The 72,089-nt window shown below is 39.5% G+C and overlaps 2 protein-coding genes across 2 annotated transcripts; one reads left to right on the top strand and one right to left on the bottom strand.

Annotated features, from left to right (window-relative positions):
* The first annotated feature begins 33,360 nt into the window (after positions 1-33,360).
* Positions 33,361-36,999, top strand: LOC147624574 (uncharacterized). The gene is made up of 8 exons (XM_086819591.1): positions 33,361-33,518; positions 34,027-34,179; positions 34,320-34,502; positions 34,634-34,722; positions 34,797-34,861; positions 34,973-35,075; positions 35,558-35,665; positions 36,209-36,999. Exons 1-8 carry the CDS (start codon positions 33,392-33,394, stop codon positions 36,338-36,340), a joined length of 960 nt encoding a protein of 319 aa, XP_086675717.1. The 5' UTR covers positions 33,361-33,391; the 3' UTR covers positions 36,341-36,999.
* A 29,455-nt stretch (positions 37,000-66,454) lies between these two features.
* On the bottom strand, positions 66,455-70,359 carry LOC147624573 (uncharacterized). Its single transcript, XM_086819584.1, has 3 exons — positions 69,843-70,359; positions 69,123-69,233; positions 66,455-68,990 (listed from the first exon to the last, which is right to left on the bottom strand). The coding sequence occupies exons 1-3, from the start codon at positions 69,924-69,926 to the stop codon at positions 66,771-66,773; spliced, it is 2,415 nt and encodes an 804-aa protein (XP_086675710.1). The 5' UTR covers positions 69,927-70,359; the 3' UTR covers positions 66,455-66,770.
* Between the last annotated feature and the right edge of the window lie 1,730 nt (positions 70,360-72,089).

Raw genomic sequence — 72,089 nt, 5'->3', positions numbered from 1 at the left:
AGTAGACATTGCCAATAAGCTCCAATTGGAGTCTTTACAACTTAATGCAATTGCAGAAGTTGTGCGCCACTTATTTTTTAAAAAACTAAATGGATCTCCAAGAAATGGCTAGGGATAGTTCTTGGATTAAATCTGAATTTTTACACTCAGTAAGAACACTACTTGACAAATTCATGGTGACTGGTTTGGAAAAAGCACCCAATAATGTATCTATCATCTGTAAAAAAAATTAGCATAAATAACGGGTAGAAGACGATTATCTAGTGATGAGTTTTATAAACTCATTGACAATCCATTCAAGATTGCCAATGAGTTACAAGGAGAACTATGAAATATGAATATTTAAACAACTAACGTAAGGTTACCAGTATTGGTCCCTACGTTCAAAATCCACAAAAATAAATTCAAATGGATTTCTAATGCAGCTAACTACATTTTTACAGCTATTACTGCTATTATGACCAAAGTACTTAACTTAGTACTTGAGGATTTTCATAAAATATGTGGTACAAAGCAACAAGAGCTTAAAACATTTCTTAAAATACAAACTAATCCTTTTTGGATTATTAGAAATTCAACTGATGTAATATTAAATCTCCCAAACACTCTCTCTTACATCTACACTGCCGATATCACTCAATGCTAAGAGAATATCCAACTTATAGGGGAAACGAGACTCGTGAACATACGATACAATGTATGCAACATGATATTTGAAAAAAGAAAGAAGGAAGGATTTCCTAAGATATCCCTTAGCCACAACCTTCCTCGTTGGATCAAAAACCATCAGCCTCATTCTCGGATATTGTGGATGGTATAGAGATGCAACAACTACTCTTCTGGCTCTTTAACCATAACTTTATTCAACTTGGCTCACAAGTTTTCAAACAAACCAAAGGCATTCCGATGGGATTCTCTTGTTCACCAGTAATGTGCAACATATACTTTGCCTATTTTGAATATTGTTTTGTAGCATCCCATGCGGATAGTATGCACAAACCCATGTTAGAAGGCATTACACATTCCTTCCGATACATGGAAGATATTCTCAATCTTAACTACCCTATGTTTGCTTCTTTGCTGAAAGAAAATTTTCCAACTGACTTTATCTCTATAGAACCCACTTGGAGTCATAGGATAATGTTTGATGATACTTTTTCCATCACTAAATCAAACTATTTGAATATCAAATTTTCCCTCATAAGACCCTATACGGGTAATTTTGTAACACGATATACGTAGAACGTGAAAAACTCCCTATTGTACCTTCTAAGTTTGTTAAAATAAAAAGCAACTGTCCTTTTATCCAAAGCCTAAAAACAATTCTTGGACCTTTTTTCTTGGTTGTTTATTCTTCTACTAACCCTTTTGTCACCTACGAGGATATAGTCAAACTCATCAATAAGTTCTGTAATAACGGTTTCAGAAAAAAAGATGTACTTGATGTTATCATTGGAAGTCTAGCTAGCAATGAATGGCATGGGGCTAGATTTAATCCTTCTTTGCTTATTTATCTCTTGAGGCAGTAGGCCCATACTCATGGGGCCTATTGCCTCAAGCCCTTTTGAGCATGGTGCGTGAGTAGGGGTGGGCACACACACACACACACACACACACAAATCTATGCTTTTCACACTCACTAAATAATATTGCTTTATCTCTTTCTCCCACACTCCCACACACACACACACACACACACAAAAAAAAGCCACGGAAACACCCTCTCTTGCACATCTTTGGTTAGATGCATCACTTGATGTTTGCAAATTGATTTACACCATGAACCTAAATTCGGGACGACTCGCATATGATTACTCATTAGTCTTCTCACCTAACCTCATACATGTGAGATATTACGCGAGCGACTGACAAAATGGTTATTTCCAACAAGCCCACTCTTGTGGCATTCTCTTTCTGGCTAGGGGGTGCTAGCTAGCTCATGTTCATGGCACTGCACATGTTATGGAGATAGTCGACGATGAAAGAATCAAGGCTCTGCGGATACGCTGGCGGAAGGTCTTAATATTACTTTTGGATATGTCCTCCAAGCTCCACCTATATAAAGGAGCCAAATGAGTGCTGAGACATTCACTTAGCCCGTTGATTGTCTTTTGGATGTTTGCCATGTCTCTAGTATTAGCATCGGCTGGGAGTTCCTCTTCTTAGGTAACTCTTGTTGATTTATCTCGCATAGCGATTGTACTCTATGTTTATGGCAAACCTACAGGTTTAATGACTACATGGAAACTCGTAGTATGCCGACGCCTGTGTATGACTTGTATTATATTATAGGATGATGACCCTTGGGAGTCCTATACAAACCCTTGAAAATCCTTCATTTAGACTCCATATATTGGGCTGAAAATGATATGTACACTCAGCCATATGTAGCCCACATCATAATCTTTCATTAGGATACGCCATGAAGCTTGTTGGAGTAGAAAAATAGGCCCAATAGTAGACCTTCCCAAAGCAGTCCAGAAATTACAGCATGTATACTTCTCCTCATATTACCCAATTTGCTCAAGTAAACCATACCACTTGGTCACGGAAAGTCATCCACAAGTAAGCCATGTTGTTGGACATACTCCAATGATTGCCAAGTAGCCTCATCCATGGGTAATTGCTTCCATTTGACAAGGTATTCATCAATATTCCGATTCCTCAACTCTCTTGTCCTCTTGCCAATAACCCTCTCCGGCTCATAAATGATCTCACCTTCTTCATTCAGGGGTGGAAGCTCTTCCATCTCTTGAGGCAAAGATCCCATAAACCTCTTAAGGTTAGATACATGAAACACATTATGGATCCTTGTCGAAGAAGGCAAATCCAACTTGTATTGGTGTTTGGATTTTACTGATGATGTTAGGTTATGCACATTTTATGAGTTAACTAAGTTGATATAGGAGTTTCGACTGTGTTTTTTTTTCCAGAAATTTTAGCATAGATGTAAAGCACGGCTCTTAAATCCGATTTTCTGTGCGTATTGATTCTAGATCACCAATGGTTAAGCAGGGCTAATAACACGAATTCGGTATTATAATTTCTAGTTTTTTATGGGTTGCATTAACCATGGAAGTAATATCATGTTTTGGAACTATACAAATTGATTTCTGTTTTTATTGGCAAGTTGAGGCTTATCCTCAAAAGCTAATTGTGGAACACCACTTTTGGTTGGGTATTACGGTGATAACCAACAAATGGCACGTGTACGGGTCTGCATGGTTATGGCTAGCACAGTTGGCGGATTCTAAAAATTGGGCCAGTGAAGCGGGCACAATATTTGCGTGGGTTAGGCTCTTAAATCTGGTTTTCTATGCGTATTTATCCTAGATCACCGATGGTTAAGTAGGGCTAATAACACGAATTCGGTATTATAATTTTTGGTTTTTCTGGGTTGCCTTAACCATGGAAGTAATATCATATTTTGGAACTATACAAACTGATTTCTGGTTTTACTGGCAAGTTGAGGCTTATCCTCAAAAGCTAATTATGGAACACCACTTATGGTTGGGTATTATGGTGATAACTGGCAAATGGCCTGTATACGGGTTTGCATGGTTGTGGCTAACACACTCGGCGGATTCTGAAAATTTTATCAGAACTCAAAGAAATCGTTACAATAATGTATAATCTCAGGATTTGACCTTTCAGTCTGTTAAAAATTGACTGGTAATTTTAGGATAGCTGTGAGGCTTGCATGGTGGCCGCCAATAGAATGCATTTTGTAAGACTATTGGGAAGTGATTATGTATTTTTACACGTATGTAGTTTTTTGAAATTCTTCTACGACTAGTCTAATTGGATGAACAATACTTGGACTGTTATGACATTGTCTAGGGACTATCCTCTGAAATACCCACATACTTACATCTTGATAGGATGTTGCCCTGGGTTGTTTTGCAGCAACTGTGTTGAGGCCGTCGTGCTAGGGCTAGAGCGCCCAGGTGAGCCTACCGTTGGGGTTGAACATCAGTTGGAGATTAGTGTGTGTCGGCCTCCGATCTGCGTGGAGCTGGTATCGAATGAAGGGGGTGTTGGCGAGTCCTTCTCCTCCAAATGCCACATGTTTGCTTGATCCCAGATGATGTTGCATCATATCCTTCACCCTAGTAAGTAATGCCCCTCCCCTATACCCCAGCATTAAGGTCATTGGCCATATTCCTGGCCGTGTGTGCCTAGCATCCACATGCGTCCTGTCCTTTTGACACGTGTAAGTGGTGTAGCCTCAGCTCGGGAAAAAAATACACAAAATTGATTCCTGCCTACTAGCATCCACATGTGTCCTGTGCTTCTGACACGTGTGAGTGGTGTAGCCTGCCTCAGCTCGGGAAAAAAAATACACAAAATTGCAACTGTAAAATACCATGACTTGCCGCATGCTCGACTGTGGAAGCAGCAAAATGGCCCTCCAGCAGCCCCACGCTAATGTTAAATCTCTTTACATCTACTCCATCATCTGTAAAAAAAATTGGCATAAACAATGGGTAGAAGATGATTATCCAGTGATGAGTTTTATAAACTCATTGACAATCCATTCAAGATTGCCAATGAGTTACAAGGAGAACTATGAAATATGAATATTTAAACAACTAACGTAAGGTTACCAGTATTGGTCCCTACGTTCAAAATCCACAAAAATAAATTCAGATGGATTTCTAATGCAGCTAACTATATTTTTACAGATATTACTGCTATTATGACCAAAGTACTTAACTTAGTACTTGAGGATTTTCATAAAATATGTGGTACAAAGCAACAAGAGCTTAAAACATTTCTTAAAATACAAACTAATCCTTTTTAGATTACTAGAAATTCAACTGATGTAATATTAAATCTCCCAAACACTCTCTCTTACATCTACACTGCCGATATCACTGAATGCTATGAGAATATCCAACTTATAGGGGAAACGGGACTCGTGAACATACGATACAATGTATGCAAGAAAAAAGAAAGAAGGAAGGATTTCCTAAGATATCCCTTAGCCACAACCTTCCTCGTTGGATCAAAAACCATCAGCCTCATTCTCGGATATTGTGGATGGTATAGAGATGCAACAACTACTCTTCTAGCTCTTTAACCATAACTTTATTCAACTTGGCTCACAAGTTTTCAAACAAACCAAAGGCATTCCGATGGGATTCTCTTGTTCACCAGTAATGTGCAACATATACTTTGCCTATTTTGAATATTGTTTTGTAGCATCCCATGCGGATAGTATGCACAAACCCATGTTAGAAGGCATTACACATTCCTTTCGATACATGGAAGATATTCTCAATCTTAACTACCCTATGTTTGCTTCTTTGCTGAAAGAAAATTTTCCAACTAACTTTATCTCTATAGAACCCACTTGGAGTCATAGGATAATGTTTGATGATACTTTTTCCATCACTAAATCAAACTATTTGAATATCAAATTTTTCCTCATAAGACCCTATACGGGTAATTTTGTAACACGATATACGTAGAACGTGAAAAACTCCCTATTGTACCTTCTAAGTTTGTTAAAATAAAAAGCAACTATCCTTTTATCCAAAGCCTAAAAACAATTCTTGGACCTTTTTTCTTGGTTGTTTATTCTTCTACTAACCCTTTTGTCACCTACGAGGATATAGTCAAACTCATCAATAAGTTCTGTAATAACGGTTTCAGAAAAAAAGATGTACTTGATGTTATCATTGAAAGTCTAGCTAGCAATGAATGGCATGGGGCTAGATTTAATCCTTCTTTGCTTATTTATCTCTTGAGGCAGTAGGCCCATACTCATGGGGCCTATTGCCTCAAGCCCTTTTGAGCATGGTGCGTGGGTAGGGGTGGGCACACACACACACACACAAACCTATGCTTTTCACACTCACTAAGAAATATTGCTTTATCTCTTTCTCCCACACTCCCACACACACACACACACACACACACACACACACACACACAAAACCACGAAAACACCCTCTCTTGCACATCTTTGGTTAGATGCATCACTTGATGTTTGCAAATTGATTTACAACATGAACCTAAATTTGGGACGACTCGCATATGATTACTCATTAGTCTTCTCACCTAACCTCATACATGTGAGATATTACGCGAGCGACTGACAAAATGGTTATTTCCAACAAGCCCACTCTTGCGGCATTCTCTTTCTGGCTAGCGGGTGCTAGCTAGCTCATGTTCATGGCACTGCACATGTTATGGAGATAGTCGACGATGAAAGAATCAAGGCTCTGCGGATACGCTGGCGGAAGGTCTTAATATCACTTTTGGATATGTCCTTCAAGCTCCACCTATATAAAGGAGCCAAATGAGTGCTGAGACACTCACTTAGCCCGTTGATTGTCTTTTGGATGTTTGCCATGTCTCTAGTATTAGCATCGGCTGCTGGGAGTTCCTCTTCTTAGGTAACTCTTGTTTATTTATCTCGCATAGCGATTGTACTCTATGTTTATGGCAAACCTACAGGTTTAATGACTACATGGAAACTCGTAGTATGCCGACGCCTGTGTATGACTTGTATTATATTATAGGATGATGACCCTTGGGAGTCCTATACATAATACATATCCGACTCTCGATAATCTACATGCAAGTTTTTTAGATATTTCTCAAATCTTATACCACAATCAATTCTGAATTGTTTTTCAGATAAGAATATTGGTGTTTGGATTTTACTGATGATGTTAGGTTATGCACATTTTATGAGTTAACTAAGCTGATATAGGAGTTTCGACTGTGTTTTTTTTTCCAGAAATTTTAGCATAGATGTAAAGCACGGCTCTTAAATCCGATTTTCTGTGCGTATTGATTCTAGATCACCAATGGTTAAGCATGGCTAATAACACGAATTCGGTATTATAATTTCTAGTTTTTTATGGGTTGCATTAACCATGGAAGTAATATCATGTTTTGGAACTATACAAATTGATTTCTGTTTTTATTGGCAAGTTGAGGCTTATCCTCAAAAGCTAATTGCGGAACACCACTTTTGGTTGGGTATTACGGTGATAACCAACAAATGGCATGTGTACGGGTCTGCATGGTTATGGCTAGCACACTTGGCGGATTCTAAAAATTGGGCCAGTGACAACGGGCATAATATTTGCGTGGGTTAGGCTCTTAAATCTGGTTTTCTATGCGTATTTATCCTAGATCACCGATGGTTAAGTAGGGCTAATAACACGAATTCGGTATTATAATTTTTGGTTTTTCTGGGTTGCCTTAACCATGGAAGTAATATCATATTTTGGAACTATACAAACTGATTTCTGGTTTTACTGGCAAGTTGAGGCTTATCCTCAAAAGCTAATTATGGAACACCACTTATGGTTGGGTATTATGGCGATAACTGGCAAATGGCCTGTATACGAGTTTGCATGGTTGTGGCTAACACACTCGATGGATTCTGAAAATTTTATCAGAACTCAAAGAAATCGTTACAATAATGTATAATCTCAGAATTTGACCCTTCAGTCTGTTAAAAATTGACTGGTAATTTTAGGATAGCTGTGAGGCTTGCATGGTGGCTGCCAATAGAATGCATTTCGTAAGACTATTGGGAAGTGATTATGTATTTTTACACGTATGCAGTTTTTTGAAATTCTTCTATGACTAGTCTAATTGGATGAACAATACTTGGACTGTTATGATATTGTCTAGGGACTATCCTCTGAAATACCCACATACTTACATCTTGATAGGATGTTGCCCTGGGTTGTTTGCAGAGCTGTGTTGAGGCCGTCGTGCTGGGGCTAGAGCGCCCAGGTGAGCCTACCGTTGGGGTTGAACATCAGTTGGAGATTAGTGGTGTGAATGGGTAATGTTCATGGGTGAGGGTTGTAGGCCAAAGACCTAGTGATGTATAGCGCACAGGGTAACCAACAGGGATACAGGGGGCACATGAGTATGGTGTGTGGCCTGCTATGTAGTAGCAATGAGAAAAAGCACCTAGCTAGCTATAAGGAGGCAAGTACCTTGGTGCTTGTGGTGCTTAGGCATGTCCCACATCCACACACAGATAGCCGTCGGCGGCCAATAGGGCACATTGACAAAAGGAAGAGAGCCTACGAAAACAATGTCAACGGACGTTTATAGCACAAAATCAATGAACGAATTTGTACAAAAATATCTTTCATGTGATCTCTTGTTGAACACGCCTTGCAAACTTAATTGTGCATCATATTTTTAGAAAACATGGCACACAACTTTGCATGAGTGGCAATGATCATCGACAGTCTGATGATCACGCCTTGCAAGCTTAATTGTGATCTCTTGTTAACCACGCCTTGCAAGATTCATTGTGCATCATATTTTTGGTAAACATGGCACACAACTCTGCATGAGTGGCAGCAGTGATCATCGACAGTCTAATGGTCAAACCAAGAAAGTCAACCAAGTCCTGGAGGATATGTTAAGAGATTATGTCGGAGAACGATAGAGTGATTGGGAAAAGTATTTACCTTTATTGGAGTTTGCCCATAATTTGCGCAAGCATTCCTCTATAAGATTTTCTCCATTTGAAATCAGAGAGCTGGAGCTTCTTTCATGGAGGTCTAATGTTAGTCATAACCTCTATTTCATGATATTTTATTTAGATGTACCTTTTATTTATATCATTTACAAGGATTAATGTGTTTAATCAAGCTATGTGCATTAGTATCATATGGTCAAGATTAATGTGTTTAATCAAGCTATGTGCACTAGTATCATATGGTCATAATTAATGTGTTTTATCAAGCTATGTGCATTGGTATCATATGGTCATGGATTAATGTGTTTAAGCAGCTGTGTGCACTGACTAATATTATTTTGGATGTAGGCGAAGAAGAATGAGTGGTGGATTATGTGTTAATTATGTGGGTGGAACATGTGTTAGACTACTATGGGATATTTGGAAGACATGTGAACACCTTTTAGGGTGTCATATTTAGGCATCAATATTTTTGTAAGGCTAAGGCCTCATTCCTTTATACATACCAAATAGTATTTTATACTTTTGGTAGGCCTAAGACTTTATATTATCGCTTACTATTATTTTGTAAAGCTTTTTTGCTCATAAACTCCAAAAGCACTTATAATTTATTTTGGAAGTTATCTTTTTTGCTCATAAACTCCAAAAGCACTTATAATTTATTTTGGAAGATATCTTTTTAAAAAGAAAAATTTTTCTAACACATATAAATATGGGTGAGTGGTACAAGGTCCACACTCATCCAGGGGAGATTTAACCCACGCTTGTGTGTCGATGTTGACCTCTACTCTATTCTCCATCTCACTTTGTTTATTCTAATTGTTTATTAAGGTTTATGCTTTTAATTTGTGCAAGTATATGTTATGCTCTAATTTTTGTGATTGAGAATTATAGTTCCTTCTCCAAGTGACATAAAGGTCTTGAAAATAGAGAATCAAATAATAATGTCAAACTTATTCCCTTCACCATTTAATGACTTTTTGAATTCAAATTAGAGAAAGGTACATATAATACTTCAAAAATATAAATTTGAATGATATGAGACCAAATTACATAAATAAGGCTTGAATATTTAATAAATATGATTGTTGTAGAGTAGATGAAGGCTCCCAATTTTCTCAAGAAGTCCACGAGTATTCTGCCTTGATTTTAGCTCCCAAGAAGTGATCAAATGTGATATGTACTAGCTCAAATATTAATACTGCAGAGTACTATGAGATGATGTAAGAGATTAAAGTACTGAGAGAAATCCATGTAATAACTTGGAGGTCCCCATTATTAGAGTGCTCACAAAAAATGGTTGCTCTTGCTCAGTAGGCAAGCTCCTTAAAATGGCTCCAACATTTACTTGTACAAAGTGTGGAGTAGACCATAAGTCAAGCGGGGAAGCGGCACCTTCTATCAATCCTACAACAAGAATCTGCTTGTGATAAGTATACAACCAAGATACATTGTAGCCTCACTAAACATGCTACTCAAGATCAGGCCCACCCATTGTGACAAGGAGGATGTTCTCACCAGTTGAACAAAGACAAGGCAGATGTTCACCAGTCCTGACTCTTCTACCTCTAAAAAAGGTAGGAGAAGTTGTCCAAGGAGGGTAGACAAGGGTGACTCAATGGTCCTTATCCATGCTGGTTTAGATGAAGGAACCATAGAAATAGGGTCAGCAAGATCTAGTCAAGAGAGTGTCCTGATACAAAAATCCCCCAAACAAAAGCCTAAGAAAGGCTAGTGGCCCCCAAAGATTATGGGAGAATATCCCAATCCTAAAAAAGAGATTGAGAAAAAAGAAACAAAGGGCTTAATTTGAGAAGCCAGAGAAAGATTGAACACAAGATAAGGAGCACTAAATCTCTTGACATAGTGTATCCCTAACTGAGAGGAGATAAGGCAAAACAGAGAATTGGACATCCGAGAGAAAGTTTAAACACAAGATAAGGAGCAATAAATCTCTTGACATAGTGTATCCCTAACTGAGAGGAGATAAGGCAAAATAGAGAATTGGACATCCCAAAGCCGATTGAAGAACAAGAGGAGGAGAAAGAACTTAGCTCCATGGAGATGACCTCATAAATATAGAATGTTTGAGATAAGGAATAATGTGTATACTCCTAGATTAGAAAATGGGATTGATGAACATTTGGTGAGGGAAAGTGAGATATCATACAATCCATGGGATGTAGCCAACTTGATGGCATTCTTATTCTTAGAGGTGAAAATGCCTATTAGGCCCCTTGCTTCACAGAAATCCTACCTTTGGAGGGATGTCAAAGAATGGACTGAAGGAACTTTAAAACCACAGGAACTTCAAAACTATAGGTTAAAACAAGACACAAACCAAAGGTTGACGCCTCACAATATTCTACCATTCATATCTACCATAATGGATATACTAAGATCCTAGATGGTAGTCATGTGGTCACAAAAGCATGTAGGTTCAAGGAGGCAAATGAGAATAACGACATTTTAAAGCCTTGAAAGAAGGATTCTGGGAATAGTGGTGAATAAGGATTAGAGTTGTTTATGTAATTAAAAAAATCTATGCAAAAGCAGAACATTCCTCAGCATATGATAATTCATGGATCATCGACAATGGAGCATCCTGACATCTGACCAATAAAAAGGGATGTATACCTCCCTCAAGCTAGTGGTGGAGTCGAGGAATAATGACAAATGCCCAACCATGGGTTCAAGGACCATTTCTTTTGTTTCTAGCAATGATGATAAGAAGTTGTCCGATGTTCTTTATATGTACCAAACAACATCAAGAGGAATCTGCAGTGTCTGTTTGACCATAGTTGATCGTGAGTTGAAGGTTCTTTTCGATAATGCTAGTGCAGTCATCATAAATGTTAGAGGCAATGTTGTTTGGGAAAGAAATCCAATTCCACAACTGGTATGAGCTATTGCTTTTATAGCATAAGCTAATGTTTGAACAAACAGGCTATAGCATGAGACATTTGGGCACCTGAGCTTTGTAGTCTAAAAGAGATGCAAAGATCTAGGATTTCAGCACATCTACCATTTTCAGAGATGTCAGCAGACATGTGTGAAGCTTATATGATGAGCAAGCAGCATTGAAAATAAGAATCATGCAAAGTCTTCTCTAGAGCTTGTACATGATGATCTCTGTGTGGTAAAATGCCAGTCACTAAATTGGGTGGTTCTTCCTACTACTTAGTTACTGATGGGTGACTTTAGAAGGAAGATATAGGGGCATTTTCTTCAAGATAAGGCAAGAAAGTTTAAAATATAGCATTACTTGGTAGAGAATGAGACATGAAAGAGGTTGAAGAAGTTTCAAATAGATTGGGAGGAGAATTCACATCAAGTGAGTTCAATGCCTACTACAAGGAGCACATGATCAAGAGAGATTTGATAGTTTCTCATACTTCACAAAACAAAATAGGGTTGCAGAGCACAAGAATGCAGAGTGATGGAGATGGCAAGGAATATGCTCAAAGGCAAAGGATTATAAGATTCTTTTTGGGCCAAGGTAGTTAGCCTTCACATGTTGTGGTTGCAAGTACATGTGTTTTGCCTCCACACATTATGCTTGAAGGTACATTGTTTTGCCTCTACATGTTGTGGTTGAATGTACATATGAGTTGTTCTCCTGATTCGTGGATTCTTTGACCATCAATTTGCTAGCTTTATTCCACTTTTTTATCTATTTTTGAGAATTACTCAAACTCAAACACAAAAATTAATAGAACAAAGACTTTGCACAAATTGAACACCAAAACCTTACGTAAACAATCAACAAAATAGCATAAACCATAAAATATTGAAAATAGAGAAGAGGTCACCATCGACATAAGGTTGGGTTCAATCTCCCTAGGTGAGTAGGTCCCATTATACCACTCACCCATATTTAAATATATTGATGCTTGCTTTTACAAAAAAGAATAAAGCCTAATAGTTTTTTTGAGTCTTTGAGCGTACAAGCTCCTTCCAAAAATATAGCAAGCCTAATTATAAAATCTTGAGCCTACCAAAAGCATAAAATACTAATTGGTATGTACAAAGGTTTGAGGCTAAGGCCTTCCAAAAATATAAATGCCAAATATGAAAACCTAAAAGGTGATCACATGTCTTCTAAGATATCTCATTGTGGTAACACATGTTCCACCCACGACTAACACATAGTCCGCCACTCAATCATCACCTACACCAAAATAATATTAGTCACGTACACAACCAATCAAACACATTAATCTTGACTATATCATATGAGCGCACACAATTGATTAAACATATTAATCCTAAAAAATGATATAAATAAAAGACGTATCCCATACACAAATACTGACCCGATCTACATCACATATGGAATTAAAATAATGGCATCACCCACATTCGTATGTGAAAGCAATGATTACAAGGGCATCCCCACTTGATCATAGAGTTCAAGACTAACACCGTCTATCACATAAATTGAGGAGTAATACAACACCTTAAATGCTCTTTCTAACCAATTCCTATGTGCTCTTAGTTGTGTTGGAGTTGCATTAACTATGGGAAACCTTAGCTCTATCTCTTTCCTATCACCAAATTCTAAAGCCCTTTGCCTTTCTGGGATGACTCCATTACAGGCCTACTCAGGTAAGAAACCTTTAGCTACACATTTGAAAGTTTTTTGGGTGTGAATGTTAAATACATGTTCCACATGCTTAGAGAACTAAATTGGATTCTAAAAGCTAGAAATGCATCTTCTTGGGTTACATGGAATAGAAGGGATAATGGCTCTATGATCCTCAAGAAAAGAAGATCATAGTGAGTTGTGATGTGGTATTCCAACAGCAACATCGGATGGAGGAGGAGCTTCCCTCCTCTTCATCATGCAATAAGGAAATCACCAAAGCAGCATAACCTCCGCATGCAACACCGGCGCAGATTCTAGTGGAGGACAACCCATCCCATTTCTTATAGACATGGATTTTAAAGATGAACAACAAGATCATGATATGCCACAAAAAGGTAATGCATTCCCTAAGTGGTACAAGAAAATTTTGGATGGAGTAGAACTTCTAGCCATCGAGGATACACCTCAAGATGTTTGTATATCTAGAAGGTTAAAGGAGAAAACTAGTCCTTGGGAGAGGTATCAAGAGCCAACCACCTTTGTGGAAGCTTAAGGGATCTAAAGTGGATGGCAACCATGCAAGTAGAATATGAATCCATCCTAGAAAACCACACTTGGGACCTTATAGATCCTCCTCTAAGGCATAAGGTAATTGGCACTAAGTAGGTTTAAAAAGAAAAATACAGATCTGGTGGTACTAAGGCATAATATGAATCCATCCCAAAAAATCACACTTGGGAACTTACATATCCTTCTTTAAGGCATAAGATAATTGGCACTAAAAATAGATTTAAAAAGTAAAATATAGATCTGATAGTACTTTGGAAAAGTATAAGGCATAGCTAGTCACCAAAGGTTTTGCACAAGTTGAAGGTTTTAACTTTCAATAAGCTTTTAGTCCTATAGCTAGGTTAATCGCAATATGCATCATTCTTGCATTAGCACTGCAAGGGGAATGATTTGTTCTCCAAATAGATGTAAAATCTACTTTCCTTAATGAGAACCTCGAGGATGAGGTATATGTGGAGTAGCAACCTGGGTTCATGGTCTTTCTCAATTCGGAAAGCAAAGTTTACTAAAATTATAGAATGAACTCTATGGGTTGAAATAGGCCCCACGAGCATGGTACCAGAGGATTGATACTTACTTTATGAGTATTAGTCTCCTACACACCTTCAGATGTAAATTTGTATGCCTTTTGTGAGAAAGGAAGTTATATGGTCATTGTTCTCCATGTAGATGACCTTATCTTGATAGGGGACACCAAAAAAGATCTCACAAACACAACATATGCGAATGTAGAGTTTAAGATGATAGATCTTGGGCTCATGGGCTATTGTTTAGGGATTGATATCTGGCAGACGCCACATAACATTTTTATCCCTCAATATAAATATAGAGGGGAGATATTCAAGGCATTTGGTAACATGACTAAATGCAAGGCAATTTTATATCCCAATGGAGGTTGATCAAAAGCTATCGATCGAAGACACCTAATACCTTGAGACCTTATGCAAGAAACTAGTTGGTAGTCTTAGTGTCTTGTGTGATACTAAACCAAACATCAGTTTTTCTATTGGTGTTTTCTGTAGGTTCTTCTACAAGCCCCATGATAATCATTAGAAAAGCATGTTGAGATTCAAGCTCGATGTCAGTGTGAGCCAGCTGTGCTATGTGCTGGCATGTTAGGTAGGAACATGTGTGAGACATAAATGACCGCGTCCAGCTGGTCATAGTGTGTGGACATTAGCTAGGGTTAGATGTGTGTGGACACAACTCATAGTGTGTCTAGTGTATTATGGATTATGGCTTTATGCATTGTGTGAGAAGGGAGATGGCTTCCCTCTATGGTTAGGGTTTGCAATATACATTAGGGTTTTCTCCTGTGTGTGTGTCCTCTCCCTCTACCTATTTTTCAACATGGTATCAGAGCCTTGTGCTGTCTATTAGGGTTTATGAGTGAGTGAGAGAAGAGGGAGAAGAAGCTGTGAAGCTTGCCATTGAAGCTATGAAGCTTGGAGCACACCGATTACTATAAGATCTGAGAGCTTGGCCTACCGGCTAAGGTATTCTAAACATCCTTGAGCGGATTGCAGGTGATTCAGGCAAAAACAAAGCAAATTAGGGTTGCCCAAAGCAAAGAAAAATTCTGGTTTTTGGAAGCTTTCCATTAAAGCTTGGAAGCGGTGATGTATGGTGAAATACATGCAAATCTGGCAAAGAAATATGTATGTGACAAGCAAGAATGTGTTGGCACTTATTAGACCAAGTAGTTCACCATATGGAGCACCAGTTCTTCTTGTAAAAAAGAAAAATGATACTTATCATATGTGTGTAGACTACAGGGCTCTCAACAAGAACACTATCAAGAATAGATTTCCAATTCCTAGAGTTTATGATCTACTTGATAAATTAAGGGGAGCCAGCGTCTTTAGCAAAATTGACCTAAAATCTGGATATCATCAAGTAAGAAATCTGGATATCATCAAGTAAGAATGGCCGAGCAAGATATCTATAAAACTACTTTTTTAGAACTCAAACTTGTCACTTTGAGTTTTTAGTGATGCCATTCAGTCTTACTAATGCTCCTGCGACTTTTAGTCATATGATGAATAGAATCTTTCTTGAACATCAAAACTTTGTGGGGTTATCTTTTTTGATGATATCTTAGTTTTTAGTAAATCTAAAGAAGAGCACGAAACACACTTGGAAATTGTATTGAATTTTCTCAAGGAAAATGAACTTTACATTAATCCAAAAAAGAGTAGTTTCTTCCAGAGTGAGATTGAGTATTTGGGACATATAGTTTTTGCTAAAGGCATACATGTTGATCCCAAGAAAATAGAAACTATTGCAACATGGCCACGTCCCAAGAACCTTCATGAATTATGATCTTTTCTAGGGTTGTACAGCTATTATCGCAAATTTGTCCGTAATTTTGCATATAAGACACACTATCTCACTGAACTTCTCAAGAAAACCAAACCTTATGAATGGACCGAACTTCAAGAGAAATCTTTTCTTGCATTAAAATATGCACTTACTCATGCACCTGTGTTACAATTACCTGATTTTTCACGTCCTTTCTTTGTGGTTGTAATAACCGATGCTAGTGGTAAGGGCATTGGTGCTATATTAATGCAAGATGGTCATCCTATTGCTTTCGAGAGTAAGAAATTTCATCCTACTAAAAGTAAGTATAGCACCTATGACAAGGAGTTGTCTGTTATAGTCCATGCATTGAAAATTTAGAAATATTATTTGATGGGCTCAGAATTTCTTATAAAGACTGATCAACAGATTATCAAACATTTTCTTTCTCAACCACTTATATCGGATAGACATATTAAATGGGCAGCTTTTATTCAAAGTTTTCAGCCTATTATTCAATACCAACCTGGTAAAGAAAATATAATTGCTGACGCTTTGAGTAGAAGACCTTCCATTCAAAATATTTATGTGATTGAGAATACATCTTTTGACTCTATGCGTGAGACTTATGACCAAGACCCTGACTTTAGTGATATTTGGTCTAGATTGAGAGACAATCATTAGACCCCTTTTGCTGAGTATTCCTATGATGATAGATATCTTTTCTTCCAGAAAAGATTATGCATTACTCGACCTTTTAGACATTCTATTTTAGAGGAATTACATTAGCCACCTTATGCGGGGCATCGTGGTGTTTCATCTACATTCCAGACAATCTCTAATGACTTTTATTGGAGGAATTACATTAGCCACCTTATGCGGGGCATCGAGGTGTTTCATCTCTAATGACTTTTATTGGCCTAAAATGAAAAATGATGTAGCTTAATTTGTGTCTGAATGTGATGTTTGTCAAAAAGTGAAAAGTTATAAGGGTAAGAAACTTGGTTTTCTCATGCCACTTCCTATTTGGAAACAGATTTCTATGGATTTTATCACTGGTTTTTCTTTGACTATACGAACCATAATGATATGATTTGGACCATTGTTGATAGGTTTAGCAAACAAGCATATTTTCTTCCTTGTAAAAAGACTCTTACTGCACATCAAGCTGCACATTTGTTTGTTAAACACATTTTCACACATCATGGTTTACTACAAGTGATTGTTTTTGATAGAGATTCTAAGTTTTGCAGTGATTTTTGGACTACATTGTTTGATAATCTAAGCACTAAATTGGATTTTTCTACTACATTTTATCTTGAATCTAATGGTCAAACAAAAGTGAAAAATAGCACAATATTGGATTTTCTTCATGCATATGTTTCATCACAACCTAAACAATGGGACAAGTATATCCATATTTTGCAATTTGCATATAACAACACACCACATTCATCCACTAGAAAGGCACCTTTTGCAATTGTGTATGGAAAAGCTTTACCTACTCCTATCACTTGTTTGTCACACACTATTGAAGCTACATACCAATTCACCATTGATTTCACTTCCATTCATAATCATGTTCGTAAAGCTATTTCTAATGCACAAGAGAAATACACTAAACAAGCTAATAAGAAAAGGAAGCACATGTTTTTTCAAGAAGGTCAATATGTTTTGCTTCGTATTGAAAAGAGACGTCTTAAAAGTGTTGAGACTAATCTTGTTGTTAAGTTAGCTCCTCGTTTTTATGGTCCTTTTAAGATTACTCATAAGATTAATGACCTAGCATATAGGCTTTCACTTCCTTCTCATTGGAGAATTCATAATTCTTTTCATATTAGTCTTTTGAGACCTTATAGGGGACCAATTCCTACACACCCTGTATATGAGGAAGCGCCTAGTCTTGTTGACAAGTAGAAGAACTTCAACGTGAGGGTATTATTGACCACTACTACTTGCACAGGTACTCTATATAATATATATCTTTTGACCTTCAAAAATCATCCTCGTGAAAATGCTAAATGGATGCCTGAGCGGTCTTTCCACGCCTATCCTCGCATCATTCAATCTTACTTTCAAACACGGGCCAGTTGATATGATAGCAACTGAGGACAGTTGCTATCCCGGGTAAGAGGGATGCCATGGTTTGTCCGTCCATCCTTCTGTGGTTAATTGGGGATGCCCAATTACCACTATGTTGAAAGCATGACACGGGTGATTTCAAATATTCTATGTGTAGGACATATGAAATTAGGGATAGCTGGAACTAAGTGTTGGATTTATTACTTATGTGCTGTCGTGGACTTGTAGCATGTGTTGCTAACTTGTAGTGTGTTTGAATGGACAACCTTGTAGGTTGGTGAGATTGACGGGCCTCATGCTCGTAAGCCGAATTGGCTGGGACGTGATAGCGGCAATATGGTGCGAGCTATTACCGGGATGGTTCTTATTTTGATATTATTGCCATAGTATCTACTACGAGATTTTGTATTTGGCCGCCCCATTTTGATGTATTCGGGCGTGGACCTATCGAGCCGCCCACTTTTGCTATATTGGGCATGGATTTATTTATTTGCATGTGAATTAGCCCTTGCGGTTCTTTTTGTAATTATCCTTTAGTGTTTAGATAGGAACACTTTACCTAAGCTTGTGTTAAAAGCAACCCCCATTTTTATAAAGGGCAATCCCATGCATAAGCGTGCATCCATTTTTGGCTTATGGGCTATTTTGATTAATAAAGCATAAATACTCAAGAAGTGGAAGGAAGCCGACACTTCTTAAGGGGGGATAGATTGCACCCAATGATTCTCTCTTGTGTTTTTATGCTATGCTATGCTTTTATGATTATTTATTTATTTTTTGTTTATGGTAATTTGATTGAAGTGATGAACCAGTTGGTATTTGGTTGGACGGTGTGTCTCCCTATGATCCTAGTGGTTTCACACATACACGTACATGTGCATGTGCACACACATAGACACCCACATAAATGTATACATAGACGTAAACGCACACATTTTCACGTGGTACATGCACACACTCTCTCTCTCACACACACACACACGTGCATGTGCACACACATAGACATAAAGATGTACACACAGACATATTCACATGCTCACACACACGTACATGCACATACTCGCACATGGATTCACACAAACATACACACCATGTATACACACTCACACCATATACACATTAGCACATATGCACAATCAAGATACTTGCATGATGCATGCATGATGCATGAAGTCGACATTACACAATCACACATACGTATGTATGTGCTCACATAATCACACACATATGCGTGCAAATGTGTGTGTGTGTGTGGGAGAGAGAGAGAGAGAGAGTGTGTGTGTGTGTGTGTTTTTATGCATGGGTGAGGGGGTGTTAAGAGCATGCATGTGCATGTGTATGCATGAGGTGTGTGTGTGTGTGTGTGTGTGTGTGTGTGTGTGTGTGTGTGTGTGTGTGTGTGTGTGTGTGTGAAAGAGAGAGAGAGAGGGGGGGGTATATTGCACGTGTATAAGCATGTATGTCAGAAGAGAGGATGTTTGTGTGTGTGCATGGGAGATTGTGTCTCTCTGTGAGAGAGAGAGACACACACACATGCATACATGCACACACATGTACACATACATGCACACACATGAACATACATGTATACATGCACACACACACACACACTCAAGCTTGCACACACATAATCACACACACATACATGCATATGCATACACATAAGCACATGTATACACACACACACACACACACACACACACACACAAGCCTATGCTTTTCACACTCACTTAATAATATTCCTTTGTCTCTTTCTCCCACAAACACACACACGCACAAACACGCAAACACCCTCTCTTGCACATCTTTGGTTAGATGCATCACTTAATGTTTGCAAATTGAGAGAGAGAGACACACACACAAACCTATGCTTTTCACACTCAATAAATAATATTCCTTTGTCTCTTTCTCCCACACACACACACATACACACACACAAAAACATGCAAACACCCTCTCTTGCACATCTTTGGTTAGATGCATCACTTAATGTTTGCAAATTGATTTACACCATGAACCTAAAATTTGGGACCACTCGCATATGATTACTCGCTCGTTAGTCTTCTCACCTAACCTCATGCATGTGAGATATTACGCGACTGACAAAATGGTTATTTCCAACAAGCCCACTCTGGTCGCATTCTCTTTCTGGCTAGCTAGTGCTAGCTAGCTTATGTTCATATGGCACTGCACATGTTATCGAGGTAGTCGATGATAAAAGAATTAAGGCTCTGCAGATACGCTGGTTGTAAGATTCCTCCCTCTAGGTTTTGAGGTGTAAAGGTGTAAGAACCTTCCCTTCTGCTCTTGTAATTATTCCCCTCTCTGAAAGAAAAGAAAGATCTTGTTTTACCCTGTTTTGGCCTAGAGAGAGAAAATGTCTAGAGAGAGATAATCCAAAATTGAGATATCTTTGGATATGAAAATCCTCCTAGTGTCTGAAATGGTTTCCCCTGAAACAGAAGTTCAAAATAAATTCTCCAAAGTGCATTAGGAATCAATTAAAAATGATTTAAAAGACCTTAGCCTAAGGATCAAGATTTTCTAAAAATTTTAGATTATGGTCCAATTAAGGTTCCTATATGAACCAATAAGATTAATCCAAGTGTTGGGATGAGATAAATCCAACGAATAAAAGAAAATACCCAAAAATGAGTAAATGCTTACATAAGATGAAGAGTTGACTAAGTATAAGGTTTATTAGTTAAAAACTATGAGATATTACTTTAAAAAAATGAGATATTTTGGAATAATGATACATTTTTTACACCTTGGTAAGGAGGGGAGAGACTTTGACGTAGGCTCCTATTTCACACATGTGGATGTGTTTTTAATTCAAAAAAATTGTGATATTTTTACCTTTCCTCTCTCCTGGATCAAACCAAATAAAAAAGGGAGCCAAACTTATCCAAATCTTGTCTAAATTCAGCCAAACTGAAGCTGAAAAATTCTAGAACTTAGTTGGACTCAGTTAGTGGCCTCCCTCACCTATAAATAGACCCTTATTCTTTTGTATTCTCATCTTTGAGCTATACCACGCCAGTAGTACATTAAAATACTCATATTTTCTATTATTCCTTAAAAATCATCTACTTTTGGAGAGAGTGGAGCTTCTTTCTCTCTCTTCAACCATCCTTGGAGCTTTCCTCTCAACACACTAACCAATTGATTGGGGGCTTCTTCTAAGATAGAGAAGCAAGTAAAATCAAGAGGTAAGATGTAATTTCATGGTTTTTCTCTACTATTCTCAATGTTATCACTTCTCAACCCCTCTCAAGCTTGAGAAGTTTCTAATTAAGTGTTTATAATGCAAATCAAGCTTTTCTTAAGAGTTGTAATGAATAGTTAAGAAAAGTTTATCTTTATGCTTAATTTAGGATGTTTCTTTTGTATATCTCTCTCTCCCCAAAATAATGGTCATTCTTATGACCAATTCTCTATTCAAATGATGCTTCTCATTGATAAATTCCCAATTCAAAAATTAAACTCTATGCTAGTTAAGCTAGAGGTTAAAGAAATGGCTTTTTAATGCTTATATGTTAATAAAATTATAGTAAACTTATGATTTAAATCCATAAATTGGATTTAGGTCTAATGATAGTTATTCTATCATAATGGTACCACAAAGTCTTATTCTTTTCAAAAATATTAAAAATTATCATCAGTAATAGCAGCGGAGCTATGGCAAAATTTTTAAGAAATTAATACATAACTCATTTTTATGCATAGAGGACTTCCTACCATATTCTAGGATTGAATATCCTAGACTAAAAGAATGATTTTCATCAAATTCATGGTAAAGTAATTTTGAAGGTTTATGCATAATTAAATAATTAAGAAAAGAGAAAATTTTGATAATTTTATTTAAATGATAAAAGAGGAATTCTAATGACATTTGGAATTTAATCATTTAAATGGTAAAAGTGAAATTCTTAGCGTAATTGAATTAATGGATATTTTTATTAAAATTCAAAGAAAAAATTTAGATAAATTTATTTTATGCATGAGAAAATTTAAATGATAAAAGAGGAATTCCGATGACATTTGGAATTCAGTCATTTAAATGGTAAAAGTGGAATTCTTTGATATTTTATTAAAGAGAAAAGCAATTTTAGATAAATTTATTTTATGATAAAAGAGGAATTCTCATGACATTTGAATGTAATCATTTAAATACAAAAAGAGAAATTTTCATGATAATTGAGATCCAAGAAATTAAATGGGAAAAGAGGAATTTTTAGCATAATTCAAATTATGAGTATTTATCAAAAGAAGAATTTTGAGCATTATTGAGAAATATTGGTAGAATTGATTTTTGTAAATCCCATGAATTCTTTTACTCAAAAGTAGGACATTGAATATATTTACTTGGGAAATTTGAGAAAGAATATGAAAATATCCATTGAGAAAAAGTACCTTTACCTAGGCCAAGTAATTGGCAGAAATTTAGAAAAAGTCCCATCATCATCGGTATCAAAGTAGAAAAAACTACTAAATGTGAATGAGATGTGATAAGATGTGAATGGATGTGATAAGATGTGAACGATATGTGATAGGATGTGAATGGATATGTGATAGGATGTGAATGGATGTGATAAGATGTGAGTGGATGTGATAAGATGTGGTGTGATATAAATGAATGTGGATGGGATGTGAGGTGGTGTAAATGGATGTGGATGTGAATGATGAGATGAGAATGAGATGTGAGGATATGTGAAAGGATGTGATGTGATGTATATGGATGTGGATGTGATAAGATGTGATGGAATGTAAATGAATGTGGATGTGGATGTGATAAGATGTGATGCAATGTAAATGAATGTGGATGTGGATGCGATAAGATGTGATGCAATGTAAATGAATGTGGATGTGGATGCGATAGGATGTGTTGTGATGTAAATGAATGTGGATGTGGATGCGATAGGATGTGATGTGATGTAAATGAATGTGGATGTGGATGTGATAGGATGTGATGTGATGTAAATGGATGTGGATGTGGATGTGAAAGGATGTGATGTGATGAATGTGATGAGATGTGGATGAAATGAGATATGATGTAAAGGGATATGGATGTAAATGTGATGTGATGTGAATATATATGGATGTGAATGTGAATGTATGGATGGATATGGATGTGATGTAATGTGGATAGAATGTATGTGATGGGATGGGAATGCAATGAATGTGATGGATGTGAATAGATGCGATGAGATGTGAATGGATATAAATGTGATGTGATGTAAATAGATGTGAATGGATGTGATGTGATGTAATGTGAATCGGGATAGATGTGAATGGATGAGATGTGATGTGAATTAGGATAGATGTGATGTGATGTGATGTGAATTAGGATAGATGTGAATGGATGAGATGTGATGTGAATGGATGTGATGTGATGTGAATCAGGATAGATGTGATGTGATGTGAATGGATGAGATGTGATGTGAATGGATGTGATGTGATGTGAATCAGGATAGATGTGATGTGATGTGATGTGAATTAGGATAGATGTGAATGGATGAGATGTGATGTGAATGGATGTGATGTGATGTGAATCAGGATAGATGTGAATGGATTAGATGTGATGTGAATGGATGTGATGTGATGTGATATGAGTCGAGATAGATGTGAATAGATTAGATGTGATGAGATGTGATGTGAATCGGGATAGATGTGAATAGATGAGATGTGATGTGAATGGATGTAATGTGATGAGATGTGAATCAGGATAGATGTGAATGGATGAGATGTGACGTGAATGGATGTGATGAGAATCAGGGTAGATGTGAATGGATGTGATGTGATGTGGACATGGGTAGATGAGAATGCATGAGAATGTAATGAGAATAGATGTGGATAGATGTAATATGATGTGATTGGATGAGATGTAATATGATGTGATTGGATGTGATTGGATGAGATGTAATATGATGTGATTGGATGAGAATGGATGAAGGACGATGAGAATACATATGATTGGATGTAGATTAAGCAAAGTGAATTGATTTAGAAGAATGTGGAATAACGAGAAATGATGTGGAACGATGTGAAAAGATGAGAGTTCGTTAAAAACTGTATTTATAACCTGTTTTTATGATTGTTTTATGTCAAGAATGCTGGGGAAGCATTTTGACCGTCTTGTGAATGAGGTCATAGAGACCTAAGTGATAAAGTTGCAACAGCTGATGGAAAATCAATGGAGGACGTCTCACGTAGCAAGGTCATCCGAGGTCTTGACCAACCTCGGTTCGATTTAAATGGTGAGCTTCCGGTACGGTGGATGAGGGACCAAGGAAGCGGCCTATGAATGAAGCTGCGAAGGATCCTAGAGGGTGCTGACCATATGGTGCTCGGGCTTTGGGTCGCTGAAGATACCCATGCGTGCGTCGAGGAAGAAAATGGAACAAGGTGTTAGAGTTGTTTTCTGAACTCGGGCATGGATCTGGTTGATTGACCTTGCTGGTCCTCAACGGATGAGTCCATGGCTCTTTTATATGGATCTGTTGGTTGGTTGATCTTGCTGATCTTCAACGGAAAGTCCATTTGGATTTTTATAAGTGAATATATTTCCGGGTACTATGAGCTAGAAACTATTGAAAAGGCCCCTGAGTGGACATGTGGTGAGCGTTTTGGTTACCAATGATGCCAGAGGTACACCGATAAAAGAATGATTGGAAATTAGAATTCAACCAGATATTTTGGAGGATTATGATCAGTGATACTATGGTTTCATTAAAAGATTGTTTTAAAGACAACTGAATCTGTGAAACATGCAATTTCATATTGGGTGTGTAAGTGGTGTGACTATCTTGAAGTTTGCATGAAGCGCCGACTAGGGGGCCTGGGAACTCTTTTCCCTGGTACCCAGGACAAAACATAACCAAATTCCTAAATGGATCCTATCACTACAGTGTACTACAGCGGTTGGCTAACCCATGGGACTGGATGGGGTTAGGCTGGACTGATGGATCCCTAAAATGAGACTCAATTCTGTTATGGTAGGATAGATGAAGTAAATCCCGGATAGTCTTGTTCTGAAAAGAATCAACGGTTGTGCCTCTCGATGAGGAAAAAAGCGTTGATATCTATGATCCAAGTGCAATGTCTTCCTTGATCTGACCATGTGACTTACAGGTTCGGTCGGATCAGTTTGGTTAGTTAAGGCTCTTGACTACGTTAGAATAAAAATATCCCGTGGAGGAATCGCCCGTGCTTTTTGGGCGAGGGAAGTTTTTCCGGGTTTGGTTTTGGAAGAACCGAGGGATTAGTCTCTTTTCCGGATATCCGTTGGACGAGGCCCCGAGAGAGGCTCTGCCCTGCGCAAGAAGTGCTACTTCCGCTGCTAGCACCCCCGAATTCGTTGTGCGGAGGGGGTAGGGATCTTTCACTTGGCGGAAGGTCTTAATATCCCTTTTGGATACATCCTCCAAGCTCCCTGTATAAAGGAGCTAGGTGAGTGCTGAGACACTTACTTAGCCCGTTGATTGTCTTTTGGATGTTTTCCATGTCTCTAGTATTAACATCGGCTGGGAGTTCCTCTTCTTAGGTAACTCTTGTTGATTTATCTCGCATAGCGATGGTACTCTATGTTTATGCAAATCTATGGGTTAATGACTACATGGAAACTCGTAGTATGGTGACGCCTATGTATGACTTGTATTATATTATAGGATGATGACCCTTGGGAATCCTATACATAATACATATCCGACTCTGGATAATCTACATACAGGTTTTTTTAGATATTTCTCGAATCTTATACCACAATCAATTCTGAATTGTTTTTCAGATAAGAATATTGGTGTTTGGATTTTACTGATGATGTTAGGTTATGCACATTTTATGAGTTAACTACGCTGATATAGGAGTTTCAACTATGTTTTTTTCAAAAATTTTAACATAGATGTAAAGCACGACTCTTAAATCCAGTTTTCTGTGCGTATTGATTCTAGATCACCAATGGTTAGGCAGGGCTAATAACACGAATTCGGTATTATAATTTTTGGTTTTTTATGGGTTGCATTAACCATGGAAGTAATATCATATTTTCGAACTATACAAACTCATTTCTGTTTTTATTGGCAAGTTGAGGCTTATCCTCAAAAGCTAATTGTGGAACACCACTTTTGGTTGGGTATTACGGTGATAACCGGTAAATGGCCTAAGTAAGGGTCTGCATGGTTATGGCTAACACACTTGGCGGATTCTGAAAATTTGGCCGGTGATAACCAGCACAATATTTGCGTGGTTTAGGCTCTTAAATCTGGTTTTCTGTGCATATTGATTCTAGATCATTGATGGTTAAGCAAGGCTAATAACACGAATTCGGTATTATAATTTTTGGTTTTTCTGGGTTGCCTTAACCATGGAAGTAATATCATATTTGGAACTATACAAACTGATTTCTGTTTTTATTGGCAAGTTGGGGCTTATTCTCAAAAGCTAATTATGGAACACCACTTATGGTTGGGTATTATGGTGATAACCAGCAAATGGCCTGTATACGGGTCTGCATGGTTGTGGCTATCACACTCAGTGGATTCTGAAAATTTTATCAGAACTCAAAGAAATCATTACAATAATGTATAATCTCAGAATTTGACCCTCCTGTCTGTTAAAAATTGAATGGTTATTGTAGGATAGCTGTGAGAATTGCATGGTTGCCACCACTAGAATGTACTTCATACGACTATGGGAATTGATTATGTATTTTTACACATGTAGTTTTTTGAAATTCTTCTACGACTAGTTTAACTGGATGAACAATAGTTGGGCTGTTATGATATTGTCTAGGGACTATCCTCTGAAATATCCACATACTTACATCTTGATAGGATGTTGCCCTAACATTATTAGTGTTATTCATTGATTCTTTCTAGGAATACTGAGATGATAATCATCTTTCATAAGATATAATATTGTACATCTCTAACTGAGATCACTTGGTGGCATCTCCCACATGGTAGATTACCCCCTTACTTCAGGATAATACTATATTCTAGGTATATCAAAGGGAATGATCCCATCACTGCATAAACCATAGGCTATTCTGGTTGACATCTATAACATGTAATAGGTCTTTTAGCAAATGCAAGACATATAATACGAGCTAACTCTTTGTTTGTCTATTTGAATGGATGCAGGTAACAAGATCTATTCTCTCAAAATATTTGTGTGGTTTATGCTCTACAACAACAAGATCCTTTTTCAGTTAATGGAGTCACTGGCTCCTTGTACTTGTAACATGATTATTGTATACAAATCTACTGTTGTATAATCGTGTTAATGTTTTTACTATTTAAGTTGGATATGGTCCTTGGAGTTTCTCCGACTACTACTGAGGTAGAAGACTGAATACACACACTATAACTACATTATATATCTCTTTAAATGGGGGATATATGGAACCTCTAGCTTGACATTCTTGACCTTAGAAGTCTAGCTCTCCTCACTATCATTATGTTCCTTGAGCGGATAGGTTTCAGGTAGGTGGCTTTACTTTTAGGGTGAGGTCAAGGGCTCACAACAATTTTGCTATGCATGGTGGTTGAAGGAAGTCCTTACCTAATATTCATCTCAAACTCTAACACCTTTCTTTTGATTTTAGATCTTACCACTGCTAAGGGGTGTCAAGATTCTGATGGAACATACCCGGTCAAAAGCCTGCCAGCATGTCTTGGCATGCATTAAGGATGAAGAAGCTCAGAACAAGATTTTGTCATCGACCAATCCTGAGATGTTCCCGCTGGGATCCATTTTGCAGTTCCTCTCATTCAATGATTGGGTTCAAGTACTCTCAACTCTTGATAAGAATAAGGATGATGGTAATCAAACCATCTTTGACTTATTATCACAAATTCCCATGCTTACTAAAACTTACCATTCGGATCTTACCTCATTTGCTATGGGGGTGGAGCAGATATCTCAAATTTCTTAAGAAAACAATGTGGTTTAGAACCTTCTTTCCTTGCTACTCCATCTGTACCTAATGTTCCACTAACAGGAAACATATTTAATAGAGATCCAGCGGCTCTAGAAGCTATTAAGTCTTTCCAAACAAACATGTGTACGATGACTGATTCTCACCTTTTAGAATCGGTGCCAAAGGTGTCTAAAGTATATCCTGTTTTACCTATTCGGCAGGTGGAGGTAGGATCAATGGAGGTGTCACATCGCCTCTAGACCCTCACAAATAAAGGGTTCCTAGCACCTATCCAAGCAAAAACTTGGATATATCTAGCAAATCTACCAGTTTCAATGCTTGAAGATTGCAAGAACCATGCTATCAAAGGAGTTCAATATTTGGAAAGAGGATAATTACTTAAATCACCTTTTTCTATGAGTTTTCTAGACCCATCTAAGTGCTCACGAGTCACATGTGGGCATCTATGGAAGAACCAAAGGGACCATGACTTTTTCCAAGGCTAATGTTGACTATTATTCTAAAACTCTTCGGAATATCTGTAGGCCATATCTAAAATGTGCCCACAAATTTATTGATCCCAAAATTTGGTTTGACCATGCTATATGATATGTATTGAATCACTTGGAGGACCTATTTCCATAAAAACCAGTGGTGTTCCACCTCTTGCTTCTTTGTTCTTGGCTAGGAGGACAGGCTAGAAATTTGGTATTAGCACAAATAGTTTTTCTTCAGTTTAGACAGCTGATGTTGGATGTATTAATTGAACTCAAGGGAACATAACTAGGAACCATTCTCAATAGTTATGGTCAATTTAAAGGGGATAAAGCTCATAAATGCGCTTCTAAATCCATGTATTGACAATGATTCCCCTTCATCTCCTTCTAGAAAGAAAACCAACTCTTCTTTTGGTACACCAAGTTCTTTCACCTCCTTCCTCTCCCCCTCCTCTAGCTATAGTTTGGCTAGAAATAGATCAAAATCTTTTACATCAAAAGGTCATGGGAGTGGTTTTCCCGTCCGAAATTTGCAAGACTTGTAACTTTTAACTTTGTGTCCACAGATTTCAAAAAGCCACACTAGGGGAAGGATTCTTTGTACCAAGGATGAATTGCAAAAAGATAACTTCTCTCATTTCCTTTTTACTAACAAATTACTCCAAAAGAAGTATTAAACTAATGCTTTTAACTCTGTTTCAGGTAATCAAGATGCTTAAACGTCAAAATAGGCAGGAAATATAATGCTAGTCTAAAGAAGATGTTTTGCAAACATGAGGTCTTACAACGACTGGAAACTGAGCCCCAATGTTTTTGCGATCAATTCATGACATATGCTAATGAACTTGGATTTTGGATCACATGTGTGCACTACAAATTTGAACATTGTTTTAGATACTAATATTAGAAGCTTACTTGCCAAAGGTCTAAATCATATTCCCACTGAACCACTAAATCCACATATGGCAATCAGCGCTATACTAAATTGCCTAGTAGACATTGCCAATAAGCTCCAATTGGAGTCTTTACAACTTAATGCAATTGCAAAAGTTGTTTGCCACTTATTTTTTAAAAAAACTAAATGGATCCCCAAGAAATGGATAGGGATAGTTCTTGGATTAAATTTGAATTTTTACACTCAGTAAGAACACTACTTGACAAATTCATGGTGACTGGTTTGGACAAAGCACTTAACAATGTATCCATCATCTGTAAAAAAAAATTGGCATAAATAACGGGTAGAAGACGATATCTAGTGATGAGTTTTATAAACTCATTGACAATCCATTCAAGATTGCCAATGAGTTACAAGGAGAACTATGAAATATGAATATTTAAACAACTAACATAAGGTTACCAGTATTGGTCCCTACGTTCAAAATCCACAAAAATAAATTCAGATGGATTTCTAATGCAGCTAACTACATTTTTATAGATATTACTGCTATTATGACCAAAGTACTTAACTTAGTACTTGAGGATTTTCATAAAATATGTGGTACAAAGCAACAAGAGCTTAAAACATTTCTTAAAATACAAACTAATCCTTTTTGGATTATTAGAAATTCAACTGATGTAATATTAAATCTCCCAAACACTATCTCTTACATCTACACTGCCGATATCACTCAATGCTAAGAGAATATCCAACTTATAGGGGAAACGAGACTCGTGAACATACGATACAATGTATGCAACATGATATTTGAAAAAAGAAAGAAGGACGGATTTCCTAAGATATCCCTTAGCCACAACCTTCCTCGTTGGATCAAAAACCATCAGCCTCATTCTCGGATATTGTGGATGGTATAGAGATGCAACAACTACTCTTTTGGCTCTTTAACCATAACTTTATTCAACTTGGCTCACAAGTTTTCAAACAAACCAAAGGCATTCTCATGGGATTCTCTTGTTCACCAGTAATGTGCAACATATACTTTGCCTATTTTGAATATTGTTTTGTAGCATCCCATGCGGATAGTATGCACAAACCCATGTTAGAAGGCATTACACATTCCTTCTGATACATGGAAGATATTCTCAATCTTAACTACCCTATGTTTGCTTCTTTGCTGAAAGAAATTTTTCCAACTGACTTTATCTCTATAGAACCCACTTGGAGTCATAGGATAATGTTTGATGATACTTTTTCCATCACTAAATCAAACTATTTGAATATCGAATTTTCCCTCATAAGACCCTATACGGGTAATTTTGTAACACGATATACTTGGAAACGTGAAAAACTCACTATTGTACCTTCTAAGTTTGTTAAAATAAAAAGCAACCGTCCTTTTATCCAAAGCCTAAAAACAATTCTTGGACCTTTTTTCTTGGTTGTTTATTCTTCTACTAACCCTTTTGTCACCTACGAGGATATAGTCAAACTCATCAATAAGTTCTGTAATAACGGTTTCAGAAAAAAAGATCTACTTGATGTTATCATTGAAAGTCTAGCTAGCAATGAATGGCATGGGGCTAGATTTAATCCTTCTTTGCTTATTTATCTCTTGAGGCAGTAGGCCCATACTCATGGGGCCTATTGCCTCAAGCCCTTTTGAGTATGGTGCGTGGGTAGGGGTGGGCACACACACACACACAAACCTATGCTTTTCACACTAGGCTAAATAATATTGCTTTATCTCTTTCTCCCACACTCCCACACACACACACACACACACACACACACACACAACACGGAAACACTCTCTCTTGCACATCTTTGGTTAGATGCATCACTTGATGTTTGCAAATTGATTTACACCATGAACCTAAATTTGGGACGACTCGCATATGATTACTCATTAGTCTTCTCACCTAACCTCATACATGTGAGATATTATGCAACTGACAAAATGGTTATTTCCAACAAGCCCACTCTTGCGGCATTCTCTTTCTGGCTAGCGGGTGCTAGCTAGCTCATGTTCATGGCACTGCACATGTTATGGAGATAGTTGACGATGAAAGAATCAAGGCTCTGCGGATACGCTAGCGGAAGGTCTTAATATCACTTTTGGATATGTCCTCCAAGCTCCACCTATATAAAGGAGCCAAATGAGTGCTGAGACACTCACTTAGCCCGTTGATTGTCTTTTGGATGTTTGCCATGTCTCTAGTATTAGCATCGGCTGGGAGTTCCTCTTCTTAGGTAACTCTTGTTGATTTATCTTGCATAGCGATGGTACTCTATGTTTATGCAAACCTATGGGTTTAATGACTACATGGAAACTCGTAGTATGCCGACGCTTGTGTATGACTTGTATTATATTATAGGTTGATGACCCTTGGGAATCCTATACATAATACATATCCAACTCTGGATAATCTACATGCAAGTTTTTTAGATATTTCTCGAATCTTATACCACAATCAATTTTGAATTGTTTTTCAGATAAGAATATTGGTGTTTGGATTTTACTGATGACGTTAGGTTATGCACATTTTATGAGTTAACTAAGCTGATATAGGAGTTTCGAGTGTGTTTTTTTCAGAAATTTTAGCATAGATGTAAAGCACGGCTCTTAAATCCGATTTTCTGTGCGTATTGATTCTAGATCACCAATGGTTAAGCAGGGCTAATAACACGAATTCGGTATTATAATTTCTGGTTTTTTATGGGTTGCATTAACCATGGAAGTAATATCATGTTTTGGAACTATACAAACTGATTTTTGTTTTTATTGGGGGCAAGTTGAGGCTTATCCTCAAAAGCTAATTGTGGAACACCACTTTTGGTTGGTTATTACAGTGATAACCAATAAATGGCATGTGTACGGGTCTGCATGGTTATGGCTAGCACACTTGGCGGATTCTAAAAATTGGGCCAGTGACAACGGGCACAATATTTGCATGGGTTAGGCTCTTAAATCTGGTTTTCTATGCGTATTTATCCTAGATCACCGATGGTTAAGTAGGGCTAATAACACGAATTCGGTATTATAATTTCTGGTTTTTCTGGGTTGCCTTAACCATGGAAGTAATATCATATTTTGGAACTATACAAACTGGTTTCTGGTTTTACTGGCAAGTTGAGGCTTATCCTCAAAAGCTAATTATGGAACACCACTTATGGTTGGGTATTATGGTGATAACCGGCAAATGGCCTGTATACGGGTTTGCATGGTTGTGGCTAACACACTCGGCGGATTCTGAAAATTTTATCAGAACTCAAAGAAATCGTTACAATAATGTATAATCTCAGAATTTGACCCTTCAGTCTGTTAAAAATTGACTGGTAATTTTAGGATAGCTGTGAGGCTTGCATGGTGGCCGCCAATAGAATGCATTTCGTGGGAAGTGATTATGTATTTTTACACGTATGTAGTTTTTTGAAATTCTTCTACGACTAGTCTAATTGGATGAACAATACTTGGACTGTTATGATATTGTCTAGGGACTATCCTCTGAAATACCCACATACTTACATCTTGATAGGATGCTGCCCTGGGTTGTTTTGCAGCAGCTGAGTTGAGGCCGTCGTGCTGGGGCTAGAGCGCCCAGGTGAGCCTACCGTTGGGGTTGAACAACAGTTGGAGATTAGTGTGTGCCGGCCTCCGATATGCATGGAGCTGGTATCGAATGAAGGGGGGTGTTGGCGAGTCCTTCTCCTCCAAATGCCACGTGTTTGCTTGATCCCAGATGATGTTGCATCATATCCTTCACCCAATGCCCCTCCCCTATACCCCAGCATTAAGGTTGGAAACCCGGCCCCAGCATTAAGGTTGGAAACCAGGAATGTGGCCGGCATTGGCAATTTGGCCCGTGTGTGCCTAGCATCCACATGCGTCATGTGCTTTTGACACGTGTGAGTGGTGTAGCTCGGAAAAAAAAACACACAAAATTGATTCCTGGTCGCGTGTGCCTAGCATCCACAATGATTCCACATGTGTCCTGTGCTTCTGACACGTGTGAGTGGTGTCGGGAAAAAAAAAACACAACTATAAAATACAAAGACTTGCCGTATGCTCGACTGTGGAAGCAGCAAAATGGCCCTCGAGCAGCCCCACGCTACTGTTAAATCTCTTTACATCTACCCAATCAAGGCATGCAGAGGAATCTCTGTCGACACTGCTTTCATTTCCTCTACGGGTAAGCATTGCCACTCCTCATGTGAAGCTCAGTCGTTGTTTGGTAATCGTGCAAACCCTAAATTGTTGGCCATAGTTGTAATTAGCAAACCCTAACCCCATGCGGAACAGGGTTTACATGCCTGTGAAGCGCAAACCGTTCCTGTGTCGTAGGGATTGTAAACCCTTGCTGGCCATAGCTGTAATTAGCAAACCCTAACCCCATGCGGAACAGGGTTTTCACGCCTGTGAAGTGCAAATCCTTCCTGGATGGATCAAATAGGATTGTAAACGCTTGCTCCTTTTCTTATAGCACTGCAGGGGTTGTATTGGTTTGTATGCTATGCCCTTTTTTTCCTATCTAATTAAGAATTGGAAGCCCTAATTCCTTGATTATGGGAATTGTTAAGGGTTTGCAAAGATCCCTTTATTAAGTTTGAATTGGAAACCTTTAGCATATGATCATGTCTTGTAGGCTTGTGGCTGGCAAATTATAACCCTAAGCTCATGTGATTTTCTATTTCTTCTAGGGTTCGAATGGGACAGGATGTGGATGGTTGTGAATTCCAAGGGGAGAATGTTGACACAACGGGTGGAGCCGAGGCTTGCGCTTGTTGAAGTATATCTACCAGAGGAAGCCCTTAATGGGCCATGGGGTTCTTTGCCTTTGGAATCTGCTTTAAGTGTGTTGATTATTATTTTTTTACTTTTTTCCTTTGGGTTCTTTAAGTGTGTTGATTATTATTTTTTACTTTTTGAAAACTGTTTTTAAAACATGTGAAAAGTGGTCTGATCCATATGTTTGACACCACTCATGGTATAGGCATACGGGCGCCCGGAATGGAGCTTCTTCAGATTCCACTTGCTGCAGCCATGCGCCGTAGCAAGGTCGAAAGTGCTTCAGTTTGGGAGTGGGCAGGTGCTGCTTTTGATGAAGGCCCTGATGCAGCAGAGTGGTTCACAAGATATCTTGGAAAACCTTGTCGACTTGTACGCTTTGACACTGGCAAGTCTTGGTTGTTTTCCTCCACTTACTAATCCTTGGAGGTGTATGTATATGTGGGAATCCATCATTGAAGTTGTTAGTAATACCTTCAGGTGATATTAAGTACTTATGGAAGATGTTTTTGCTAGCAGATAATGAGACAAGGGTAACGGATCCTGCCTATGCTAGTGGGTTCAATACTACTTTCTCAGATGGATATCCTTTTCTTCTCATCTCTCAGGTATGTGTAGCTCTTTAGGGAAGAATTAGTTGCTCTCAGGCCATTTGAAGCTTATTATTTTCTATTTTTTGCAGGCTTCTTTAGATGCATTGAATGAGCAGTCACCCATCCCACTGTCAATCAACCGGTTTAGACCAAAGTACGACGCTGTTTGAGTAGATGGGATTTCTTAAAGGCTTTGGTTGAACTGGTGAAAATTAACTTTGTGTGTGACGTTGTCGGATGAGCTATAATGTCCAGTGCAACACAGTATTTTTGTGCAGGGATGTGAACCATTTTCAGAGGATTTCTGGCAAACATTTACAATATCCGACCTCATGTTCCATGGCGTGAAGCTATGCTCCCGTTGCAAGGTTTGTTTTTGAAGGCCTTACGCGTTATAGTCAAGGCATGAATTTTTTAAGGGTGTGTAAAAGGATAGGATAGATAGAGGTGGCAAATAGTTTTTCCTGTTGCTCTAGTTGCTATCTGAGGGGATACTCTAGGGTAGGTGATCCCATCTTCTTTAATAGACATAGTGCACCACAGGAGTGTAGGCTGGGGGTTCTGAATCCAGGTGGCTAGCATATGCACCTATGGGCAGGTTGGGTGATCGCATCTAAGCTTTTTGGATATTTAAACTTCATATTTCGCATCTGTCATCAATGGTGTGCAAGAAGACATTAATAGGTTGGTATCGATGGCAAATATATTTAACTCTAGCTTATAAATATGTAAGTGAGTATTTTGTATTAAAGGATATGTTAATTGTTAACTGGCCACACTAGTCAGGCTTAATTCAAAAGTTTAATGTATCCACCTGTTATGGTATCAGATAAGCTCGTTATTATTTCAGGTCACCACAATAGATCAGGAAACAGCAGAAGTAACTGCAGAGCCCCTCAAAACATTGCAATCTTTTCGATCTGGGAGAGTGATGTCACTTCCTAAAGCTGGTGCAAAGGTACTTACAGGAAGCTTCTCAGTTTTGATCTAGTATGCATAATTGTAGCTTGCAGCATTTGTAGTACCTAGTCGAGAACTTACCTTTGCAGAAGGATCTTGTGAAAACATGCTTGCCATAGTAACAGGAAGTAGCCATTTTCTAGCCAAAGAGTCGACATTTCCATTTCCGTTTCCCATTTCCTAATGTCCTCTCAAAATTTACCACGTGGAAGTTTTTATTTTTCTGAAGATTCCTTGCTGTCTCCTTTGAATTATGATCTACCCCAAATTTCTCCTCTTCTCTCGACATTTTCCCTCATTTTTAAAAAAAATCTTAGAATTTTTCTTTTCATATAAACTATATAGTGTGAAAAACCTGCTGTTGATCCTGGCCTTTTATTTTTTCTAAGTTGCAATGGGTATCTATCCAAGTCTCAATTGTAGGTTTATCATTGTTTGATGAATGGACTAGGTTTCTTTCAAGATAATCGTTTTTAATGATTGACCTTCAGCTTGGAGATTTTGTTACTGAGTAGCATGCTGTCATTGTTCCATCTTTCAGGTGTTTTTTGGACAGAATCTGGTTTGCGAGCAGTGCCTTGATCTTCGCCAGGATGAATATCGATCAATCAGAGTTGGGGATATATTGACTGTTCTGAACAAACTGCCATCAATCTTGGAAAGTATGGTGTAACATGAAGCTACTTAAATCCTTCAGTTGGTGGTAAAAGGCAGGAAAACAGTTTCAGATAGTGTTCTACCTGCAGATTGAAGGTTCTAGGCTGCCTTCATGTCAAAGTATGGCGTGCTTTAAGGTTCTCTTACATATGCGTGTACAGAGATTCCTTTTCCTTTAGGGTGCTCTTTGTGAGAAATCTGTGCCACTACTGTACATCTGAAAACAGAGAATAAAACAGCATATATGTGTAGACAGTAAACTGCAGATGATCAAGAACCTGAATATGTATGAAGATACAGCACGAGGGAGGCCCGTGAGTGCTGGTATGTACAAGTCAGGCTGAAATCAGAGATGAAATGATGTGGGAATGAGACACCTATTTATATAGGTCCTCATGAGCTGGTCGGCCAGGCCGACCTAGATAAAAATCCATAAAATGCTGAAAAATGCTAACAAAGGCACCTAAAAATGGTGCAAAAATAGCATATAAAATATGCAGTGCAGGGCCTCATAAATGGGCCATATACAAGCATGCATGGAGTCCATCTGGGGATGAACTATTTTTAAAGATGTACTTGGAAATTTGTCGATGGTGAGGCTTTGGTGCAAATGTTCTCCAGTGCATGAGTGTGGATATGTACTCATGGAGTAAGGCGACATTAATTTAGCCAAAAGAATAGTAAGCTATAAGCTTAACAAAAGTATAATAGCTATTGAAGATCGTGTTGGGAGTTGCTTAAAAGCCGTAGTAAAGTGTTAAGTCGTAAAAGGGTTAGCACGTGAAAGGGCTTAAGCCGTGAAAGGCTTAACACATGAAGGAGCTTAAGCCATGAAAGGCTTAATTCGTGAGAGGGCTTAACTCGTGAGAAGGCTTAACTCGTGAGATGCTTAAGCCGTGAGATGGCTTAACTCGTGAGATTGCAGGAACACTCTTTCTCACGCATGCATGTTCACACTCTCACACACACATATGTAAATATATATTATCTATAACATTATGTTTTAATGTATTTAGATACCTATGCCTATATATACATGTGCATTTATAAAATAGATAAACATACACACATTTTTAATTAATATTAAATTTTAATATGTGGACATGCATACTGTACTCACTCTTAAATAAGTGCATCTTACATATGATGTCTTTTGTCTCTTCTTTTGCACGCTAATGTATGATTGTGTGTGCACATACGCACGTATGTGATTGTGTAATGTCGACTTCATGCATGCATGTGTCATGCAAGTGCCTTGATTGTGTGTATATACTAGTGTGTGTATGGTGTGAGTGTGTGTACGTGGTGTGTATGTTTGTGTTCGTGTATATCCATGTGCGAGTGTGTGCATGTACGTGTGAGTATGTGAATATATCCATGTGTACATCTTTTTCTGTCTATGTATGTGCATGTGCACATGCACATGTGTGAATGTACCATATGAAAACGTGTGCATTTATGTCTGTATATATATGTGCATGCATGTGTGTGCGCATAGACTTGTGTATGTAAGTATGTATCTGTATATGTGTGTGCTTGTGTACATGTATATGCATGTAATCTCCTCAAGGGGTAATTAGAGATCAAAGAAAGAGAGTTAAAGGGTGATTAATAGTGGGATTAGGAAAGATTAATTTTTAGTTAAGTTAGTGTCCTTTTTCGTGACTTTAGCCACCTACTTATCATTAAGAGAAAACCTTAGTTATCCCTCACTCAACAATTCAAATCTTTACCAAACCCAAACTCAAAACTACGTGGCGTACAGACGTAACTAAAAATAATATTTCTAAAAAAAAAAACCTAACCTAAAGCCCACGAACGTAACCGCATGGCGTACAGACGCGGTCGAAAAAAAAAATTCAAAAAAAACCTAACCTAAAGCCCATCATATTACATCTCATCACATCTATCCACAGCTATTCTAATCACAACACATCACAACATATCCACATTGCATCTCATCCATTCATATCACATCACATCCATCTACATTTATTCAGATCCACGTCACATCCACATATCATCACATCACGTTCACATCTATCTACATCACTTCACATCCATTCACATCTCATTATATCACATTCATATCTCACCATATCCACTCATATCTCACCACATCCATTCACATCCATCACACCCATTCATATCCCACATTCATTCACATGCATATCTATCACATCACATCTCATTCTCATCCATTTACATCACATCACATCCTTTCACATATCATCACATCTCATTCTTATCCACATTCATACATCCACATATCTACATCCACATCTACATCCTTATTCATACATTCATATCCACATCCTCATTCATACATCCATATCCACATTCCACATTCACATTCACCTTCACAAACATTCTCATCCATTCATCCATTTACATTTATCTGATTCATATCACTTTCATCCATCCATTTACATCTATCTGATTCTTATCACATCTCATCACATCTATTTATTGAATGTAAGAACATGGAATTCTCAAATTCAAAGTACTCTCTTTGAGAGCTTTGAACTGAAATATGATTTGATTCTATTTTTGAAAATTCAGAGTTGGAGTTTTGTGAAAAAACATTGCTCATGCACATAATTTCATCATCATCTTGGTTATTGGGATGCGTGTGGTGAAGAATTTTTTCATTTGGTTGAATGCCTGATGTTGGCTATGGGTTCTTGGTGACATCTTTGGCTCACTCTCATTTATACTCTATTTTTCTCAATCATCGACACTCCCATTGGGTATCCCCACTCATCATCGTCATCACTCTCTCTTGATTCGCATTCAAAATCTTCATACTTCTCATGTAATGCTTCACATGCTCTTTGTAACCTCTCAATTCTCTTCATGCTTGAACAAGTTCTCTTTTTCTGACCCTCATGCGTCTCATGATATGCATATCCATCATCTAGCATACCTTCAAATGCATCTAGCCTTTCACTAGCTCTCTCCATCTTCTCAAAGGAATCTTTCTTGGATGCATGATGAAATTTTTGAATTATGTTATGAAGTTTTGTGCTCAACTCAATCATGCAAAACTGCTTGCACTCATCTCCCTTTTGACACTCGTCACACATGTATGGACACTTATCGGTTTCATGGCTATGTTTTGTACAAATTTGGCACTTCTTCCTCTTCTTCTTGCCCATATTTGAAGTTAGAAATTAGATAGCTATGTGAGCTCTCATATTCAATGCACCACACTAAATAAAGCCCACATCAATGATAAGTGGTGTTCCATAATTAGCTTTTGAGAATAAGCCCCAACTTGTCAATAAAAACAGAAATCAGTTTGTATAGTTCCAAAACAATTTAGGGTCTGCACGATTACCAAACAACAATTGAGCTTCACATGAGGAGTGGCAATGCTTACCCGTAGAGGAAATGAAAGCGGTGTCGACAGAGATTTCTCTGCATGCCTTGATTGGGTAGATGTAAAGAGATTTAACAGTAGCGTGGGGCTGTTGGAGGGTCATTTTGCTGCTTCCACAGTCGAGCATGCGGCAAGTCTTTGTATTTTACAGTTGTAATTTTGTGTTTTTTTTTCCCAAGCTGAGGCAGGCTACACCACTCACACGTGTCAGAAGCACAAGACACATGTGGATGCTAGTCAGGAATCAATTTTTTGTGTTTTTTTTTTTCGAGCTGAGGCTACACCACTCACACGTGTCAAAAGCACAAGACGCATGTGGATGCTAGGCACACACAACCAGGAATGTGGCCAATGACCTTAATGCTGGGGTATAGGGGAGGGGCATTACTTACTAGGGTGAAGGATATGATGCAACATTATTTGGGCATGCTAAAATTTCTAAAAAAAACACAGTCGAAATCCCTATATCAGCTTAGTTAACTCATAAAATGTGCATAACCTAACATCATCAGTAAAATCAAAACACCAATATTCTTATCTGAAAAACAATTCAGAATTGATTATAGTATAAGATTCGAGAAATATCTAAAAAACTTGCATGTAGATTATCCAGAGTCGGATATGTATTATGTATAGGATTCCCAAGGGTCATCATCCTATAATATAATACAAGTCATACACAGGCGTCGGCATACTACGAGTTTCCATGTAGTCATTAAACCCGTAGGTTTGCCATAAACATAGAGTACCATCGCTATGCGAGATAAATCAACAAGAGTTACTTAAGAAGTGGAACTCCCAGCCGATGCTAATACTAGAGACATGGCAAATATCCAAAAGACATTCAACGGGCTAAGTGAGTGTCTCAGCACTCATTTGGCTCCTTTATATAGGTGGAGCTTGGAGGACATATCCAAAAGTGATATTAAGACCTTCCGCCAGCGTATCCACAGAGCCTTGATTCTTTCATCGTCAACTATCTCCATAACATGTGCAGTGCCATGAACATGAGCTAGCTAGCACCCGCTAGCCAGAAAGAGAATGCCGCAAGAGTGGGCTTGTTGGAAATAACCATTTTGTCAGTCGCGTAATATCTCACATGTATGAGGTTAGGTGAGAAGACTAATGAGTAATCATATGCGAGTCGTCCGAAATTTAGTTTCATGGTGTAAATCAATTTGCAAACATCAAGTGATGCATCTAACCAAAGATGTGCAAGAGAGGGTGTTTCTGTGTTTGTGTGTGTGTGTGTGTGTGTGGGAGTGTGGGAGAAAGAGATAAAGCAATATTATTTAGTGAGTGTGAAAAGCATAGGTTTGTGTGTGTATGTGTGTGTGTGCCCACCCCTATCCACGCACCATACTCAAAAGGGCTTGAGGCAATAGGTCCCATGAGTATGGGCCTACTGCCTCAAGAGATAAATAAGCAAAGAAGGATTAAATCTAGCCCCATGCCATTCATTGCTAGCTAGACTTTCAATGATAACATCAAGTACATCTTTTTTTCTGAAACCGTTATTACAGAACTTATTGATGAGTTTGACTATATCCTCGTAGGTGACAAAAGGGTTAGTAGAATAATAAACAACCAAGAAAAAAGGTCCAAGAATTATTTTTAGGCTTTGGATAAAAGGACGGTTGCTTTTTATTTTAACAAACTTAGAAGGTACAATAGGGAGTTTTTCACATTTCCAGGTATATCGTGTTACAAAATTACCCGTATAGGATCTTATGAGGGAAAATTTGATATTCAAATAGTTTGATTTAGTGATGGAAAAAGTATCATCAAACATTATCCTATGACTCCAAGTGGGTTCTATAGAGATAAAGTCAGTTGGAAAAATTTCTTTTAGTAAAGAAGCAAACATAGGGTAGTTAAGATTGAGAATATCTTCCATGTATTGGAAGGAATATGTAATGCCTTCTAACATGGGTTTGTGCATACTATCCGCATGGGATGCTATAAAACAATATTCAAAATAGGCAAAGTATATGTTGCACATTACTGGTGAACAAGAGAATCCCATCGGAATGCCTTTGGTTTGTTTGAAAACTTGTGAGCCAAGTTGAATAAAGTTATGGTTAAAGAGCCAGAAGAGTAGTTGTTGCATCTCTATACCATCCACAATATCCGAGAATGAGGCTGATGGTTTTTGATCCAACGAGGAAGGTTGTGGCTAAGGGATATCTTAGGAAATCCTTCCTTCTTTCTTTTTTCTTGCATACATTGTATCGTATGTTCACGAGTCTCGTTTCCCCTATAAGTTGGATATTCTTGTAGCATTGAGTGATATCGGCAGTGTAGATGTAAGAGATAGTGTTTGGGAGATTTAATATTACATCAGTTGAATTTTTAATAATCCAAAAAGGATTAGTTTGTATTTTAAGAAATGTTTTAAGCTCTTGTTGCTTTGTACTACATATTTTATGAAAATCCTCAAGTACTAAGTTAAGTGCTTTGGTCATAATAGCAGTAATATCTGTAAAAATGTAGTTAGCTGCATTAGAAATCCATCTAAATTTATTTTTGTGGATTTTGAACGTAGGGATCAATACTGGTAACCTTACGTTAGTTGTTTAAATATTCATATTTCATTCATAGTTGGCAATCTTGAATGGATTGTCAATGAGTTTATAAAACTCATCACTAGATAATCGTCTTCTACCCGTTATTTATGCCAATTTTTTTTACAGATGATGGATACATTGTTGGGTGCTTTGTCCAAACCAGTCACCATGAATTTTTCAAGTAGTGTTCTTACTGAGTGTAAAAATTCAAATTTAATCCAAGAACTATCCCTAGCCATTTCTTGGGGATCCATTTAGTTTTTTAAAAAATAAGTGGCGCACAACTTCTGTAATTGCATTAAGTTGTAAGGACTCCAATTGAAGCTTATTGGCAATGTCTACTAGGCAATTTAGTATAGCACTGATTGTTGCCATATGTGGATTTAGTGGTTCAGTGGGAATATGATTTAGACCTTTGGCAAGTAAGCTTCTAATATTAGTATCTAAAACAATGTTCAAATTTGTAGTGCACACATGTGATCCAAAATCCAAGAGTTCATTAGCATATGTCATGAATTGATCGCAAAAACATTGGGGCTCAGTTTCCAGGCGTTGTAAGACCTCATGTTTGCAAAACATCTTCTTTAGACTAGCATTATATTTCCTGCCTATTTTGACGTTTAAGCATCTTGATTACCTGAAACAGAGTTAAAAGCATTAGTTTAATACTTCTTTTGGAGTAATTTGTTAGTAAAAAGGAAATGAGAGAAGTTATCTTTTTGCAATTCATCCTTGGTACAGAGAATCCTTCCCCCAGTGTGGCTTTTTGAAATCTGTGGACACAAAGTTAAAAGTTACAAGTCTTGCAAATTTCGGACGGGAAAACCACTCCCATGACCTTTTGATGTAAAAGATTTTGATCTATTTCTAGCCGAACTATAGCTAGAGGAAGGAGGTGAAAGAACTTGGTGTACCAAAAGAAGAGTTGGGTTTCTTTCTAGAAGGAGATGAAGGGGAATCATTGTCAATACATGGATTTAGAAGTGCATTTATGAGCTTTATCCCTTTACATTGACCATAGCTATTGAGAATGGTTCCTAGTTATGTTCCCTTGAGTTTAATTAATACATCCCAACATCAGCTGTCTAAACTGAAGAAAAACTATTTGTGCTAATACCAAATTTCTAGCCTGTCCTCCTAGCCAAGAACAAAGAAGCAAGAGGTGGAACACCAGTGGTTTTGTGGAAATAGGTCCTCCAAGTGATTTAATACATATCATATAGCATGGTCAAACCAAATTATGCTTGAATCACAAGGGGATAGGGGCATTGGGATCAATAAATTTGTAGACACATTTTATATATGGCCTATAGATATTCCGAATAGTTTTAGAATAATAGTCAACATTAGCCTTGGAAAATGTCACGGTCCCTTTGGTTCTTCCATAGATGCCCACATGTGACTCGCTGAGCACTTAGATGGGTCTAGAAAACTCATAGAAAAAAATGATTTTAGTAATTATCCTCTTTCCAAATATTGAACTCCTTTGATAGCATGGTTCTTTCAGTCTTCATCAAGCATTGAAACTGGTAGTTTTGCTAGATATATCCAAGTTTTTGCTTGGATAGGTGCTAGGAACCCTTTATTTGTGAGGGTCTAGAGGCGATGTGACACCTCCATTGATCCTACCTCCACCTGCCGAATAGGTAAAACAGGATATACTTTAGACACCTTTGGCACCGATTCTAAAAGGCGAGAATTAGCAAGGAAAGAAGGTTCTAAACCACATTGTTTTCTTAAGAAATTTGAGATATCTGCTCCACCCCCGCAGCAAATGAGGTAAGATCCGAAAGTAAGCATGGGAATTTGTGATAATAAGTCAAAGATGGTTTGATTACCATCATCCTTATTCTTATCAAGAGTTGAGAGTACTTGAACCCAATCATTGAATGAGAGGAACTGCAAAATGGATCCCAATGGGAACATCTCAGGATTGATCGATGACAGAATCTTGTTCTAAGCTTCTTCATCCTTAATGCATGCCAAGACATGCTGGCAGGCTTTTGACCGGGTATGTTCCATCGGAGTCTTGACACCCCTTAGCAGTGGTAAGGTCTAAAATCAAAAGAAAGGTGTTAGAGTTTGAGATAAATATTAGGTAAGGACTTCCTTCAACCACCATGCATAGCAAAATTGTTGTGAGCCCTTGACCTCGCCCTAAAAGTAAAGCCACCTACCTGAAACCTATCCGCTCAAGGAACATAATGATAGTGAGGAGAGCTAGACAACGACTGAGCTTCACATGAGGAGTGGCAATGCTTACCCGTAGAGGAAATGAAAGCAGTGTCGGGACAGAGATTCCTCTGCATGCCTTGATTGGGTAGATGTAAAGAGATTTAACAGTAGCGTGGCGCTGCTGGAGGGCCATTTGTTCTGCTTCCACAGTCGAGCATGCGGCAAGTCTTTGTATTTTACAGTTGCAATTTTGTGTATTTTTTTTCCCGAGCTGAGGTAGGAGCTGAGGCAGGCTACACCACTCACACGTGTCAGAAGCACATGACACATGTGGATGCTAGTAGGCAGGAATCAATTTTGTGTATTTTTTTTTCCCGAGCTAAAATTTTTGAAAAGAAAAAACCCCAATTGACCCACGACCCACGGCCCCGGCCTTTTGATATATATATATATAGGAGAGTGAGCCTCCATAGCCTTCTTTCAAGTGAGAGCTTATGGGGAGTTGTGCCTTATATGTAGCCCACTCCCCAAGGAGTAAAGTGAGCATGTGGGATAAAGCCCTCACTCTTTCCTCCACAAGCAAATAGGCTTTCGCCCCTTCCCCCATAGGAAAACGGACTGTTTTGAGGACCATGAGAGCTCCGGATAGGCAAACACGGTGCTGTAAAGCACGCTAGGACCCTTTGAACGATACGCTCGTTTCGAGTTATCACACGCCCTAGTCCAAGTTCGACCGTAAGTAAGGGGGTCAAAAACGAGTTAAAAACAATCTAAAGACAAGTAAAAACGGGGTGCGAAATACCTAAGAAACCACTTGTGTGGGCTTTAAGGATAGTTACCAACGCACGGAGGGTACCCACATCACATGCATCTACGTTCTGGTCGGGTGCTAGAGCCTGAACCACTAGAAAGCGTTTCAGTTTACGCAGGCTCACACCATCCCTCCACGTTGGCATCTTGGCCTTCGGCTGGAACCCAAGGGAGTGCAACCCAAGATCCACGAATAGTGGATAGTGACTCGTCCTCTGACTCAGAAGCCATGGAAGGGCACCTTACCAAGAACCCTGAGGAGACAAGCCAAAACATGCCAGGTTGGGCCCCACAACCCGGATCTAGCATGTTTAGTCGTCTAATAGAGACCTTTAGTAGAGCTACACGCTCTGAGCATGCGACAAGCGAAGTAAATGAAGAAGGAGGGGTAGTAGATTCACCATTCACATCTTATGTAGACCCTACCCTCCCAAAGAGTGTCCATGTGGATATTCTACCCACTTCATTTAATGAGGGCCCTACTGAGCTACCAACTTTCGATGCTCTTCCTAAAGTAGAGGTCCCTAGAAGCCAATCCATAAGAAGTGACATTGCGTCCACTTCAAGAGAACCGTTTGGCACGCCAAGTCTAGATGGGATATTTCTCAATGAAAATTGGGAATATGATCTACACACAGAGACTCTAACTGACCTATACACGGGCTACACATACCATGTAGGTTGGTTAGAAGTCCGACGATCTACATCTAGCGCCACTAATCTGGAGGAGCAACAACAAATGATATGTGAGGTTATTCATAGAATTATCCAAATTGAGAGGCAAAATAGGGGAGTGAACCTAGTTTCCACTGGCCCTATGAGGTTTTTGGATACGGGCAAGGCCAAACAACCAACCCTATCACAATTGGAGACTCCCTCGATGAGTCCCATAGACCCTTCATATGTTGTTTCGCCTGGAGTCTCAATGCAAGTTGAGCCCACGAGCAGTAACTTTAGCTTTCCAACCTTGGCTGAACTTTCCATTAGGGAATCCACAATGCCTACCCCAATTATGAGCATGACAGAAAGCGCACCTGTTACCACTGTAGTTAGTACGACGCCGCTACCTAGTGGAACAGTACCTACAACAGTGCGTGCCAGTGTGCCTATCGACCCTATGTACCTATCTCTACTCATGCTCATGTAGCTCCTACACCTCTTAGTATGCCAATGGTGTATGCTCCACGACCGCCTTATCACCACCCTTATCCAAGAGGAGCTAGGCCTAGTCACATATCATATCCTACGTCATTTGCCAACATACTCAGACCAACGCTAACTCCTATCAGCCAGGCTATCCCAAAAGTGCCTCCACCAGCTACGCCTGCTCACCTAGGTGATCTCACAGCGTTTGCTCAGACGATCGGACGATCCATTATGGAAAACATGCGGGGTATGCCTGAGAGAGAACCTAGAAGCAAGGCAATACAAGTGGCTAAGCTCACTCAAAACTTCAGTGGTAACGAGGATGTTAGGAAGCACATTGAAGTCTTGGAAGAGCACAATGAGCTGCATAAGTGTAAAGCCTTAGGCTTAACCTTGAGTGGGAAGGCCGGAGATTGGTATCAAACCTTGAGGGTTGAAGAGCGCACTCACTACCCCACTCTCAAGAGATTGTTCTTGAAAGAATACATACGTGAGGGTGTGCTTTGGAGAGTAGCATCTCAACTCCAAAAAGCTGAACGCGAGGAAGGGGAGTCAGTGAGAGACTTTATAAGTCGATTGAAGCATCTAAATTCTCGCTGCACTCCCGATGAGCGCTTCAATAACAACCAACTGCTTGATAGATTCATCCGAGGATTACGCCACGAGGACATTTACAGTGGCCTAGTCATTAGAGGTCTTACAACGTGGGAAGCAGTCACTGCCAATGCAATCCAGTTAGAAGACAACTTGATGATTGCAGGTAAAAAGGTGTCTTTAGAAACAAAATCCGTTAGTTCGCAAGTATCTGGGCACGAGCCAATGACAGTAAAACCTATTGCCAAGGAGCCCAAGATATCCAAAATGTCTGTGTGACCGACCTTACTAAGGCTCTCCAAGAATACTTTAGGGGTAATCGAGCTCCTCAGAATAGCCATATGTACCCAAGGAGAGAGCAACAATGGTGTTCGGTGTGCTTAGGACCACATAGCACGAGTGAATGTCCCATATTCAGAGTCAAATTCAATGGGAATTGCAATGCATGTGGTAAGTACGGCCATCAATCTAAGGATTGCCTAGTACTTAAGCGAATGTTGGCAAATCAGGCACCACTAGCCTGGTCAAACACACCTCAAGTACCCGCGCTAATGCCTGCACAACCTGTCGAGCAACCGTCACAGCACATAGTTCCAAGGAATCCGAATGTAGTCCAGTCTGTGCCGTTACCACCGCCAGTGCTAGGACCACAACCTCCACATCCAAGGATTACCCCAATAAACCAGATGGGTTGTGAGTCACATAGTGCGTGTGGGGATTATGAAGAGGAGATAGACCCCACTGCTCCATATGGGATTGATACGTTTGAAATGATTCCCCAGTACTACATGGAGGATCATTTCGGGCAAGTCAAGCCTGTATATCAAGCGACTGCTCTCGCCACAAGAGGGCAAAACCTTAATACCTTGGCGAGGAGACCACCTCTTCAATGCTACGAGTGTGGCGGACCGCATCGTGTAGCGGAGTGCCCTAATAGGCTACAGAAGATCGCTACTCAAATGTAACCAAATCAAGGGAGCACATCGGGAATGCCGGTACTTACATGTAATCGTTGTGGCATAGATCATTTGATCGCTCAATGTCCACATAATCCTAATGCACCCAAGATTATGCCATTGAATTTGGTTGAGGTCACCAACCAAGCACGAGGAACCACACCCGTTGTACCCGCGAATGTAGTTACACGGTCAATGCTTCAAAATCAAAACTACATTCTTGAAGAGAGGGATACTGCATCAATCGCTCAGGCAAAGAAAAAGAAAACACGATAGAAGAGATCGCTTAATGCCACGAGCTCCAAGCCTAGTTCAAAGACTAACATAGGGACAGGAGATGACCCCGTGTATATGAATGATCCTGAAGATGATTCCGATTCAATAGAAACCATAGGGACCAAAGCCACTACCTTAAGGGAGGAACCCACTCGGGAGCTCAACGAAAGAGAATCAAGCGAGTACAGAAATAAGGAGAAACAGAAGGAAACTTCCTCGGCCCCACAACCAAGTCAATTAATGCTCTCTCGACCACCCAAACTAACTGAGACTCCCCAAGACAAGCCACGTGGGCCAAAAACCCTCAAGAAAAAGATTGGAACTTACCCAAACCCAGTTGAGGAGATTGAACAAGTGCAACACTTAAGGAGTTTGGTGGAAGAAACACAAAGAGAACTGGAGCCAAACCTGAGAAAAATCAAAATTCCAGACACAGTGTTTCCTACGCAAGCTCAGCCTCACAGGAACCATAAACCATTAGCTATACCTAGTATCATTCGAGAAGAAAGTGAGGATAGGACATCGGGAAGTGGGCAAACACCCTTTTTGCTTGAAAGAATTTTTAGTGAGGGAATGCCTGACCCCATCGAAGAGGAAGTGATTCCATCTTCACCAATCCCTAGTCAAAGGGCGATGTCTCGAAAAGTACCGTTGAATGTGTCTAAGCTAATGGATTTCATGTCCTCTGAAATTAGAACCATGATCATATCCAAATTATACGGAGATCCTGAGCTATTCTTAGCTCTTCGGGCATTTCTCAATGGAGAACTAAAGGCGGGGCTACCACAATTTGCAAATATGGATAGACCTGACACGCTTCAAGATGAAGGGGAACATTGGGATCTACAACCCAACCTAGATGAAGACTCGGTCGTTGAAATACCTGTGAACAAGTTGGGACAGTACTTTGAAGGTGACGAATCTAATGCAACCCTCCCCATTACTACCAAGGGATTAACTCTAAAGGGAATCCTTGATGGTGGTGCTGGAGTGAGCATTGTGACTAAAAACTGTTGGGAATCTATGGGGAGACCTCACCTCGAAGTCACAAACATAGTGGTTAAGATGGCAAACGGAACTATTGCTAAACCTATTGGAATGTTAAGGGACCTTAAGATCAAGGTTCTGGGATACAAGGTAAGACATACCTTCATTGTAATGGATTTCTCCAAGCATCCTATGTCATATCAAATGATCTTAGGATGTCCTTTCATGAGGGAAGCACAAATGGTGCATGATTGGTCGAAAAACCATGTCTACCTACAATTTCAAGACTCTGTCATTCGCTTGAGAATGGTCGTGCACATCCTTTAGGAAGCAAGGTTATCATTGATAATCGATCGGATACCACTATTCACTCTGCCCCATTAAGGTATTGCTGTACATGCAAAAAAGAGACTGATGATGGGAAAGATTCTCCTTATATGGATGTCCTACCGGGTATGACTGAGTCGGATAACGTGGATTGGGTACACCTAGCAGCAACCATAGACACATGGGGAAATAGAGGCACAAGTTGGGTAACACCTGAGGGGCAAGATATGCCACCGTTAGTGCCAATAAACATGATAGGTGTTATGCACTTGACTCCTGATGGCGAAAAAGTGGTAAACTCCACTGACACTGAAAGTAGCGAAGACTCTGACCAATGCAACTCTGAGTAAGACATACCTTCATTGTAATGGATTTCTCCAAGCATCCTATGTCATATCAAATGATCTTAGGACGTCCTTTCATGAGGGAAGCACAAATGGTGCATGATTGGTCGAAAAACCATGTCTACCTACAATTCTAGGACTCTGTCATTCGAGTTGATCTTGAGAATGGTCGTGCACATCCTTTAGGAAGCAAGGTTATCATTGATAATCAATCGGATACCACTATTCACTCTGCCCCATTAAGGTATTGCTATACATGCAAAAAAGAGACTGATGATGGGAAAGATTCTCCTTATATGGATGTCCTACCGGGTATGACTGAGTCGGATAACATGGATTGGGTACACCTAGCAGCAACCATAGACACATGGGAAAATAGAGGCACAATTTGGGTAACACCTGAGGGGCAAGATATGCCACCGTTAGTGCCAATAAACATGATAGGTGTTATGCACTTGACTCCTGATGGCGAAAAAGTGGTAAACTCCACTGACACTGAAAGTAGCGAAGACTCTGACCAATGCAACTCTGAGTATGAATCTCAAGAAGAAACTAATTCTAAGACTGATGGGGGGAATGAATCAAATATTCACCCAAATGTGGAAGCAAGGTGCTCAAGGCCTAGGACAGTGACCTCTTGCAGTTCATCCGAAAGTGAGGGGGACACAAGTGAAGATCGACCAAGTGAGTCCGAATCTGATAGAAACAAAAATCAAAAACTTGGTAAGAAGAAAACGAGACATAAGCGCCAACGCTATCGAGCTAATGTACGCACTGCAATAAACAAGGAAAGATCCACTGCAGAATGGCTTAGTTATGTAGGAGCCATTGATGCTCATCGGAAGTTAGCGGATAATTGGGGACAATACCTCCAAAGTGTCATGTGGTGTATTCCGCAACCTCATGACGTCGCCCAATTAGAAATCGAAGAGAAGCCGAAACTAAGTCGTACTGCAAGAAGGCGGCAAAACCAAGAGTTGGCTCAGCAACAAAAGGAAGCGGAATTGAAAGAAAAAAGCCTGGCACAACAAGAACCAGTAGACTTACACCCCGCACCCGAGCATTTCAAATCATTTACCACAGGGAAACGTAAAGTGGTCTACACAAAAGCCCAACGAACGCCTACCAATGGGAGTAGCGGTGTCTACGATGGCCCTGCGGTAGTTAAGGAGATAGACTTAGCAGATCCGGGTGAGGAGTCGAAACCAGTTTTTATTGCTCAAGACCTCACCAAGGCGGAAGAAGCTGCACTTATGAAGCTTCTCAAAGAATTCAAGGACATATTTGCTTGGACATATCATGATATGAAGGGCGTTCCACCCTCGGTGGTGCAACACACGATTCCAATGATTAGCACTGCTAAACCAGTCCAGCAACGTCCCTACCCAATGAATCCTAAGTATGCAAAGATTGTACAAGAGGAAATTGAAAACCTTGTAAAATATGGATTCATATACCCTATTGAGCACTCAGAATGGGTTTCTCCGATAGTCATCGTACCAAAGAAGAATGGGAAACTCAGAGTGTGCGTTGATCTCAAAAAGGTTAATGCAGCCACCAGAAGGGATCATTACCCCTTGCCATATTCGGAACATGTGCTTGAAAGAGTGGCAGGCAAGGAGGCATATAGCTTTTTAGATGGGTACTCGGGCTACAATCAGATCACAATTACAGTCAAGGACCAAGCTAAAATAGCATTTATCACAGAGTTTGGAGTGTTTGCCTTTCACGTCATGGCTTTTGGCTTGACTAATGCACTTGCAACATTCCAACGATTGATAAACACGGCCTTTAAGGAATATCTAAGGGATTTCTGTGAAGCTTTCTTAGATGATCTTTGTGTTCATTCCTCTTGGGACGAGCACTTGATGTGTTTACGAAAAATATTTGAAAGGTGTAGATTATATCGCATCTCCTTGAATCCTTTTAAATGCCGATTCTGGGTTAAACACGGAGTTATCTTAGGGCATATAGTGTCCAAAAATTGGATTTCCACGGACGAGAGTAAAATCAAGGTCATTCTGGAATTGCCACCACCCACCAACTACAAGGGAGTCCAACGGTTTATGGGCCACGTTGGTTATTATCGAAGGTTTATTCTCTTCTTCGCCGAGATAGCTCGACCATTGTATAAGCTTCTCATCGAGTTTATTTGGACCGAAGAATGTGACCGTGCCTATGAGCTATTAAAGAAGGCCTTGGCAAGTGCTCTAATCTTGAGAATGCCTAACTGGGATTTACTCTTCCATGTGCATATTGATGCATCAAACTTTGCTATTGGGTGTGTGTTAACTCAACCTGGAGAACACAAGCTAGACTACCCCATTAACTTTGCCAGTCGCCAGTTGAATGATGCTGAGATGAACTACACCACTACAGAGCGAGAAGGGTTGGCAATGATATATGCAGTAAGGAAATTTCGTTATTACCTCCTTGCCACCAAGTTTGTTTTCTATGTGGATCATCAAGCATTGTTGTATCTGGTAAACAAACCATGCTCCACAGGAAGAATCACACGATGGCTATTGATTCTTCTTGAGTTTGATTTCACTGTTGTTGTGAGACCTGGCAAAAAACATGTTATGGCTGATCATTTGTCTCGCATACCTAATGGTGAGGCTCCTACGGGGGTTGATGATGACTTACCGGACACTTCCCTGTTCATGGTGGAGATAATGCCTGAATGGAGTGAGAAGATTGTTAACTTTTTGGTTAATGGCTTTCCACCCAAGGAGCTTCGTAAAGATCTAGCTCGAAAGCTGATCAAAGAATGCGAACCCTATTGCCTGATAGCCGGGACTCTTTATAAAAGAGGAAAGGATGACGTTCTTAGGCGTTGTGCCCGAGAGGATGAGTATCTATACATTTTGTAAGAGGCACATATGGGCGTAGCCGGTGGTCACTTCTCAGGAGACTTAACTGCGCGAAAGATCTTACAATCAGGGTATTGGTGGCCCACTATGTTCCAAGATGCATCACTCTTTGTGAAGGGTTGCGAGCGATGAATGCCAACGATATAAGAAACCCCAGAGGAAAGATCAGATGCCCCTACATCCAATCAAAGTAAACCAACCATTTGAAAAGTGGGGTTTAGACTTTGTAGGTCCGATTAGCCCAGCGGCCCGAAACACACAATCTCGCTATATTATTGTGGCCACTGACTATATGACCAAATGGGCTGAAGCGAAAGCGACATGTAAGACAGATGCAAGGACAACAGCCAAGTTCCTCTTTGAAAATATAATCACACGCTTCGGTTATCCTTTTGAACTTGTGAGCGACAATGGGACGCATTTTATAAATGAGGTGATTAAGGAGCTCACAACAAATTTCATGATATCCCATCATAAATCTACTCCTTATTATCCGCAAGCGAATGGCCAAGTCGAGAGTACAAACAAGACATTAATCTCTGTTTTGACAAAGACAGTTGAAGCTCATCGCACGGATTGGGATCTAAAGCTTACGACAGCTTTATGGGCCTATCGTACTGTGTACAAAGTGGCTCTTAATTGCACACCATTCAAAATGGTATATGGCCAAGAAGCAGTCATGCCGTGGGAATTTGTCATTCCTAGTCTTCGTGTTGCTACTCAAGAGGGTTGGGATGGTAATCCCTTAGTAGAGCGTCTATATATCCTTGAGCGGCTAAACGAAGAAAGACAATTGGCTCTATAAAATGCCCTTGTGGAGAAGGATAGAAGGAAAAAATGGTTTGATCGCCACCTCAAGGACAAGGACATCAAGGTTGGGGATAAAGTCCTGATGTATGGAGTGCGTAACGAAAAGAAGAAGCTCAAATACGCTGGTAAGGGACCGTATAGAGTATGTGAAATTACCCCGCAAGGTACCATCAGAGTGGAGACTCTCGACGGAGTCGAAACCGTTGGATTCCTTAATGGGAGTAAATTCAAAAGATACTATGACCCCCTGAGCCAAGAGGAGTTACATGCAATCCATCAAAAGAAGGCAGCTAAAGAACAAGCTGAGCTTAAAAAGATACAAGCGAGAGTTGAAGCCAAAGAACGTCAACAGCGTGCTAGGCGACAACGAGAAGCCAACTTGGGAATTACGCAAGTATTTTTCGAGGAGGCAGAGGAGGATTCACTGGAATCCGACCCGCCTCTAAGATACCCAATTGAGTTGCAGAGTCCTTACGGGGAGGTGCTGTATAATGCATTATTGGATACAGGAGCTCAACACAATTTGCTATCATATGGCGTGTGGTGTCAACTGGAAAAACCACCTTTATCCAAGAGTTCTATCCAAGTTCAAGGAATCAACAAGAAGAAAACCCCTGTCTCAGGAATTCTGCACACTCCGGTTACTTATGACAAGGGGACCGTAATTCAAAGCTTTTTGGTTATGCCTGCTGGTACCATGGAAGGCACTGTAAACTTAGGGCGTAAATGGATGATGGCCACCAAGTGCAATATCGATTGGGCAACCAGACGGGTCACAATGCAAGAACCAACACTAGATCTGACCGCTCAAAATCCCGCTCCTAAGCCATCGACTCTGGACAAAATGCTGGATAATGAAAAATCACCAAGTCCAGTGGCAAAACCATCTTTGATTGTTTGCCACCCCTCTAACGCTTCAACGCCAAGAGTGGAAACATGCAGGGTGGTCTCTAAAGCTCCGCTTACTATGCCAAAAAACACATACAAATGGGTCCCAAAAGCTTCGTTAATAGCTACTTCCCCTGCTCAATCTCCTTCAGCCACCAAGAAGCCTCGTAAAAGGAAAGCAGCTACCCACCCGAGAAAGGGCAATGTAACATCGCGATGGATCCCTAAAAAATTATTAGTAACCCAAGGGTACTACGAGGGGAATGACCAGATTTGGGTCCCTAAACATAAGCTGAATTCCTCTACATCACCTGTAAAACCTTGCAAACCAATTGTTGCCACCCCAATGACAATTCAAGACCGTGGTAAGGGAAAGGTAACAGAGTGCTCCGCACCACTTCTTCTAGAGTTAGTTTGGATTCCCAAACGATATCGATCATTACCACCTAGCTCAAGAAGGGGGGAGCCACATGAAGCTTCTAGCTCCTCATGCCAGGCACACACTCATATAGAAGTTTCTACATGCTCTACACCTACTCTTGTCAACACCCAACAAACCGATGAGTCTACGTCTCCCCTTGTAATAGTATCGTCGGAAACCATTTCCTCCATTCGTCAATGGGAGCGTACACTACCATCTCTACAATTGGATGTGGCCACAAGGGTCATAAAAAGCTATCTGTCCACATCACAACCTATGACCCGCTGGACAAATTGGTTCCAAGAGGCTGCAACATCATTGCAAATAATATGATCTATCCAAGGAAAGGGGGAGCATGTACTCACGCTCGACATTCTAATGCTTCCTCCTTAACCTTCTCCCCTGACCATGTAATTGCCAAATTCAAGGGGATGTATATATATAGCTTCATACATTTAAAAAAAAACAAGGAAAAGAAAAACAAAAAATAGTAAAAAGAGCAAGAGCACAAAAAAAAGGATAAATATCCGTATACAATCAAGAACTAGATTGACCTGTCACAAACCTACTGATGCTATATCTGTGTTTGCAGATATGGCAGATGCACGATCATCATATACTTCATCCACTCCCACCTTTGGTGAGAGGTATCATCTGTACCTTTCTCAGATATTTCACATGTGCTATCCTGTAATTGAAACTGAATGGGATCATATAGATGTACTAGCCAGAGAGGAAAATGTTGAGGAACTAGAATGGCTAATTCGCCTATTGACCATGACTGACCCCTACTCCGTAGAGGAAATATCCCCGATAGCCCAATGCCTTCCTTTTCGACAAGATGACTATCCTCACATGGTTACATTCTTGATGAGTTTATGTGGATGGGAAAATGAAACGGAAATATCTGACAATGATAAATGGACGGATGAAACTCATGGCACTACTGAGATTGACTTTATTTTTTTGGATGATGCGGATAGAGGCTTAGCCTTAGGGCTAGAGCCAGGACTCTACAACATCCTCTTACCGTATCCTCAGTAGTAGTGTGGTGACTGGTAGGTAGGTTAGAGTTTTCAAGTTTTTTCTAGTTTGGATTCCTTAAACGAGTCTTTAATTTTTCACACTGATGTGCCTCTCGAGGAATAGTGCTTGTTAGTTGATTGTACAGGTTAAAAAGTTTGAGGTGGGTTCGCTTTCAAGTCTTGAGACTGCCGCAACGTTCATCAAAATATATCTACATCAAATTGCAAGCTGTCTCGTCAAATCAAGGAGATCTCCAATTTCAGGTGTAATTCTTCCATGCCCACTCTCTTTAATTTTTTACTGTTCAATTAATTGCATGAACTATAATGCATGACCACATGGAAATTGTCAATGTACTACTTAGTTTTTGAAGTTGCCTGACGTGCTAGTGTGAATCATTAATGAGTTTAACCTTATTGGATATATTCTTGAGAATGCATGCAGTCCTTAGTTAACCTTGGAATACGATTGTCTTAGGTCTAGGGTCAAACCATCTTAATGCTTGACACATGGCCATGTGTGTGTTGACCTCTAGGACATAGCTTTTACCCCTTTGTCGAAAGGATGCAAGACAAATTATAGTTCAGGAGCGAAGATCAAAAGAAATAGATTTTAAAAAAAAAGCCTACAATAAATGGCAATACAAGTCTATGATGTGCTTTAATGTTGGCCTATCGCCTTATTGATACTTGGTAGGCGAGGAGTATTCTACTCCAGACCGATGCCTTGGTTGATAGGGGGTAGCCTTGCCTAAGGTGAACTAATAGATTCCTGGATAATGCCTTGTGTTAAACATGGTACCAGGATCGATGTTAGTTTTGCCTTAGGAAGGTCGCCATTGTGTGTAAAAATTGTCATGTGCATAAAGAAATAAAGGCAAAAGGCTCCTATAACTCTGATGTTTCTTGTGTCCCTAGGCTCGTGGTATTAACTTGTTCTTAGAGTAGAGACAGTGTGGTCATCTGTTTATTTATTAAGCTTGGTTATTTTCCTTGACTTAGGCCAGTTATAAACCATGATTAACCTTTGACACCTTGCTAACTCTTGATTTACTTTCAATAAATTTAAACTCCTGTTAATTTGCTACACTAGCTCATTCATGTGACCCTTAAACTAAGTTCTCATAGCAACATCCATTGTGGTCTAACATGCTTGAATTTATACACTTTATATCTTTTGAATTCCAGCATACTTTCACTCTACTTCCTGTTTTGCAGACGGTCCACCACAACAACCCTATCGAGCTTACCATACCATAGCTTCCGAGGACAGAATCTACATCAGGAAGGGGGCCATGTTAACCCATGGGGCATGTTAACCCATGGCGGACATTGAGATGTACTATGTTTTACGTCATTAATTTAAATATTCTGAGTCATGGGCCGGGCTTGTTGGCACCATATGTTAAGGATAAAGGGATTGGGTGATCGCCGATGAGAGGCGCACCTTGAATATCAGTAGGGTAAGGGTTAGGATCGGCCGGCCATGTATAGGCACCCAAGTGTGAACGGCCAAGTCACCTATAAGAGTCAAATATAACCCTAAAATCCTCATTCTCATGTGTTGTGAATACAAGAGTACTCTTGCCTTATCTCTTTGGTTTCCTTCTCCTGCGTGTGTGTGAGAGAGAGAGAGAGAGAGTGAGAGAGCGATCGAGCACTGTGTAGCGGCACGGCGGCGGCGGAGAGGCGGTAGAGCGGCGAACGGCGGCTCCTTCTTCACTGCGACGCGAGAATCCTTCAAGGCGGCGGTTGAGCGGTGAGTGACACACCCTTTGGCATTCTGTTTGAGCTTGCTTTCCTTGTTGTATGCTTGCAGCCATTCGTGGCTCGCATACGGTGTTCGGTAAGTCCCCAGCTACGACCTGTACGGCAAAAGCGCACAGGGTGTGAGTGGTACAAGGGCCACACTCATCCCAGGGGAGATTTAACCGACTCTTGTACCACACAGCTGACCTCTACCTCTATCTCTATCTCACTTTGTTTATTTTAAATATTTATTAAGGTTATGCTTTTAATTTGTGCAAGTATATGTTATGCTCTAATTTTTGTGATTAAGAATTAGATTTCCTTCGCCAAGTATCATAAAAGTCCTAACATCTGTAAATAAATCACATAAATAAATTATTTAAATTTATGCTTATTTGATCATTTGACCCAGAGCGTTTAGATTGAATGACCCAAATAGAATAAACCTTAGTTGCCCTATTAATCTACCTTGAAAGTGAGAATTTCTTATGCTATAAAGCTAATTTTAGGATAAAATTTGTATAGAAGAGAATCAGACATATTTTTTATATCTTTGAATCGTTAGCTTTACTAATTTGGGATTGGTGAATTTTGAGAATATGATTCTCTTAAATTTCTTTAGGTTAGTTCTAGAAAATTTATAAGGATAGGTTATTTAATCTAAGGTGCGCATGTGTAATTTTCCCCTCTTTGTATGTACTTAGTGTGCACATCCATAATGAATCCATCCTCATATGGGGGGGAAATTATTTATAAGGATAGGTTATTTAATCTAAGGTGTGCATGTGTAATTTTTCCCTCTTTGTATGTACTTAGTGTGCACATGCATAAGGAATCCATTCTCATACAGGGAGAAATTGTTTAATTCAAGAAGAACCTTTAATTTATTTAAAAATTTTGGATCAAGACCTTAAACTAGACCCTAGAATGAATAAAGAAAGATAGCATAAAATTTAGAGAGAAGATTTCTCTAGGATCCATTTTTATCTCTCTAAAGTTTTTTTGGGAACTAAAAGGATGGGTTGAATTCAAGTGTACCTTGGGAATAGTTTTAGAGAGAGAATAATTCTCTAGAAATGGCTTATCTAGAAAGAAGATTATGTTTAACCCTTTGTGTTAATTCTCCTTTAAGAGACAATCTACCGAGATTTCCTTGAGTAAAAAACAAAGGATAAGAATGATGAAGTAAATCTCAAATTTATCCTAGAGAAAGAAAGTCTTAGGACTCATTTTAAGCCTATAGATACTTAAATTTTTAAGCTAAGTAATAAAGTATTTAGGCTGAAAGAAGTATTCCGTTAGTCTAGAGTTTGTACCAAGAAGAACCTTGAAGGATAAAGGCTAAATCCATAATTTCTTAGAAGAGATAAAGAGAGATAGTTAAACCCAATGTTAATCCCATTTTGAGGTTAACCTAGCATCTCTCTGTTACATATGAGAGATAGCACAATAACTGTCATGAAACGGGACTATAAATGTTGTAATTATGAGAATGGCTGGCCATGCCCAAGCCTATGTAACTCTTCTAGTCAATTGGCTCGTCTCTTTTTAAGTTTTAGGTGCCCAAGTGTGAATAAGGGGCCAGTTGTATAAATATCAAATTCTCATAATGCAAAGACAATCCCTCTTTGTGCCATTTGATTGTAGTTCTTATCTCCTTGCTCTCGTGTTTATAGTGAGAGAGAGAGAGAGTTAGAGAGAGAGTCGAGATGAGAGAGTACTTCATTATTGTGTGTGTCCTTCTTATGCTTATGGTCATGAGTGTGAGAGTAGAGAGGAGTGAGAGTACTTATATGGAGAGAGGTAACCTCTTGGTGATAGCTTGAGGAAGGAGGTAAAGGAGTGGATCTAGCCACCACTAGTGCAGCTTGGAGTCTTCTTGAGATACGAGCTTGGGAGCTGACAAGTTCACCCCCATGACATGTTAAGATAAGCATTATCCATTTCATTAGGAGAGGGGAGTGTAGGCTATAACATTTTTGGCACCGCTACAAGGGAGAAACCAGTCTCTTACTACTCTATTTGCACTCCTTGCCATCTTCTTGCTAGTCCCTTTTCCCTAGATATGTCTTCTTGAAGCTATGTGATTAGTTGAGAGAAGAGGATAAGTTACGGATAAGGTTGAGAGAAAAGAGAAAAAGAAGGGTTGTTTTTTATTGTTTTAGTAATTTGAATGGCTGTTTTGCATTAATTAAGATTTAGAAAAGTAAAAAAAATAAATTATTTACATCTATACTTGCATGGTGGGAGCTCATTAATATAATCACACCATGATTATATTAATCACATCGTGATAGTGAATACCCATTTTTTAAATCTTATTTTTTTAAAAGAGCCATTTATCCTATTGCTTCTTATCAGATAAACATTCATGTTACAAAGGAACAATTTGAAAAGTTTGAACTGGAGAAATTAAGATGTGTATCCCCAAACACTTTGCATTAATGCCTAGCCGCATTGATCCCATTGGCCTATAAATAGGTGCTTTGTGTTTCTTTTTCATTTCTCTCATTTCCAAGTTTCATGCATTCACGAATTGATCAAAGCGATTGTACCTCCTACATCCACTCATCACCACCATCCACAACTCTCTCCAGGTATAGGAGCATCTTGTTCCTTCTTCATCTTTCTTTCATGATCTTAATGTCTACTATCAAAGTCTACGTGTGTGTGTGTGTGATGAGCATAAGGTAAGCTTGGGTTTGTCGTAAAAAAGGAAGCAAATCTCCTCTAAATCTCTTCCCCTCTCATCCATGTGCCTGCATAATTACCCAATGGATAAGCACAAGTCTAGGTCAGCTCTTTTTAACCCTCCGAATCAAGAAAGTCCAACATGGAAAACCATGATTTTACAGTTTGCACAATTACGGTGGCCCATTGTGGTGAGACCAAATTTTGATAGTGCGTTAATTTGGTCTCACCATGATTCTTGAAATTTGACCCTGCTAAATTGCCATTCAAGGTGCCAATGGCCCTTATTGATACATAGTGTATCCCAAATTTTGTCATGATTCTAAAGGTCTATGAAATCATGTGCGTGATTGTCATATCACAAACAATCATGGTGCCATGTCACTAATCATGTCTATAAAATTACGCCCGTGATTGCCATATCACCAATCATATCTATAGAATTACGCCCATGATTGCTATGTCATCAATCATGCCTATAAAATCATGCCAATCTGTGTTGTGACTCTCAAATTACTATGTCATCAATCACGCCTATAAAATCATGCCAATCTGTGTTGTGACTCTCAAATTACGATTGTATATCCCCCGCATAAACATTAAAATCCTAGGCCACACCATCTTACCATGCCTCTGGCACAGAAAAACCTAAACCATCAAACTGTGTTTCACACCATGATATTGCAGCGTGCAAAATTAGGCAAGGAATGCCACGTCTTCATGAATCACGGAATTAGAGACCACTCTCAAATCATCAATTAACTACTTCCAAAGTATCAAGAAATGTCCAGGAACCCTCCCCAAGATCAATCTCTACAAATCTCACACCATGATTCTACAGTCTATAGAATCATGCCTGTGATTACCACATCACCAATCACGCTACAACATCATCTCTGCACAATCATGTCATGGCATACCGTGATTGTAATAGTCACGAGGAATGATCCATACTGCACAGGTCAAGTTTTTAATCCTTGATTCTTTCCCAATGTTCCATTGCACACAAAGGTGAAATCCATGGGGTGTTTCAAACCGTGATTCTGTAATCTGTAAAATCACAGCCAATTATCATTGCAGAGAGATGCCCAGCAGAATGAAGCCCGTACCCTTCTTAAAAAAGTTAGATTTCTTTGAGATCTACCTAACCGACAAAGTGAACACAACGGCATAGAATTCTCTTCTCTCAGGGATCTCAAGCTGGAGAAAGCTTGCAAGGTGGCATCTAGTATTATGCAAGTGAAGCCAGCTAACATATACAATAGGGTGGACATGCATAAGGTTTAAAGGTTGCACAAAGGCAAGAAATATGACTAGGCCACCATGCTGCATAGAGTTTCACACACCACCTTAACAAACACAGCAACAAGGTGGTAAACCCGTATGTCCTCATCAAGTAATTAGCCATGCAATAGGGATTCCTTTGCCAGATAGACACTCCCAAGAGCTGAAAGAGTTTCCCATGGATGTAGTAACCTTGCAGAAAGGATTGGAGCATTCAGCAATGTTAGACAAAACCAAAGATTTGATGGGCCAAACTTGGATTAAGCTCCCACCCAACAAAACAAGCAAAGAAGAAAAGAGTTAAGACCACTCAAGCCAACGGATGGTCATTGTGCATGAACTGGAAAAAGGAATTCTTCACTACCTCCAACCAAAGTACAAGAGAGTAGAAGAGTACCTACAAATAGGGTGAAAGGCAAGACTACAAAATGGAAGCGTATATCTTTGAAATAAGCATTCTATTAGCCCAGATGATGGAGAGGAATTACCATATGTAAGCATCCTCTAATAGGATTCTTAAGAGATATGCTCATAGCTTGGAAAAAGAGAACAAAAAAGCAAAGGCATAGGTGAACCAGGCTACCAGGGAAGCTACAAGGAACCACAAAGAGTTAGAAGACACCAACCAGGCCCTTAACACAAAAGTAGAGGAACTCCTCAGGCAGTTGGAATATCATAAGCAAGAGGTGATGCAGGAAAGGGAACAATATACACAGCTACAAATTCAGGTAGAAGGCCTCAAGGAACAACATCAGGTTAAGGTACCAGATTTGGAAGCCAAAGCACACATGGCCCTGTTGGAGGTAAGAAATAAACTTAGGAAGGAAGCCGAGGGGCTCTTCAAAAGATATGGGAAGAAAAGGAAAAAGAGTTGCAAGCCACATATACGAGTGTGAAAGCACAGATGGTAACCTTGGAACGCCAAGTGGCACAAGCAAAAGAGATTTATGAGATAAGCTTGAAAACTATGACATCCAAGTAAATGATCTCACAGCATCCTTGCAAGTCTTGCAAGCCAAAAAGTTCAACATGCTTCAAAGCCATTAGCAAGTGATTTCTCACGTCAATGAATAGATCTTGGATGCACATATGCTCACCGCTACCACGGGTCTCTAGGCAAAGTTGCCCTCATCACGAGAGAGAGAGAGAGAGAGAGAGAGAGAGAGAGAGAGATGAATTAGCCACTTAGCATAGGCAGCTCACTGAAGCCCTCCAATAACGAGAACAAGAAGAATAGGTGACTGGTCTCTAGCAACAGTAAGGCACTAAGGCAGATGATGATACATATGGTAAGCTAGTGGAAAGGGAAGCCCCTCTTCCTGACCTTCTAGTGGTTTATCGCGCCCCTTCATAAACCTTCCCTCTATTTTTTGCTTCACTAACCCTCTCCCTCTATCTATATAACATAAATTTTAGCGAGGAACCAACATAAGGAGATCTAGAATTAATAAAACAAAATACTACTAGATATGCAAACCCCACAATCATAATGGTTGTTTTTAATGGGGTTCTAAAGCTAAGGGAGGGAAAATCCATATATATATATCCCGTACAACCCATTGTCCTTAACTTTTGATCCTGGTGTAGAATACTCATGAATTTCACTAACTTAAATGTAGGTGAGAAGCTCCTAGAGCTCATGAAACCTACTAACCTTAATTGTTTTATTGCTCCCCTCCCCAAAATATAAAAGAGCCTAGAATGGATACTCACACACGGGTGGGTAGAAGCATGGGACACACATCAACATCTTCTTCTCCATAATAGCAAAACTTACCATCCGTATGGTATTCTTGAACTTTTTGATATCATATGTGCACACTTAAGTACTCTACAAACTTTTTGATATCATATGTGCACACTTATGTACTATACAAACCACACTAGTGTATGATTTTGAACAAATGCACATAGAGTATCCTTCATTCCCTGAGGAAGAGGATCTCCATGCCCTTCATGATTTATTCATCACTAAGAAGCCACCACCACCTTCCTCTTTTTAAGTTTTAGGTACCCAAGTGTGAATAAGGGCTAGTTGTCTAAATAGCAAATTCTCATAATGCAAAGACACAATCCCCCTTTGTGCCAATTGAGTCTAGTTCTTATCTCCTTGCTCTCTTGTGTTTATGGAATGAGAGAGAGAGTTGAGAGGAGAGAGTAATTCATTCATGTGAGAGTAGAGAGGAGTGAGAGTCCTTGTATGGAGAGAGGCAACCTCTTGGTAATAGCATGAGGAAGGAGACAAAGGAGTGGAGCTAGCCACGCCACTAGTGCAGCTTGAAGTCTTCTAGAGATATAAGCTTGGAGCCGGCAAGTTTCCCATGATCTGTTAAGGTAAGGATTATCCATTGCATTAGAAGAAGGATTGTGTAGCCTGTAACACCCAAGCTTGGAGTTAAATTAGCGGAGATCTAGAATTAATAAAACAAAATACTACTAGATATGCAAACCCCACAATCATAATGGTTGTTTTTAATGGGGTTCTAAAGCTAAGGGAGGGACAATCCATATATATATATCCCCTACACCCCATTGTCCTTAACTTTTGATCTTGGTGTAGAATACTCATGAATTTCACTAACTTAAATGCAGGTGAGGAGCTCCTATCTGTCATTCCCTGAGGAAGAGGATCTCCATGCCCTTCATGATTTATTCATCACTAAGAAGCCACCACCACCTTCCTCTTTTTAAGTTTTAGGTGCCCAAGTGTGAATAAGGGCTAGTTGTCTAAATAGCAAATTCTCATAATGCAAAGACACAATCCCCCTTTGTGCCAATTGAGTCTAGTTCTTATCTCCTTGCTCTCTTGTGTTTATGGAATGAGAGAGAGAGTTGAGAGTAGAGAGGAGTGAAAGTCCTTGTATGGAGAGAGGCAACCTCTTGGTAATAGCATGAGGAAGGAGACAAAGGAGTGGAGCTAGCCACGCCACTAGTGCAGCTTGAAGTCTTCTAGAGATATAAGCTTGGAGCCGGCAAGTTTCCCATGATTTGTTAAGGTAAGGATTATCCATTGCATTAGAAGAAGGATTGTGTAGCCTGTAACACCCAAGCTTGGAGTTAAATTAGCTGGTATCAAAAACTTTTTGGTCAATAAAGTGAACCAATAATTCAATTAGGACTTTTGTAAGTCTTTAAAGACCCGTAAGTATAGTCTGATAAGAGTATAAAGTAATGAGGCTCTCTAAAAAAGTAGGTCTTAAAAGTCTAAAACCTTAAGTCTTATGATGTTACGGTTTGTCCTTCCGTCCCTCTATGGTTAATTGGGGACGCTTAATTACCACCATGTTCGTAGCATGGCACTTAGGTGATTCCGAATATTCCATGTGTAGAACATATGAAATTAGAGATGGCTGGAACTAAGTATTGGATTTAATGCTTATGTGTTGTGTGTTTGAATGGACAACCGGTGAGATTGACAATTGTTGTGCTCGTAAGCCAGTATAGCTAGGATGTGATGGCGATGATTTGGCATGAACAATTATCGAGAAGGTTCTTATTTTTGGCATTTTGATCGTAGTATCTACTACGAGATTTTGTATTATTGTTGGCCGCCCACTTTTGTTATACTTGGGCTTGGATTTATTGATTTTGTTGCACGTGAATTAGCCCTTGAGGTTCTTTATGTATTTTTCATTTTGTGCTTTAGATAGAAAGGATTTATCTTAGCTTTTGATTAAAACTACTCCTATTTTTATAAAGGATAAGCCCATGCATAAGCGTGCAACTATTTTTGGTATGTGGGCTATTTTTATGAATAAAGCATAAATATCCAAGAAGTGAAAGGATGCCGACACTTCTTGGGAAGGGAGATTGCACCCAATACTGTGTTCAAGGTGATGTCTACTCCATTTCTTGTTTTTATTTCAATTTATGCTTATCTTGTCAAATTCAATTCAATTCTATGGTTTAGTCTTTGTTGTATTTGTGAGTTTTGTATTATTCTTCAAGAAGTATTTCAACATCCCGTGTCAGTGGCATTAAAGCTGTATCAAGTGCCTTACCTGTAACTGAGACTTTCTGCTTGCGAGTCTTCACCCCCTTGAGCAAGTCGGTAAGAGGTGCTTCATGGTCGTCATGATTCTATAAAGTGCAGAATCACGATGAAGAAGCTCACTAAAATCCAAAGGATAAAAAGTAGTGAAAGACTCAAGAACCCATAGACAAAAGCTTGAAGGGTTATGTGAATTTTATGAGCCCTTGGATGAAAATTAAGATCAAGGGCTATGGTTGAATGTCAACTTTTGATCAAAACAAGTTGCTAAGCACTTTGCATGCTCAAAATCTATAATAGAGGGCTCACAATTTTTCTTCTTCCCTTCTCCAAAAACCTTTGTAGCTTTGGTGGATCCCCCTTTTTCAAGAAACAAGGAAAAGTCTCTTTTTTTTTAATATTAATTCTCTTAATTAAATTTTTTCTTTCCTCCTTTTCCTCTTACCATTCGGCGACTGCAGGAATTATCCTTCTCTTCTTCATTCGCGGTACGCGACAGTGTTTTCTCTGGCAATAGCGATGGGCACAAGTTTCTTCTGGGGGGCAGGGGTATACTTGCCTCCTAAGTAGAGCTCCCAACTCAACCGCTGGTGGGTAATCGTCCCCACCCCTTCTGTTAAAACTCAATGTTTATGACTTGTTCCTTGTAAAAAGGCAGGAGTCATGTGTTTGGTGTTTGGCTCTCTTTTATGTTGAGTCAAAACTCCCTCACAGATGGACAAACACTGTAGAGATGCTTCAAACTAAGGCCTGCAACCACACATGCATTCAAACTATAAAAAGTAGTGCTTAAGATGCCCCACAAAGAGTCTGCTTTCAGTTGGACTTATGATAAGCAGCAAATAAAATGGAGAACTTGAAACACCCACAAGAGGCTTACAAAGTATAAACATGGAAACATAAGCCGTATGGCAGTACCGATCACTTGTGCCCTACCACTTCTAGGTATCAAAACAATCCAATCCAACCTATGCAACAAGCTCATCAAAAAGATAGTAGCTCTCATAAAAATGTGTGCCCAACTAAGGAATTGGCTTTACAAACACGGTAGACTTTAGCTCCTTGCATGTCAGTTGAAGACCTAGTTACTGCAATTTACCCACCACACGAGCATCTTAGAAAAACTCAGTTCCCCGAGTTGCTTGCAGAACTAGGAGAAAAAGCCACCAAGCTTCTTTGCAAAATCATCCTCATCATCCTCAAACTCCACATCCTCCATTACACCGTAACCCGCATCTATCCCATCTTCTGTGTCAAACACTGGATCAATTTCCTTGCCCAGCCTATTTGACTGAGCACCCTCAGGCTCTTCTCTATTATTATTTGATAGTAAGGTGGCCAAATTTGCAGTCCCCTGCTGCTGCAATCCTCTCTCTCTATGGTTCCAAGAACCCTGTTCAGCTGCTTCAACACTTTTTGTCTCAATTTTGTTAAGATCATGTGCTGTAACAGGATTGGCAGCCCCTAGATGCACGCCGTCTTTTGGATCCTTAGCACCTGCAGGGAAAGAAAAGCTCGTCTTTAAACCCACCACCTCGAGCCCGAAAGATTTTTCCTGTCTCTGTTCCTTGAGGTCACCATTTCCATCCTCCTTGTGTTTATGCTTTAAAATTACGCTCAGAGGCTTAGGGCCTTCAAAATCAGAATCATTTGGCAATCCAGGTTTTACAACTATGCCGAGATCCTTAGAAGCTGGTTCATTGACAGAACCTCGAGCTGGAGAAATCTTGCTTCTCATGTGCAGAGCCTGGCGCTTTGCCACGTGGTTCAAGCTGCTACTAAACTCTACAGGAGAATCTTGCTGCTGGCCTGAGCTTCCATCCCCAAAGGCTTTCATTTTCTCTGCTTTGATCTGAGCAAGGCTCTTTGGTCCTGCAAATGATGAGTCATCTTTCTTCACCTCTGCTTTCTTGCGTTGTAGAGCTGCATGGCCTCTGCTCCCAATAACTTCACCTGCTCCTGCAGCAGTAGGCCACCCGCCCTCTTTTTTGACTTTAGTTTTGAAATGCTCGCCCATATTGCGGGACTTCTTGCCAGAAACTCGCTCTGTGCTGGTTTCCTCGTGATCTAAAGCCATATCTCGATATGCCCGCTTAGTCCCCACGGGTTCAACCAGCCGCCCATGGAATTGCCTGTTTCCTGGAGGTCCCTGGAACTGTCGGTTTGATCTTGTCCCTGGCTGTGGTAAAATACGATGCCTTGCCAGCATTTCCTGTTGTTTCAGATGGCCATCTTGGTGCCTTCGACTGTGTTGAAAACCATTGCCTTCAGGCCGCCTTCGATGATGATCTTCTCCAAACTTTTGGCTCCTTTCCGCTCTTCTTCGTTTTACAATGTGATTGCGAAGGTCATTGCTACTGACAGCAGCACCTCGCGCTTCCCCATCAAAGGGCATTTCTCGCCTGTCACGTGGAAGCATCTCTTTTGCTTGCCTACCCTTGAAAGCAATGGGTGGCTGTATGCCGTCATTATCATAAGAATTCAAGTGTTCATAGACTAGTTGCTGCTCATAGGCATCATATGTAGCAAGTTCATACTCAGCTGATGCATCATAATATTGATTGTAAGCACCAGCATGTTCATAATCATAATCTGTAAAGCCCTCAGCTCCCATCATTCCTGCTTGAATGTGACCTCTCAGTTGATCCACTATAGCATCACATGGAGTTAGGTAGTCAATATCCTCTGCATATATCAATTGATCAGCCCCATCATCCACAAGAACATCAAATGAAGATTCCTCCCACAACTCTTCTGATTCGGTGCCATTTTGAATTTGATCTTCTCCGGAATGAGCCTGGCATAGCCTTTCATCTCCCAGTTGAGAAACACAGTGTGTGTTGTCTCCAGCTTGAGTCTCTTGCATATGCAAGACATTGTTGTCTGAAGCTTGTTTTTGATGTAGCCTGCCATTGGTCATTGAAACGTGCTTTGACCTGTCGTTCAGTCCAGTACCTTGATATGTTCGAGGTCTAGCTGGTGCTGAACTATCAGAGCCCTCCGGCATCCTGCTTATGATATCAATCACTTTGACATCTGCCTCTTGAAGAGCTTGGTTTGACTTAGCATTTCCCTGCTGAAGCACATCCAGTGGGGTTTCATAACATTCAAAAGAAGGCTTGGATGTCACCGAGCCGTTCCCTTTGTTCACAGAAGCTTGATAGTCATTTACTTCTGTTGATTTGACAGCATTTGGCTTCGACACTTTTTGAGACACTTCTGTGGTTGAAGCTGTAGCCAGGCCGTGCATAAAGATACACTTATCACCTTTAGCACAGTAACCTTGTGAAAAGTAATAGCAAGGCACTCTTGGCTTCCCCCCTGTTGCAGCTGCTATTGCTGGATCACCTTCTGGTATGCCTTCCAATGGCTGGATTACAAATAAACTGCATCAACTTTGTGCAAATACCAAAAACACACATGGTAATGCATAAACAGATTACAACACAAAGTAAAAACTCGCTGGTACAATTGAATAGAAATAAAAGAGTATGGAGCTTACCAGATGTCTAAAAGGACAATTTGCATTGAGACACGCCCCCGACAGCCAAAACCAGCAGTCTCTGGGATTGATCCGAGCACTCTCACTATGCCTGAATTCACATTCATTTCCCTGTAGAGCATAATCATTGATAACAACTTCATAATGTTTACACACAGCTGTCGAATCTTTACCCTAGGTGGAAAGTAATAAAATTAGATACGTTTGAAATGCTGCATTGTGATTAGAGTGATGAAAGGGTCTGTAAGATTATGATTAGAATGAGGCGTGTATGACTATAGAGGAAGGGTGAGAAGGAGGAAGAAGGGGTTTGGAGAGGGGGTAAAAGAAAAATATGTCATGTATGCTTGATGTAGTGAGTGTGAACCATTCATGTAGTAAGCCTACTTAAACAATGAAAATAGTTATGCCTGATGTGGTATGTCATGTATGCCATATATAGTAAGCCTAGATGGAAATTGAATAATTGCACGGACAGACATGTATGACTGATGATGTAGCAATCCTAGTTGAATTGACAGATGTATGTCATAGTACTAGTCCTGTTGAAGAATTGGGCTCAATAATATGAGAATTGGGCTCAGTAAAATGACAAGGCTGCAGAGATAAGTGCACAGGGCAGGACAGATATCACTACACTGCATGCAGATAACCAGCTATGGAGTTTAGGGCTTTGGGGCACGTGACTCAGAAAGCTAAAAAAGGGGGAAAAGAGCTTACCTTCTTGCAAGTGAGAGGGGAAGCCAGGAAATAAACGCAGTCTGTGTTCTTCTTCAGCGCCTCTTCAGTTATGGCGGTGGACATTGTGCTGCTGCTTCTGTTCCTTCGTCTTCTTCTTCTTCTTGGCGCCGCATCAAACACTAGAATTCTGCCCTCTTAAATGCATTGAAAGGATCGCTCTTTTAAGGATCATCCCCTGTGCTGCGAAATCCAAATGCCCCGGAAAGACTATGGCAAGATCAAACCCTAAAAAAGGAGGGGAAATTATCCACACAGACAGAAGAGATCGGGCAAATTTAAAGAGGGGTTTCGGCGCTAAGAAATCGTGGGAAAGAGCAATCCTTCTGGGGCTGCACAGTCCATAAGGAGAGAGGTTAGCTGTGATGCATAGTTCATGATGTTATCATCACCCTGTTCCTTGGCTTTCCTTTCCTAGTTAAATTGAGAGAGAGAGAGAGAGAGAGAGAGAGAGAGAGAGAGGACAAAAGGTGGGTAGCCAAACCACTGAAGGTGGGTAGCAAAACCATTCACCCATTCTCACAAAAATAAGGTGGGTAGTGAAACCACTTAAGGTGGGTACAAAAACCATTCATATTGTGGCCAGCAAACACACTTAAAAAAATGAAGTTGGGTAGCAAAACCACTCTCAAAAATTTAGGTGCGTAGTGAAACCACTCTCAGAAATAGGAGTGATGAAGCTAATAACAAAAGATTTTCTCTATTCTAGTCTATGGGCGGCATTCTAAGGCCGTGCTAGACCTCGGCTCGAAAAAATCAAAAAGATATGAGACACAAATATGGTTGTGTGTGTGTGTGTGTGTGTGTGTGTGTGTGTGTGTGTGAGAGAGAGAGAGAGAGAGAGAGAGAGTAGAGATTCCTCAGCTCAAAAAAATCAAAAGGATATGAGACACAAATATGGTTGCGTGTGTGTGTGTGTGTGTGTGTGTGCATGTGTGTGTGTGTGTGTGTGTGTGAGAGAGAGAGAGAGAGAGAGAGAGAGAGAGAGAGAGTAGAGATTCCTTAAACTTAAGGAGCGCATTCCCAACCCAACCTCATCATCAGGAATGGAGCTAGCCATGCAAGATTTCCCGTCCATCCTTGAACGACGGCTTGGATGGACCCCCATTGTGATTTGTATCTTTAATGGTGGTGGACATGCAAGATTGCCTAGCAATGGCTAATGTGAGTGAGAAGAGAAAGAACTTCTTTTAAAATCTAAGGAGCTTGGTTACAAAACATTCACCACCCATGAAATGGGTGAGGATTAACACATAGCCTATACATACTCGGGTTGTGGTTAGGTCTTTAAACAATTAATAGTTGAGATGGTTTATGGTGGACACGCAAGATCACATGGCAACAATAACTAACATGGAGATCATTGATAAGATCTTAGTACAAGGAGAAATCTCTCACCACTCACTTATCTTTCAAAACTAGAATTGAAAGATATGTGCAAATAAATCAACCATGGCAAAAGCATATGAAAGCACATATAAGTATGAAATAATAAACACAACACAACACATTGGATGCAATGTAAGCATATGAAAGCACAGATATGCTTATCACACAACACAACCCATTCGGTGCAATGTCTCCCCCCCCACCAATATAAGTAGCTCCTACACACGTGAGCATTTTTTTATTGCTTCCAAAATAGCCCAAGGAGCCATAAATAGCTTTCCTTATTACAAAATTAGGCTTGTCTTTTACAAAAACGGCAAGTCTTTCAACTAAGGTAGTAACCATAAATAATTGGACTCACATGTGCACAAAATATTACACATCCCAAGTATACAAAATGGGTGACGAGCATCATAACAAAATGTCATGGCAAAATAAATGAAGTAACTCCACATGATACCATAAACGATAAATATGCGCTATGGACAACCCTATACCCATACAACGTCCTAGTCGGCTCCGTCATGGTGCTCATCATCTATTACTCAACACAATGCCAACCATGTTAGTTACTACTCAAGTTTGGTATGGTTCCATTCGATTCTACTCAACTATTTGGAGTAGATACCATGTTAGTTACTTTAATATGTTAGATAGCATGATATCTACTCCAAACAGTTGAGTACATACCATGTTAGTTACTACTCAAGTTTGGTATAGTTCTAATGGCTTCAATTCTACTCAACTGCTTGGAGTAGATACCATGTTAGTTACTACTCAAGTGAAACCATCTGTTAGATACCCCATCGACAAGGATTGTATAGATGGAAGAATCAAAGC

This window comes from Cibotium barometz, chromosome 25 (assembly GCF_041138505.1).
Source record: "Cibotium barometz isolate CiBa-2024 chromosome 25, ASM4113850v1, whole genome shotgun sequence".
Classification (NCBI taxonomy): domain Eukaryota; kingdom Viridiplantae; phylum Streptophyta; class Polypodiopsida; order Cyatheales; family Cibotiaceae; genus Cibotium; species Cibotium barometz.
The sequence above is the reverse complement of the archived record's forward strand: the minus strand, read 5'-3'. Positions and strand labels throughout refer to the sequence as shown.

What these genes read in the sequence shown, in the direction of transcription:
- LOC147624574 (XM_086819591.1), top strand. Translation starts at nt 33,392, where the DNA reads ATGCTCGACTGTGGAAGCAGCAAAATGGCCCTCGAGCAGCCCCACGCT. An exon ending in ACTTGTACGCTTTGACACTG is followed by an intron (nt 34,503 to 34,633) that starts GCAAGTCTTGGT and finishes TTTTGCTAGCAG; the next exon opens with ATAATGAGACAAGGGTAACG. An exon ending in CTTTTCTTCTCATCTCTCAG is followed by an intron (nt 34,723 to 34,796) that starts GTATGTGTAGCT and finishes TATTTTTTGCAG; the next exon opens with GCTTCTTTAGATGCATTGAA.
- LOC147624573 (XM_086819584.1), bottom strand. Translation starts at nt 69,926, where the DNA reads ATGTCCACCGCCATAACTGAAGAGGCGCTGAAGAAGAACACAGACTGC. An exon ending in CCCCTCTCACTTGCAAGAAG is followed by an intron (nt 69,234 to 69,842) that starts GTAAGCTCTTTT and finishes TATGCTCTACAG; the next exon opens with GGAAATGAATGTGAATTCAG. An exon ending in ATTGTCCTTTTAGACATCTG is followed by an intron (nt 68,991 to 69,122) that starts GTAAGCTCCATA and finishes TTTGTAATCCAG; the next exon opens with CCATTGGAAGGCATACCAGA.